Source organism: Callospermophilus lateralis, chromosome 13 (genome assembly GCF_048772815.1).
Source record: "Callospermophilus lateralis isolate mCalLat2 chromosome 13, mCalLat2.hap1, whole genome shotgun sequence".
Lineage (NCBI taxonomy): Eukaryota > Metazoa > Chordata > Mammalia > Rodentia > Sciuridae > Callospermophilus > Callospermophilus lateralis.
This window is the reverse complement of record NC_135317.1, coordinates 32,835,374-32,907,462: the sequence shown is the minus strand read 5'-3', so window position 1 is coordinate 32,907,462 and position 72,089 is coordinate 32,835,374.

Below are 72,089 nucleotides of genomic sequence, written 5' to 3'. Positions count from 1 at the left end.
AAAACATCAAGACCCTCACAAAGAAAGTTTGCTGAGAGCTATTCAAAGAGTAATACACCAATTAAGGAGGTAGGAAATTGTGACAAAAACAGGGAGACTTAATTTCCTTAATTTCAACTCTAAGCGCCACACCCTTCTCTTTTCCAGTGGGTCCTGTAGTTCCTGGGTTGTCAGTAGTCAAGAGGTGGACCTGGGTGGGACTCTAGAAACCTTCCTGGGGTTCTCAATAAAACTGGAGGACAGGCACTGGGATGTAGCTCAGTGGCAAAGCATTTGCTTCTCAATCACAAAGCCCTGGGTTCCATCCTCAGTTTAAAAAAAAAAAAAATTGGAAGGCAGGAGGTACATACACATTGTCCTTGTCGTCTCTGAAAGGACCCACCCTCTTCCTTGAGCGTATCCCCCTTTCCTGTCCTTGTTACTCCAAGCAACACGTCTGGAATCTTTCTGGTGTGATTGCAAAGACTGGTGAGAAAGGATTGCTGTGATTCCCTCAGCATCCCAGCAGGCCCTTTGCCCTGTAGTACTGCATACCTGCCATTGCCTTGTTTATGCATTTTTGTATTTAGTTTTCTGGTCTACTAAGCTGTGAGAATTATGAGGTAATTTCAATATCAGGTGCTCAATGAATGCTCCAAATCACAGTTTGCAAAGACATGTCCAATACAAATATGACAGCTTTCTTTTGAATTTCTTGTCCTTAGTTTTTCCTTAATGTGTGTGTTTTATGTCTATATGGGTAAACAGGCTTATTTTTCACATTCTGGCCTCCCCTTTTCATGAGAGTAAACTTTTTTCTCACACTGATCAAAATGGCTGAATAGGTTCAGTAGGCACCCTGCATTAAAATGCTGACAAGTAGGACTTAGACTATAACAATCTGAAAAAGATAAGGTTGAATTTAATTCCGTGGGGTTTGTGCGATTTATATTTTAAAGCAGTTGCTGTAGAAAAAAGACATTGCATGTGCACGTGTACACACACACAGACACGGCATTTTATTCTTTGAACTAGAATGATTTTTGAACTGTAAGTAAGGATGCTAAATAGATTGGCACTATATGATGTTTACTTGAGGTAATGATTAAGCAAAATGTTTCACGATAAAGTGGTTGTATTTCTTAGCTTATCAAGGTACAGAAAGGAAGTGTGCAAAATAGGCAATTGTGAAGGGAATTTATACCAATGTGTCATGTAACACCTGTGCAGCCAATTTGTAAAATAAACTCCAATAAGGCTTTCAGTCCTGGTGAAAAACAGGAAACATTCACACTCTTTGTCTTGCAGGGAAATATGAGCTCTACTGGTGATGTAATAAGAATGAGAGAAGAAGGAAATGCCATGGTTGAGTGGAAGAATACAGTCAGAGAATTCTGACTTAACTGTCACTCCACTGTCTTGACCATCTCCCTGCAAAGCACTAGAGCTCTAGGGGGAGTAGTTGTTTAATTACACTTTAACTCTATATTTAAACAATGCTCATGTCTCAATAGTAACAGTAGATGCCTGAAACAGAGACTTCAGTAATTGCTCACACAGAATCCCAGGCCACAGAAGAGAACGATTTAAGATGAATGTTGACTGGGTCAATACCAAGTTGTTCTCTGACAGATTTCTTTTTTTATTACCTGTTTCTTTTATTGATAGTGGCTGTTGGTGGAAACCAGTACTACTCAGAATTGCAGCAATTCATCAAGAGAGGGCTCTGTTGATTTAGAAGGCAACTTGACCCTACAAGAATAGTCGTATTAGTTAGGCCAAGCTATTGTAAGAAAAAGGAGTTTGTTTCTTTCTTACTTAAATGTTCCAAAGTCTGGGTTGGCTCCCTAGAGGCTGTCACCATCTGATCTAAGCTGTGCCACCACCTTGTCTAGATTCTAGCAGCTGGGAGGGAGAAGAGCTCACACCCCAGGGGACTTTCTTCAAGTCTGCTTTTCCCCATTGTCCAGAAAGCATCATGCAGCCACATGAAATTGGGAAATATTATTCAGACCGTTTCCCAAGAATAAGGGTAAATGGATTTTTGGCAGAAAAACTGCATTCTTTTTAAATCTTTTCCAGAAATGGTTTTGAGTTAACATTATCTATGTGAAAGAAAAAATATAATATTGAGGTATCTTGGACTAGAGTGAATAAATATACATTAACTTATTTCACAGGACAAAGATAATAGAAGTGGAATTAGCTGTTGCCATAATTTAGGGTTTCTTATCAGCTCCTCAACAATGGGTTTGTCACAGATGAGATGTATACATGTGCCAAGCCTTCCATGTTTTGAGAAGGCTGCTATTTTTCTATTTCCTTTCCATTCTTTATTGTTCTTTAGTATATCGGCAATATCTTGAAAATCTGGTGTTCAACACAAGTCCTGTTTTTCTTTAGGAAGAACAATATAAAAACCTTTTTTTTCCTTTTTAGGCTTTTTAGAGACTTTGCTTCTTTAGAATATTGCTGGTTTGACTTCTCCCACTATTTAGTGATTTCCTTTTGCCTTCCCCTGCTTGGTCTCCTTTTGAAACATTTGTATGTGTTCTGCTCTGCTGAAAATTAGGTGGTCTTCTTTATTATTTATGAGTTCAATAACTTTGCTAATTTTCTAACTTATTACGTTTTTTTAAAATAAAATCACTAAACCTCTCCCCCCCACAAAAGAAAAGGAAAGCAAAAAGGTATCAGCCCACCTCATCTCCCCGCAAAAGGAAAGGAAAACAAAGAGGCACAAATGGGTCCTTAGAAGACAAGAAACTCCAAATAAAGGATATATTTAAGATTTAGCAATGCAACTAATCCCCTGAAATTAGTTAATAGGAATCATCATAAATGGGCAGAGCAGACACAGGTAAAGACCATGCACCTTAAGAACTGGTCACTAAAGTTCTGGTGAAGAAAGGGACCTCCTAGTGTCACCAGCTGTACAGCAAGCCCATTCTTAGCAAGAACCAATCAAAAGTACTTGACAAAAGGGCTGGGGGTGTAGCACAGTGGGAGGGAACTTGCACAGCATGTGTGGCCCCCTGGGTTCTATTTCTGTCACCACCAGGACCACCACAACAAGCACCATAATTAATACAAAGAAAGTTGTAACTGGCCTAAATATAATGTACTACAGCAATGTGTTGTCATGAGAAGTGTGGTGGTCAGTATAAAGCCTAGAGAAGAGGCGGTCAAACAACAGTGCATTGGGCAGTGTGTCCCATTTTATCTAGTGTTATGGCTTGGCTCTTCAGTGTCCCCTAAAGGTCCCTGTGTGGAAGGCTTGGTCCTCAACTTGGAGCTACTGGAAGGTGGGAGAACCTTTGGGAGGTGGGATTTAGGTGGAAGGAAGCGAGGTCATCGAGCATACTAGTGAAGTCCCCTTTCTCTCTATTTGCTTCCCAGCTGCCATGAGGTGAGCAGCTTTAGTCCACCACACAATCCATGCCATAATATTCTGCCTTTCCAAGGGGCCCCAAAACAACATGGCCAATCCATCGTGGAATGAAACTTCAGAGACTATGAACCAAAATCAGACTCTTCCAGTTGATTTTCTCCAGTGTTTTGTCACAGTGACTAGAAGCTGACTAACATACTGGTTAGCTAGCCACACTAATATGATGAACAATTTCAGAAAGTAATTTTTGGAAATAGGAAGAAAATATTTATTCAGCAAATATTGCCTGGAGGATAGCAGGTACTGTGCTAAATATTATGGAAACTCAAAGGTGTTTACTAAGGAGGAGCTGTAATAATCACATCTTGCTCACATTATTTTGTTCATGAGAGAATTCTTTGGAGTCAAAGTTGGCTGGGGTTCAAATTGTGACTTAACTAATTAGGTCAAGCATGACCTCAGGACAGTTAGTTAACCTCTTTAACCCTGATTCATCATTTGTGTAAAGGAAATAGTTATATTCATTTCAGAGGGTGTCATAAGGATTAAATTCTAAATAACATAATTTATCGTAAGGATAGAGCATAAAATTAGCCCTCAATAAATGTTATAACTACTTCTATAATTATCATGTTGAGAATCACGAGACTAACTAGCTTATGTGAATTTATAGGGGAGTAAAAATGGAGCTTCCCTCCACCCTTCTAGAATCCTTGGCTGGGCTATGAATTAAATTGACATAAGTCAGATTAACAGTAAAAAACCACATGTAATTATGTATATATGGGGCTGGGGATGTGGCTCAAGCGGTAGCACGCTCGCCTGGCATGTGCGGGGCTCTGGGTTTGATCCTCAGCACCACATAAAATAAAGATGTTGTGTCCACCGAAAACTAAAATTTTTTTTTTAAATTATGTATGTATGAATGGATGTCTCACAAAACATGCCTGGAAGAAGGGTCAACTGAACTTACATAGCTTTTGAGTTATGAGAAGGAATAGGGATTTGGGGCTGCTGGGAGGGGATGGAAATACAGCTATGGGAAAGTGAGGGAAAGAAAAGCAGGTGAATAGCTTTAAATTCCATGCTTACTTTAAGATTATTCTTTAATATTGATTGAGAGACTAATACTGCATATCATTACTTAGTAATAGATTTTGCCTTTACTTATGCAAATATTATCTCAATACTTTTGCATTTATTTTAAAGCTTGAAAATTACAAGTCCTTTTTGGAAAAGGTGACATTGACTATTTCCATTTTGATGTTTATGTATTTACTCAGTAGCAATCGATAGCTTCAGTCTGCCTAAAAATATCAAAATTATGTTTAGAATGAGCTGCTTTTTTTTTTTTAATGGGGCTGGGGCTGTAGCTTAGTGGTAAAGTATGTGTTTAGCATGCGTGAGGCTGTGAGTTCAATCCTCAGCACTTCAGAACAACAAAAACAAAGAAACAAAAACCCAAAACAAAACAAAGAATGGACACTTAAATTTTTTTTTTTTTTTTGAATTGGGGAATTTTAAGTGGAATTTTGATTATCTTTGGTAAGAAATATGGGATTCTTTGATACATATTCTGCTTTAGTTGCTTCATTTTTAGTGTAATGTTTCATGTGTCAAGTTTGATCTTACATTTGGGAGGAAGAAAAAAAATACAGGAGCTGTCTCTGTTTTAACCAGGATGAAATTGAAACAGGACAAGTTTTTATACCTAGTTTTAGTGTAGGGACCAGTAAGTTTTACATTCAGGAGATGTGTTTTCTCCAGTGGATTGGTGATGGCTTCCAGGAGCCCCATGTTGAGAAGGTGTCAGGTGCAGGATCTTTCGGAGGGTCCATAATTCATGGGAACAGAAGAAGGACATAGCGATCAATGAAAACCATAAGTGTTTTTCCTCAAAATATATAAAGGATTGTTCAATTGAACTCTTATCAAAATGTAAGGGAATTCTCTGTCTTTCCTCTGTTTGCCTAAATTCAGGACAGAAATTCATGAAGACAAAGGTCTTTCTACTCTCATCTACCCCTTTTCTGCCTAAGGACAAGAATATAAATTTTCACTTGATTATGACAAAAAAAAAAAAAAAAAGCTTTGTCTTTAAGAAAATATTTCATTTGAGCCAAATATGAGTGATGATGGCCTGGGAACAGAGATTCAAGTTACCCTGAAGAACATGTTCCAATTTGAAAGAGGTTACATGAACTTTTATAGTCATAGAACCAAAGAAAGTCAAAAATCAATACATTTACCAATTACATTGATGGGGACATCAGGTAGGCAGGCTACAGCAAGGGTCGGGGAGATCATTTCTGTAGGTCTCAGATGTCACAGCATTATTTGCTTTAGGGTTGGTAGAGCTTAGGGATACTCTGAGAAGTTTACGTAACAGGAAAATGTTAGGTCTGATACACAAGTTAAGGTAAATGGCTATTAAAAGGCCTAAGATAGCCCAAGATAATTTTGGCTCTGAACCTAAAAACATTCCCTCTTTCCACAATCATGATGTTCTACTCAGTCATGGTCAAGCAGTCTGCTGGATCTTTAATAAGAGAGCTTCAGTTCACAGATACCAGCTCAGAGACTTAGGCACCTGCCAAACTGTGAGCAGACTTTCTCCCCAGAAATTTATCTTCCCACAGTTTTCCTGCCTCTGAAGCCTAAGACTGTTTTCCTCCTTGACATCACTGCTCTAAAATGTATTGTTCTTGGTTGAATTCCTGTGTAAGGTGGCATGCTAAGTTGCTTTCTCTTGCATGCTGAGCACTGCATGCATAATTAACTTTTTTTTTCTCTTATTAATGTCTTTTGTTGCAGAGACCTGTCCCAATGATGAAATAATGAGATTGAAGCTAAATTATATTTTTTTCAGCCCTTCATAATTCACATGTCAAATAGTTACCTTTTAATAAGTCTGTGGGTGCTTTGCTGAATTAAGGTGGACTCCATTTATAATTATTTTCCATGAAAACTCAGCTTTAATTTTATTACTGAAGTAGAGGGAAAAATTCTTTTCCTTTTACCCTTCTAGCTTTTTTTTTTTTTCTTTTTCTTTTTGGTGGCTGAATCTCTTTAACAAGAGACAGATTAGCAAGAGAGAAAAACATTACTGAAGTTTATCAACATGTGGCTCACACATGTTAACACATGGGAGTACCCAGAGATGGGTAACTCAAGGGGGGTTTGGAATTCAGGCTTATGTAACAACAATGAAGAAAGGGTTTGGGGCTACTGGGCAGGGAGACAAGTTATGGGAACGCGACCAGGAAAGAGTATAGTAAGGAAAGGTAAGATCTGTACGAGATTTGTCTGTGTCTTCTTCATTGGTAAAAATTTCTTATTACTGAGTCATATTCTTTTTCTGGTACAGAAAGGGAAACACCCTTACAAATGGAGATTCCCCTTTTAAAGTTAATTTTATCTTATAAAAGGGAAACCAATGTTCTGTCCTCAGAGCTTCTTCTGTGTCTAATATCTCCCAAATCAACAACTCAAAATAATTCTTATGTGAAAGATGATTTGAAGTGACTTGTTCTGGCTTCCTACATTACTCTTAGGAAAAATATGTTTCAGATTTCACTGTTCGCAGCACATGATGAAAATTTTGTTGTTAAGAAAACATATGTCTCCGGACAATAAAAAGCCACATAGATTCGGGTCGTCAGTTTCACTTTGTGTGTGTGTGTGTGTGTGTGTGTGTGTGTCTGTGTGTGTGCCCATGTGTTTAAGGCACATGCCTTAAGGGATCTGGAGTAGGGCATGGACATTGTTATAGTTTGTATATGAGGTGTCCCTCAAAAGCTCATGTGTGAGATAATGCAATAATGTTCAGAGGTGAAATTATTAGATAAGAACTATAATCAATGGATTGATCCAATTGAATGATTATAGGCAGGTAGGGGGTCACTGGGGGTGTGCCTTAGGGTTTATAGTTTGCCTATAAGCATTCTCTGTGCTTCCAAACTGTCATGAACTGAGCATCTCTCCTCTACCATGCCCTGGTGTTCTGCCTCACCTTGGGCCTGAAGCTATGAAATTTGGCTGACCATGGATTGAACCTATTAAACCTTGAGCCACCAAAAACTTTTCCTCCTCTAAGTTATTCTCATCTGAACTCTTGGTTACAGTGACGCAAAGCTCACTAAAACAGACATCATATTTTCTCCCCAGGTAAGTTTGATAATCAGCTAGGTTTAGGAACCCTTGAGCTATAGGAAGTGCTTGTGTGAATCTCAGTGAGTTACCAAATGGCCTGTGAAATTTAGACTAAGAGAGAGAAGGTGAAGAATGAGAAAGAATATGATGAAAATCCATAAAAGCACCATCTCTTCACTTGTGCTTTCAAATATTCAATGGGTAATTAAAACAGGGTGAAAACTTGGCATGCTGCTTTCATTTTGCATCTGTTTCCTCTGCTCTGAATCATTCTCTCTTGTAGTTACCCTGGAATCCAGGGACAATAGGTCTGGTTGATAAACATGTTGTGATGAGTGAAAATTCACCTCCCAGGTAACAGCAACCTTTTTAAAATTTAGGTCTCTAACAAGGCCCTTCCTGACTAGTCCTGAGATATGACCAACTAGACCACAATTTGACCAAGACTCCGCATAATTCTGGTCCCCCTTCCTTATATGACCTGGGAGCTCATGTCAGTACTCCCAAAGACAGGGCTGAGGAATTTGGTCCCCTTATCTTCCTGGTTTACTGTTCAAAGTTCCTTTCCTGCCTTCACACTGTGGTCTCTTTGATTGGCATTTGGGAATGGGTGGCACGACCTAGTCTATTGGAATTCCTGGAGCTGGACCCTTGGCCCTAAATGAACTCTGGTAACAAAATCACTAGAAAAAGGATGAACATGGATATACTCACCAAATCAGAAATATCAAGAAGAAGCAAATTTTAATTTGACTCTTGTATGTATAAACATGTCCATATTGTGCATATTTTGTAAGAAAAAAAGACACTGAATTCTGGGAAACTTTCAGGAGAAGAGCCATCTTCTAGTTTGTTCTCTGTTGTGGTAACAGAATACCTGAGACTGGTAATTTATGAAGAAGTTTATTTTAGATTATGGTTCTGGAAGCTGACAAGTTCAGGATTAGTGACTGCATAAGGTGATTACCTTATGCTGCTCCATAACAAGTTGAAAGGGCAAATGAGCATGTGCCTAAGAGGCATAAAAGAGAAGCGGCCTTACTTTATAACAACTTGCTCTGCCAGTAACTAATCTCATGAGAATTAATCCGGTCCTTTGAGAAAGGCATTAATCCCTCTTATGACCTAATCACCTCTTAAAGGGCCCACCTCCCACTGCTGCCATTTGGCAATGAAAACTCAATGTGAGTTTTGGAGGGGTCAAAAAGTCCCCCCATCAGCATAATTTTTCTTTCTCTCTCTCTCTCTCTCTCTCTCTCTCTTTTTTTTTTTTTTTTGTGTGTGTGTGTGTGTGTGTTCCAGGAATTGAACTCAGGGGCACTGGACCACTGAGCCACATCCCCATCCCTATTTTGTATTTTATTTAGAGACAGAGTCTCACTGAGTTGCTTAGCATCTTGCTTTTGCTGAGGCTGGCTTTGAACTTGTGCTTCTCCTGCCCCAGCCTCCCATTAGTTGGGATTACAGGCATGTGCCACCGTGCCCTGCAACTTTTCTTATCATCAGCAAGGAGACCTTGGGTCCACTTAGTAGCCAGGCCCTACTAGCTGTCCTTTGTCACCACTCCAGCAGTACTATAGATGGTCAAAAGGGGAAGAATATCAGTTTCATTCTGCTTCCCAAGGAGGAAGAGGGCAATTATTCAGGATTCTTTGGATTGCATAAATGCCAGAAACTTGATTCAACTCTGGCTTCAGAAAAACAAATAAAAATGAGGAAAGGGGATCTTTTGAGCGATGGTGCAAACTGGGATCCTGGTGCAGCTCACAGAGGCAAAGAGAAAACTCTAGGAACCACGTCCTTGGGCTGTGGAATCAGGTCTTCTATGGACCAAATCCGTCTCTTCTCTGGTTCTGCTTTTATTTAAATGTTGGCCTCATTCTTCCTCCCACAGGACTGAGGGTGGGTCCCTACTGAGCAATCTTGAATAGGAAAGAGTTCTTTTTCTGTCTCTGTATCATTTTTCATAAACATTTGTGGACATCACAATCACCTGAATTGCTTGTTAAAGAACTCATTTCTAGGGTCCACCTGTAGAATTTCTGTCATAGAAGGTCTTGGGAGAGGCTCTAGAATTTGTAGTTTCTAATAAATTTCCAGGTGGTGTAGATGCTTCTGGTCGTAGGACCACACTTTGAAAACTATTGCTATACCTTAATCCCAGAAAGGAACTTTTTCCTTTCTTTGCTTTGCGCTTGATGGTTTGCTATGTATGTGTGTTGGGGTGGGGAGATGCTTCCTTCTACTCTGGGTTTTTAACTGATCTATGTATTAACTTGATATGACAGATTAGTAGGAGAAAAACAATTTTAACTATGTATGTCCCATAAAAACCAGAAGACTCATGGAAGCAGCCAGGTGATTTCTCCCAGGGGATTGGAGAGGTTTCAATAGCTTCCCTCCTCTTAGATACCTTTATATAGATTTCTTTTGGGAAAGGGGAAATTTATACTTTATCGTAGGCAGTTGCAGGTAGGTAAAGAGCTTTTCCTAAATTGTCTAATTCTGTTTCTTTTTGTTCAAAACAATCAATATGCAAAAGTTTTGGATTTTTGAGTGATGTGTTCTGAATCCCACATTTCATTTCCTACTGTCTTCACAATTGTAAGCAAAAATAACCAAACCGGGGACAGACCTCTATGGATCAACGATGCTTTTACTAAGCAATGGAGTGGGGCACATTTCAAGGGGAGAAAATGAAGACAGGCTACAACAAGGATCTAAGTTTCATAGGGTTCAGCAGGTCATGGGTTGAATTGGTTTGGTGGGCTCATTGAGGGCAGGACAAGTTCCTGGGGCCTATTTTACTGGGCTTCTAAATGACAAAAGCATTTACCACAGATATATCCCTTTACCCATTCACAGGGCAGGAAGGAAGGTGGGGGAACAGCTGCAGATAGGGGAATTGCCCTGGGGCTTATTCTCCGTGTCCTCCACCAATAATAAGCTCATTGGTCCCTGCTTTTGTCTTTCTTAATCCTCAGGATCCTCATGCTACAAGATAGCCACAATTTTGTTAGTGTAAGTAAGGAGGAAAAGAGGGTAAGTGACTGGCGTAGTTAACCTTCCAAAAGTCTTTGAAAGTGTAGAAGGAACATTCAGGTGTTTTTTTTTTTTTTTTTTTTTTTTTTTTTTTTAATGGTATTTCCAACATGTTTTCCACCTCTCCTTCCCAAAATATTTCCCCAAAAATGATAGAAAAATTTATAATCTTGTGAGGACCAAGAGAATAGGGAAAGGGATTTGATAATAAAGTGTGGAAATTGGAAAGGGGGTGGCAAAAGAGTCAGCAGAGTGGGGAGTGGCAACCTTCACCAGACTCAGGGTGTGTCCAGAGCAGCCTCATTCTGCAGAATCCCCCCAAGAGCAAAGATTTGGAGGCACTTGGTGACCTCTGACGGTGACAGCACAGGTGGAGTTAAAGACAGGATTTGGATCCCTTTCCTGGATGATGATGAGTTTCAGATTGTGGCAGAATTTGAGGAACCCTGGCTGCAAGGACCTTGGGTGCAGAACCAAGCATGGACCACGGAGACAGTGGCAAAGGACAGGTAGTCAGCCAAAGGACAGTAGTCAGAGAAGTTAGTGGATGATCAGATCAGAAAGAAATTCCAAGGAAATGGAATGCCCATCCCTCCCTAGCACTTCACAGGCTGAAGGTTACCATACCTCCCAACACTCGAAGTTGCTAAGGAGTACCCCCTGGCTGGCTCTTTTCCTGCTTTTTATATATAGGAAGATGGGGGTGGGGGAAGAAAACCTGAGCTCTATGAAGGAGCAAGACACCTCCCATCCAGGGATACCAGCATTTTTTTCTGTTTCCCCATTTTATTTTGCCAAAGCCTCCCTGATGTTTTTTTTCCCTAAACTTCTCCTCTCTGATCTTTTTTTCCCTAAACTTTTCCTTCCTGATCCCTCCGCAATCTCATTTTCTCTGAATCATCTCTATAAAAGCCCCCTGTTTCTGTAGATGGGCAGAATCACAGCTTTTGGGACAGGAGTCCCCTGTGTTTCTCCTTTGCTAGCAAAGCAATAGACCTTTTTCCTTTTTCTCAAAACCATGTCCTCATTATTGTACTGGCACCGGGGATAAGGACTGAGCTTTCTGCAATATGGAGCTTAAACACTGGAGAAATGCCGAAGAGAAAGGTCCAGGCAAGTATACAAAGCAAGTTTTATTTAAATAATAATAACACAACCTTCTCCAGGGAGGAAGAAAGGGGCCTTAGCTGGTTCCTGGTATCCAAGGAAGTGCTGGGTTCTTCCCCTTTTATACATTTTAGAATTTCTTTGTTCTCAGGGCCTCTCCCTCCCATCCTACCTACTGTGACCCACAACCAAAGTGACTACTGACCAAAAGGTGGGCCTAGGGTGGGAACGTAGCCTCCCCAGGAGTCCAGGCAGGAAGGGAGTGGCCCTGGAGACATTCATTAACAGCCCCTTGTTGGGAGGAACAATTTCCTGGAAGCAGGTCACCTTGACAAAAGTTTACAGCAGGGGAAAGGGCTCTGGAGTATTAGCATTTTAATACCCCCCTCCCCCCAGGCAGGTGACTTTGAACTTGAGTGAGGGGTTGCTGTCCTGAAGATATTAACATTTCAATCCCTTTGAATCAGCTTCCCTTTTCTCAACTGACCCATCATCTGTCTACACTAACTGCCTGACCTTTGTTCTTCTTTCATCAAGGGTGAGATGTCTTTGGAGGTGAAGCAAAGAATACAGGTTCAAGGGAGAGTGCCAGACCTCTGTGGAGGGAGAGACTCCTAGCCTTGGACTGGGATGTAATATTCGCAGAGGGAACAGTAAGTAGCTAGGGCCTGAACAACATGCAGAGTCAAGGCGGAGGTACACATTATCATACCAGTGTTCCTTGCTTGTGTATTGCCCCATCCCAGAGGTGAGGGCTTGGGCTGGGCTGCCCAGAGTTGCTGGTTTTGCATTTCAAGTTTCCTGGGCTTTGCCTGCATTCCGATGGTTTGTGGGTGCTTCTCTTTTTGCCACTCCAGGATATCTTTTTCTGTATCTCCAAATTCCTATCTCAAAAGCCACAAAGTGAGAAGCATCACCTCTGCCCACAGATTCCAGTTAGCCTCTCAGTGCCTCCCTCTTACAGACCCATAGCATGGATCATGAGGCATTGACATCATCTCTGAATTGAAAGAGAGACCAAAACAACTAAAAAAAGAAATATCAAGTCCAAGGAAAGAAAAAGGAAACAGAAAAGAATGTAGCGAATGGAAGAAAACCTAAAAAAAGAAAAAAAGTAAATAAACCTATAAACTGACATCTGCAGAGAGAGATAAGAGAATATCTTGGATCCTGGAGAACAGAATGCTATTTTTAAAACAATTCTGTAAGATAAAAATAGTGTAGCCAAAGTAAAATATTCAGTAGAAATGTGGAAGATAAAGTAGAGAAAATCTGAGAGTAGACCAAGGAGGCATGGAATGGAAAAAAGAAGACAAAATAAGAAAATGAGACAATTAATCATGGAAATCCAATGTTTGACTATTGTGTTCTTGAGATATAACAAAGACACTGGTTGAGAGAAAAGATTATGAAGATTTCCCAGTACTTTCCAGATTTCAAGGTCCCACAGTGTCCACAAGGCCATCTTGGCCAGCCATATTGGCTGCACGAGTGAATTAAGATGGGAATGGTTGGTATCCCCTAGAGTGATGCAGTGCACAACCTTTTCACTGGGATATGGCAGCCCAGTGAGGGCAAAAAGACCCATGCCATGGCCTTCTGATTAGAAATTTTAAAGTACTAAATGGAATGTTCTCGAAGCCTTAATATAAGTCATAGCCAGACTTTAGGGAAAAGAATGGCATCAGACTTGCTGTAGTAAGGCCCATTTGTCAAGGCTTAGTCTCCAATTGACACTTTTGGGGGCTGGTGGAAACTTTAAAAGGTAGGACCTAATGGGAGGTTTTCTGGTTATTGGGGACTTACCCTTGAATGGGATTGTGGGACCCTGGTCTCTTTGTCTTTTGTTCTTGGCCATGAGGTACTGCCTTGCCACAGGTCTGAAAGTACTGGGGCCAACTGACCATGGACTGAAACCTCCAAAATTCTGAGCCAGAACAAATCTTTCCTTTTTCAACATTGCTTATCTCTGATATTTTGCAATCAGAAACTGACTAATAGGAGACTTCTCAACGTCATAACCAGAAGACCATGAAACAATGCTTTGCAAACACTGAGACGTATTTCAAAACTTATGATTCTGTATTTGGCTATCTTGTTTAGCATTCTTAAATGTAAACAGAAGAACCTGTTTGAAATGTTAGTTATGAAAGATTAAGCAGGCAAGAAATGCATTGATCACAGACTGTTAGAGCATTTGTGATCTTTTCTTGGTGAGCCAGAGAATCTGGGTTTGCATGCCACAACCTGAGGATCTATACCCAAAGACCACTGTGGGGCGGCACTGGTGCAAACAAACTGCCATACCTGGCAGCAGTGATGAGGTTCCATTCCTGCAACTACCCCTCCTTTCCAGAGTACAAGTTGCTATATCCATCACTGACCCAAAAGGTGGGTCCTGGAACAGTTGCTTCTTCGTGTGGCTGACTTCTAAAGTTGCCTACGGGTATGTGTCATTGAAAGATTTTAGATTACCTAGCTTCTCTCCCCCCACCCAGGATGCAGGAGAGCACATTCTCAATTCTATCTTGGAACACTTAAGGTGTGGAAAATGTATCAAAGGAAAGATGACCAAAAGATTTGGGATGGCCTCAAAATTGTAAAAATATTTACTGCCCATCAAATAACAAAGTGAGGGTAGAATAAACACATTTCCACACATTTGAATATTTACCTTTCTAAGAAATCCACTGTAAGAAGTTCTCTTACCTACACAAGGGAAAATTAAGACATAGGATGGAGGAGATGGAATCATCTCATGCAACAGACAAAGTGAATCCCCTTATGCTGATGCAAGGAAGCTCAACAGAAGGTTGAGAAAGAGTTTTTGAGAACATCCATCTCAGCCTGACAAGGAGAGGCAAATTCTGGCTGCAGGGAGGCAGGTTGCCCAGAGAGGGTAAGGAAGTGACAATTAGACACTTGTGACAGATCAGGAATAGTAACAGAGGAAACTGAAGTAACGGGAGGTAATTTTAGGGAGAACAAAAAAGTTGCACAATAAAAAGGAAATAGAACCAAAATATATTAATGTGTACAATCATTTGTGAAAGATAATCGCATAATCATAAAATATATATACTATTTTTTTAAAAAGAGAGAGAGAGAGTGAAAGGATAAAAGAAAATGAAGTTACAATGTAAAGGACCAGGCATTGTAAAGCTGCTTCTAAGCTACAAAGCCTGAGTTAAAATGTAAAGGACCAGGTATTGTAAAGTTTCTAAGCTACACTCAAAGCCTGAAATTCCTGTGGCAGTTAAGACAATTCCCGGAACTGCTCATTAGATGTGTGTGGAATTCCCCCCACTTGACTACCTAGTTGCTTAACAACCAGGACCCCGAGCAGCTCAGCACGTACGCACTCTGGGGCCTAAACCAATCAGTTTGAATGTGTACCCCGCTTTAGGACTGACCTATCACCCCCCCCCATCTGTTCCCACTACTGAATGTACTAATCATGTTTGAGAGTTGTTGTTTGATTTTCCCACGCCTCATGATGATTTGTTCTGATGTATGCAAAGCTCCCGCCCTCCCCCAAAAAAGTGTACTTAAGCACTGCTTAACCCCTGCTCGGAGCTCTTGGTCGCTCTCCCTTCTTGAGTGAGCACGGAGCCCCAGCATGCTGGATCTTCAATAAACCCCCTTTTGCGGTAGCATGAGTTGGTCTCTTGGTGGTCTCTTCCTCCGTCGTTCGCCAGTCCCTTACAAGAGGAGAGAGAGAATTTTTTAATATTTATTTTTCAGTTTTCAGTGGACACAACATCTTTAATTTATTTTTATGTGGTGCTGAGGGTCGAACCCAGCACCCCGCGCATGCCAGGTAAGTGCGTAACCGCTTGAGCCACATCCCCAGTCCACTTAAGCCACATCCCCAGCCCTACACTATTGATTTACACAAAAAAATGAAATGTATAATTAAGATGACAAGGGAGCAGAAGTACATAGAATCATGCACCACAGGGAAAGACCACAGGTATAACAGTGGTCCCATAAGAATAGAAGAGACCTGGAAGGTCCCTGTCACCTAGTGATGTTGTCGAATGTAGAGTTCTTGTAGCCTTCATTACTCCCGAATCTCCGATGGTGCTGGTGTATATCTACACCTTGGGTTGTATGAAAGTACAGCACAAAGAGCTATAAAAGTACATAACACTTGACTGTACTGGTTTATGTACTTACTGTATTTCTTTCCATTATTTTAGAGTGTATTCTTACTTATTAAAAAAGTTTATGCTGGGTGTTGAGGTGCATGCCTGTAATTCCAGCTACTTGGGAAGCCAATGCGGGGAGATCCTAAGTTGAGGCCAGCCTATGCAACTTACTGAGACATGAAAATAAAATAAGATAAAATAGGGCTGGGGATGTAACCCAGTGGTAGAGGGCTTGCCTAGAGTGAATGAGGCACTGGGTTTGATCCCCAAAACTAAAAAAAAAAAAAAAAAAAAAAAAAAAATGGAAAAGAAAAGAAAAGGAAAGAAAAAAAACTATAAAATAATATGTCATGGCATAGTGGTAGTAGTCTCATATACCTAGAGTTTAATATGTCTCTTAATTGTGTCAGGAGGTCAAAGGTAGTGACTGACCTACACAATCTACATTTGTGTAAATACACCGTATGGTTTTCATACAAAACAATGAGACTGCCTAACACATTTCTTAGAGCATATTCTTGTCCTTGCATGATGCATGACTGTATACATTGTTATGCTCGAATTCAGAACCCCCAAAAGACCACCAGAGGCCAAGATCAACGTAAGCAGCAAAGAGGTGTTTATTGCGAGCTATCTCGGTCCTCCGTGTAGCGCATACACAGCAACTGGTGACGCTGAGAGGCCCCGAGCCCAGAGTTTGCAGCAGTTTTATACACTCTTTGGGGAAGGCAGGGACTTCACATACATCATAGCATCTCTTAGCAAATCATCACACACCGCGGGAAAATCATAAAACAACTCTAAAACATGATTAGCACAGTCACTGGCAGAAACAAATTGGGTAAGGGTGATTGGCTAGTAAAAGAGGGGGATTTGTTTGAACTGATTGGTTTAGGCCACGAGGGATGTACGGACTGAACTACATGGTTTCCCAACATGTTATCAACCACCATAAACTACTGGGAGGGTCATCTGGCATCCCAGGTATTTTCCCTGTCTCATGCTGATTGGTGGCTGCTAGGGGGTTGCTATAGGTCCCCACCTAGCCTGACTGAGTCAGGGACACCTGGCGCAGCAGATCTCTCCTATTATTTGTAGATAAACAACTCAGCAGGGTGGGTATGTGCCTAGGTGTGCTCTGTGGGTCTCTTCAAGGACAAGGGTCACTCCCCCTTCCTTGGACAGGCTTTGCTCTGAAGTAGAGGCTGGTTATTCAACATGTGTGCAGGACATAAGACTTAAAATTTTATCTTCCACAACTGAAAATCAACAATAATGTCTAAAAGCCCAAAATCAGGAAGTACTTTAATGTCTTTATAAAATGTTATATATTTTACTAATGTAAATTGCACGGCTATTCATTAATAACTTATATAACTAATAATTCATGTAACTATAATAATAAAGTAAGCACATTATTTTAAGATGTGGAGGAAAATGCCAGGATAAGGCTTAAAAGAATGGATCTAGTCTGGGGCATGGGAGGATTGTAGCAGGGGACTATTGTTTTTCTTTTATTTTTTAGTTGTAGTTGGACACAATACCTTTGTTTTATTTATTTATTTTTATGTGGTGCTGAGGATTGAACCCAGGGCCTTGCACCTGCTAGGTGAATGCTCTACCACTGAGCCACAACCCCAGCCCCCATGTTGTTTTTCTTTTTAAGCCATGTGACTTAATGCTGAGAGCCGTAGCCAAGTAGGAATGATGCATGGCAATTTCCTTGTCAGCCTACCCAATGTTGCTTAGAGGGAGGACTCTCCATTGTAGAAATGGGCTTGCCTTGGACCCAGGTCATTTGCAGTGACATTGCATGAATGTTTGAGAGTTTTGGTTGAAAGGTGACCCTGCTCAGGGATTAGGGTGGATCGGTTGTAGGGTGGATCCTGCTGGGAATAGGGTGCTCCTGGAGTTCCCGTGGAGTTCTCGAGGGGTTCTGAGAGAATTGGTACGCAGAGCCTGGTGGAGGGAGTGTAGTTTCCCAGAACGTGCGTGTAGAGTGCTGGTGAGAGTTTGGGAATAAAGAATTGCTGTTTGAATCTACAAGGCTTGTGTGGTGGCTTGGTTATTTTGTGCCCAGCCAGACTGCGGCAACTTAAAACAATACTAATATGTTCAACTTAATGTAACAGATTCTTGCAACTCCTATGTTCCAGACTTTAGTTCTTCACTGTTCTTGTTTTTAATTTTTTCACTGTTCTTAATGCTAGGATACAATGATAAAGACCTTCATTCTTGTAATGGTGTGTAATACTTTAAATGGCACAAAGGAGATATTTGTGTGTGGTTGGGGAAAAAATGGTGAATAAACTTATGTTTAGTCTATAATGTAAGTGTATTTAGATTCAAATATTTGCTACATAGATCAAAAAGTAGCCTCTAGATGAAGAGGTAACTGAAATTTAAAGGAGAAATAGAAGAAAAAGAGACCAGAGTGTGCAGCAGGTGGCTAGTTCCATGCTGGGGTAATTACTGCACGGAGTAATCCTTGTGGAGTAGAGGAGGAGGATGTTACAGGGGTAAGGTGTTGAGAGCCACAGCCGAGTCGGAATGGCCCCTGGCATTTTGCCAGAAGTAATGGTTGAGAGGGGAGCCATTAAGATGATGCTGGATTGATTCAATTGTATATTGACCCCTGCTGTCAGCCTGGGGAGCCCGCTACTTTGGAGTTCTCGCTACTTTGGAGTTCTCGCTGGGATTTCCTGGGGAGTTTGCGTTGGTTGGGGAAGTTCCTGTGGAGGGAGTTCCAGTTGGTGTGGTGTGCCGGAGAGGAGCCGCGTGGGTGGCATTCGGGAGAGTTCCCAGGGAGTGTGCGTGGAGTGCTGTTGGAGTTCAGGCAATAAAGTTTCCTGTTTGAACATACAAGTGCTTTGTGGTGGCTCGGTGATTTGTGCCCAGCCAGACTGCGGCAGTAAGGTGAGGCTATGTTGTAGAAGGTATTAGAAGTCAGGACCAAGATGCTGGATTCGATGAGTTAAAAGAAAGCTAACTAAAGAACAAGGGATCAATATTTCTTTATGTATCATGGTTTAATGTCTCGTTCCATGTCTAAACATCAAAGGTCACTCCAGGTGAACTGGGCTGTGCGGAATAACCACACAGAGATAGAGAAATAACTTTTCCTTTGGGTCCTGTGATGGCTCCTCTGACCTTAGGGGTCTGTGGAAAGGGAAAGAGAAAGGAAAAGAGAGAGAGAGAGAGAGAGAGAGAGAGAGAGAGAGAGAGAGAGAGAGAGAAGGTGCTGAACCCTTTTATTGGGAAGAAGCCATTCAAATGGGGTCAGGTTTCAGGGGTTTGAGTCTATCTTGTGATGTCTGCTGTCAGCAGACTGATTGACATCTAGGAAGGCCACGCCCAAAGGCAGAGCAAGAGAAGGAGACACACAAATGGAGTTTCCCTGGAATATTCAATCCCAAACAGGGAAAAGGGGTAGGATTACAGAGGAATAGGTGAGTGTAGCTCAACCCCATAGGTATGCCTATTCCTAGGCCCATGCCTTGTTAGCCTTGTTATCCCAGCGAAGGAAAGGACAAGTCCTGCGTCATGGCACTACTGCGCCAGACTACAGTGATCTTTCAGATTCCCGTGGTGCTTCAGGACTTAAAGATGCGTTTGGAGTGGCTCCCCACAGTTTAAAATACAACTTTGAGTTTGTTTTGTTCTTGTTGTAGAACTAAATATATGAATGATAGACGATACATCTATCTCCGTATTTTTTATTAAGGTCTCATAAGATGGTTCTGTTTGAAGAGCCGGCAACATGGATGGAGACCACGACCTTGCTAAGACTCTATGTGACTTGCTGCTAAGAGTGTGTGCAACTTATGTGTTCTTTGTTCTCCCTGAACTTTGGTTTCTTTATCATTCAAGTTGGGCACATGGGGTAGACACTCTTTGGGTTTCTCAATTCTCTCACCCCTCTCTCTGGAAACTTATTGCTTTCTTCCATGGGGATTAATCAGTGGGATGCCATTAACCCCCATTTCTGGTGGCTGAGTGCACGTGGGGCACACATCTACCTGATATTAGACTAATTACATTTTGGAAAGTTGACACACTTGTGGCCCAGGAATGGTAACTTCTGAATTTAGGAGACCATAGGTGTAATCAATTCCACAGAGTCCCAGAGACGCAGAAGAAGTGGGTGTTTCTTAGACAGAAAGACGAAGTAAATGTTGGGAGAGTACAAGGTGAAAGATGGGGAGAAAACCCCGAGAGATTTTCATTTCCTCACATTGGCCTCCTTCTGTCACAGTTTCTTATTTAGTTTCCTAAACTTGTCCAACTGCCTTCCTGTCTTAAGTTTCCATTACTTACAAGTTAAAAGTCTTAATTTAGGCCAGATAGTCTTAGCGATCTGCACACTTCACTCACTTCATCATATTGTTTGGCCCTACTCTGCCTGGCCCCAAACTTCTACTTTGGTCCTTGCTTGATGGAAATCTCAGCTCTCACTCCATCTCCTGGTTTCCTCTGCAGAGTGGCATCAGCGTGACCCCATCACACCCATGGTGGAAACTGCAGTAGCTCCAGTGACAATGGTTTGGAGCCCCAGAAGCTACGACTCCACCCATCACTTTTGGACTCCAGTTAAGTCAATTCTAATTAATGCAAGATAGACCTTGATATTCAAGGGTGACCTGGATCCCCAATATGTACGGAATGGTAATAAATAAGCACTGGGATGCATAGAAGCTTTCTGGCCAGCTCTCTGGGCACCTCTGAGTTATCCAGAATCTAGAAATGAGGGAAAGTCCATTGCTGTATAAATTCTGATTTTTGTCAAATGAAATTCACTTAAATGTGTCTTTTTTTTTCCCTACCAAGGAAAAAATGAACAGGTTTGGTCTTAGTGAAAATATAATAATTTGCAAAACTGCATTCATCCTTTTTTAACCTGGGTAGGTTGTTTTCTTTTAAATTAAAATATAATATAGCTTTCCATATTGGCAGGTTCCACATCAGCAGATTTAAATGTGGATGAAAAATATTTGGAAAGAAAATTTCATCTTTCCTGAACACGTAAAGACAATTTTTCTTGCCATAATTCCCTAAAAAATATATTACAACTATTTACATAGCATTAACATTGTATTTGGTATAAGTAACCTAGAGATGATTTAAAGTGTAGGGGAAAATGTGTGTAAGTTACATGTAAATACTATACCATTTTACATAAGAAATTTTAGCATCTGTTGATTTTGGTGTACATTGGGATACTGGAATCAATCTCCTGTGGAAACTAAAGGTGAACTGTAATTCTTATTAAAAAGCTGTTTTATAGTTTGTTGGGCACAGTAGTGCATGCTTATAGTCCCAACTACTTGGGAGGCTGAGGTGGAGGATCTTGAGTTTGAAACCAACTTGGGAAATTCGGCAATACCTTAAACTAAAAAAATGAAAAGGGCTGGGGATAGAGCTCAGTGGGAGAGCCATCCTGGATCCAATCCTCAGTAACCTCTGCCCCCAAGTTCTTCTTTTTTTTTTTTTTTTTCAAGATTTTTTTTTTAATATTTATTTTTCAGTTTTCGGTGGATACCTTTATTTTATTTTATGTGGTGCTGAGGATCGAACCCAGTGCCCTGCACATGCCAGGTGAGCACTTTAGCGCTTGAGCCACATCCCCAGCCCCACAAGTTCTTTATAGCTACTTGTATTAAAGGCATTTTAAACTATGAGCCTTTTTTGAAAAATGCATCAATGCTAATTAAACATAAAGACTTAAGTTAAAGGTATTGCCTGAGTAAAAAAAGAGTTTTTGAGTCCCACATAATTCTATTAAAGACCCATTGTTTATTCCTGTTTGCTTTTTCAAATTCATTAAATTGAATTTAGGGAGAAAGAAAATGCTGTTTTAATTCACTTTGTATACCTGGTCAAGTTTTCTTTAAATTTTACCATGCTCACATTTAAATAATGTTAAACATAACATAGAATGGGCTTTGGAAAAAGAGACATCTGTAGCACCATAAAACTTACCTGACAGTTTTCTCCTGTGACCCAAACCATGTTGTACCCTTTGAAGTAAAGAAAATACATTAGAGCATTTTCTGACTGTGTGAAGAGAGAATTATATTTGAGTAGTCTATGCCTCAGTTTTTAAGAAGTGCTTAGGGGCTAGGGATGTGGTTCAGTGGGACATGCTTATCATGATGAAGGTAACCTTGGGTTTCATCTACAGTATCACAAAACAAACAAGCAAACAAATAAACAACAACAACAAAAGGATAAACAGCCAGGCAGGGTGACATAAGCTCAGGGGCCTGGGGCAGGAGGATTGAGAGTTCAAAGCCAGCCTCAGTAAAAGTATGGTGAGACCCTGTTTCTAAATAAAATACTAAATAGAGCTGGGGGTGTGGCTCAGTGGCTGAGTGGCTCCTGAATTCAATCCCTGGTAGGCTCCCCCACCCCGCAAAAAAAATACAACTTTGGCCTGTGGAATATATTCCTTCCATTTATTTCTCTTTGCCTTTTCTCTCCCCGCCCCTCACCCCTGCTTTTTTTTTTTTTTTTCAGAATTAGGATTAGACTTTAGATTGTTTTTTTAACAAGCTCCTTTTAAATTTTTATTATTTTTTTCTTTTTCCACATTTTTTATTGGTGCATTATAGTTGTACATAATGATGCCAAGCCCTTTTCTTACATTGGTAATTATTTTTAAAAAATTCTCCTTAAATAATGATAAAGATTTATTTTCAAGTCAGATTTTCAACTTGAAAATAGCCATTTCTAGAGACATCAATGTGCAATATCTGAACTTTCCTTTTAATTTATTTTTGTCATTGTCATCTCTTATGCATTTCCTGGGCTGATTAAAGCACATGAGAAGCCCTTGTGACTGTCAGTTGATATAATAAGATGCGCTAATGTAAATTCATTCTATTATTTTGCATGTGTTTGCTGAGAGTCATTCAAGTCTAGATTTAAAAGATTACATTTTGAAGATAAGGAATTAAATGATTCTTTCTAGCTATATTAATATATTTAAGTTTTTAAAAGATTTGGGTTTCTTGGGCTGGGGATGTGGCTCAAGTGGTAGCGCGCTCGCCTGGCATGGGTGCGACCCGGGTTTGATCCTCAGCACCACATCCAAACAAAGATGTTGTGTCTGCCGAAAACTAAAATGTAAATAAAATATTAATTAAAAAAAAAAGATTTGGGTTTCCTTTCAACCCTAATTAACTATGTAAAACGACTACATTTGTTTCCTATTTGCCTTTGAGAGAGAATGGAATTGACTGATAATATGCATGAAAATGGGGTTTGTGGATGAATGGGGGCTACTCTCATAAACAAATGGGAATGGAGATTGTGGATCAGACCTTTTACTGGATCAAAAAAATATATCACTGTTCTGAGTAAGTAAGAATTCAGTTTGAGCCTTTAAGCATGATTTGAAGAGTCTGCTTCTTAGAATCCAGAAAACTCAGTGCCTAATCCATTTAAGTAAATTGATAGTTAAGAAAAATCATTGTGTGGAAAAAAATCTTTTTCAAATTGATTATATATATTTTACTTAAAGTCTTTTACCTTTCTAAATGTAAGTTTAACTAACAAATCTGTGTTCTTTTGTTCTTGGATTTGCTCAAGAAGAATTGAAGTCTTTATCAGTAGTCTATTTTTGTATCATGATAATTTATCCATTGGAAGCAAGTTTGACAATGTGAGGATGAAGCAGTAGCTTCTAATGAGAATTCCCAGAATAGAATCAGCATATTAATAAACCCCCATCATCCACCTGAAATCCATTAACTGTTTAATGTCTGTCAATTATTCATAGAGTACGACTGTATTGACACCTCCTTTCTTAGTCTTTTGATTTGATTAACTGCTAGTTATCAACTCATTAGGTGGCCAAATCCAAGTGATAATGAGTTTAGTCAAATAATAAGCAATGTTTATTTACTGCAGATTCTTTCAAAAATTCATTTTGTATGGGTTTTAAAGAATCCCTAATTGAGAATATCAGTCAACAATAAAATCAGTAGCAGCCACTACTACTTCATTAATTTTAACTAATAGATATCCACCAACTTATGATTCCTATACAAATATGATACTCCCATGTACAATTTGGCTGGTAAAGATACTGCAGAATTTTGCCTTATTAGTTGTCAGTTAACCAAAAAGGAAAAAGTAAGTCCTTTTCACAAAATGCCAATAGAGTTGGATGGAGAGGAGTTGAGTTTTGTTTTCTTGAACACATCAGAGATAAAGATGGATAATAGACGTGTTTACCAACTACTAACCAGTTGCCATCCAGATGAATACCTGTCAATACCTGTTATGTTCTAGTGTAGCTAAATAATACATGCTATATTTTTGTGTAGCTGATATAAATTTGAAAAATTATGTAATTCATTTACTCTGTAAGTGTCCGGCGAACATCGGAGGAAGAGACCACCAAGTGACCAACTCATGCAATAGCAAAAGGGGTTTATTGAGGATCCAATCCAGCGCGCTGGGGCTCCGTGCTCACTCAAGAAGGGAGAGCAGCCCAGAGCCCCGGGCAGGGCTTGAGCAGTGTTTAAGTACACTTTTTGGGGAGGGCAGGGGCTTTGCATACATCACAGTCTCCTTTAACAAATCATCATACACCGCGGGAAAATCAAACAACAATTCTTAGACATGATTAGTACATTCATTAGCGGAAACAGGTTGGGCGGGGGTGATTGGTCACTCCTAAGTGGGGTACACATTCAAACTGATTGGTTCGGGCCCTGAATGCCTACGTGCCAGGCTACACAGGGTCCTAGGTTATTAAACAACCAGAGGGTCAGGGGGAATATTTACTGGGCAGTTCCGGGTATTGTCCTAACAGCTACAGGAATTTCAGGTTTGGAGGGTAGCAGAGGAACTTAACAATACCTGTTCCTTTACTTTTTAACTCAGGCCTTGCAGCTTAGAAACTTTACAATGCCCGGTCTTTTACACTTTAACTTTTACACTTTAACTTCAATTTTTTTTACTCTTACAACTCAACATCCAAATATTATTATTATTTTTTTTAAAGAGAGAGAGAATTTTATTTATTTATTTATTTATTTTTTAATATTTATTTTTTAGTTTTCGGCGGACACAACATCTTTGTTGTATGTGGTGCTGAGGATTGAACCCGGGCCACACACATGCCAGGCGAGCGCGCTACCGCTTGAGCCACATCCCCAGCCCCAAGAGAGAGAGAATTTTATTTTTATTTTTATTTATTTATTTATTTTTATTGGTTGTTCAAAATATTACAAAGCTCTTGACATCTCATATTACATATATTAGATTCAAGTGGATTATGAACTCCCATTTTTACCCCCAATACAGATTGCAGAATCACATCGGTTACACATCCACATTTTTACATAATGCCCTATCAGTAACTGTTGTATTCTGCTACCTTTCCTATCCTCCACTATCCTCCCTCCCCTCCCCTCCCCTCCCATCTTCTCTCTCTACCCCATCTACTGTAATTCATTTCCCTCCTTGTTTATTTTCCCCTTCCCCTCACAACCTCTTATATGTAACTTTGTATAACATTGAGGGTCTCCCTCCATTTCTATGCAATTTCCTTTTCTCTCCCTTTCCCTCCCACCTCATGTCTCTGATTAATGTTAATCTTTTCTTCCTGCTCTTCCTCCCTGCTCTGTTCTTAGTTGCTCTCATTACATCAAAGAAGACATTTGGTATTTGTTTTTTAGGGATTGGCTAGCTTCACTAAGCATAATCTGCTCTAATGCCATCCATTTCCCTGCAAATTCCATGATTTTGTCATTTTTTAGTGCTGCGTAATACTCCATGGTGTATAAATGCCACATTTTTTTTATCCATTCATCTATTGAAGGGCATCTGGGTTGGTTCTACAGTCTAGCAATTGTGAATTGTGCTGCTATGAACATCGATGTGGCAGTATCTCTGTAGTATGCTCTTTTAAGGTCTTCAGGGAATAGACCGAGAAGGGCAATGGCTGGGTCAAATGGTGGTTCCATTCCCAGCTTTCCCAGGAATCTCCATACTGCTTTCCAAATTGGCAGCACCAGTTTGTAGTCCCACCAGCAATGTACCAGAGTACCCTTTTCCCCACATCCTCGCCAGCACTTGTTGTTGTTTGACTTCCTAATGGCTGCCAATCTTACTGGAGTGAGATGGTATCTTAGGGTGGTTTTGATTTGCATTTCTCTGACTGCTAAAGAAGGTGAGCATTTTTTCATGTACTTGTTGATTGATTGTATGTCCTCCTCTGAGAAGTGTCTGTTCAGGTCCTTGGCCCATTTATTGATTGGGTTATTTGTTATATTATTATCTAATTTTTTGAGTTCTTTGTATACTCTAGATATTAGAGCTCTATCTGAAGTGTGAGGAGTAAAAATTTGTTCCCATGATGTAGGCTCCCTATTTACCTCTCTTATTGTTTCTCTTGCTGAGAAAAAACTTTTCAGTTTAAATAAGTCCCATTTGTTGATTCTTGTTATTAACTCTTGTGCTATGGGTGTCCTATTAAGGAATTTGGAGCCCGACCCCACAATATGTAGATCAGAGCCAACTTTTTCTTCTATCAGACGCAAAGTCTCTGATTTGATATCTAATTCCTTGATCCACTTTGAGTTAACTTTTGTGCATGGCGAGAGGAGGGGATTCAGTTTCATTTTGTTGCATATGGATTTCCAGTTTTCCCAACACCATTTGTTGAAGATGCTATCCTTCCTCCATTGCATGCTTTTAGCTCCTTTATCAAATATAAGATAGTTGTAGCTTTGTGGATTAGTCTCTGTGTCCTCTATTCTGTACCATTGGTCCACCCGCCTGTTTTGGTACCAGTACCATGTTGTTTTTGTTACAATTGCTCTGTAATATAGTTTGAAATCTGGTATCGCTATGCCGCCTAATTCACACTTCCTGCTTAGAATTGCTTTTGCTATTCTGGGTCTTTTATTTTTCCATATGAATTTCCTGACTGCTTTCTCTATTTCTACAAGAAATGCCATTGGGATTTTGATTGGCATTGCATTAAATCTATAGAGAACTTTTGGTAATATCGCCATTTTGATGATGTTATTTCTGCCTATCCATGAACAGGGTATATTTTTCCATCTTCTAAGATCTTCTTCTATTTCTCTCTTTAGGGTTCTGTAGTTTTCATTGTATAAGTCTTTAACCTCTTTTGTTAGGTTGATTCCCAAGTATTTTATTTTTTTTGAGGATATTGTGAATGGAGTGTTTTTCCTCATTTCCGATTCAGAAGTTTTGTCGCTGATATATATAGAGAGAATTTTAATATTCATTTTTTTTAGTTTTTGGTGGACACAACATCTTTGTTTATATGTGGTGCTGAGGATCAAACCCGGGCCGCACACATGCCAGGCGAGCACATTACCACTTGAGCCACATCCCCAGCCCCCACATATTATTATTCAAATGTTTATTCATTCAAACATTTATGCAATATGGCATTAGATGAGGTTGGTGATGTGGGCAGTGAACAAGTCCTGTAGGGTTTTGTAGATCATATGGGGTCTGGCCTTTATTATAAGCAAAATTGGGAAATAGTGGAAGTGTTTTAAATAGGAAAGTAAATAAATAAAGCATTTGATTTGCTGTCTCAAAATATCACCATGGGCTGGGGATATAGCTCAGTGGTGAGCACTTGCCTGGCTCATGCAAAGTCCTGGATTCAACCTCTTGTCACTGAAAAAAAAAATCACTGTGTTTGTAGAGAAATAATTGCAGTAAGGCAGGAGTTAAGAAAGTGAATCAGGTCAGGACAGTGTCAATGGAGAAGAATAGGCAGAATCAGGTTGTATAGGTCTATAAAACACTAGTTGAATGAAGAGAATTTGAATTTCATCTAATACTTTTTTTTTTCTTAGATGAAAGGTGATCTTTCAAAGATTGTTAAATGAGAAGACGTACACCTATATATTCTCTTTTTTATTTTTCACCTGAAGTTTTGGAAAAGATCTACAACTTGATGCCATGTCATCCATTCTCTAATGACTGAACAGAACTTACATTAGTTATGTAAGACAGACATCAGAACTAGAGACTCATTAAATATTAAGCAATGGTGTCCTGGCATAACTTTTGAAAGTTCCAAGTGAGTAATTTTCAAATGGCTAGAACAAGAAAAAGTTTTCCCTGGTATAATCACTTTCCCAAGATATTCGCTGGTAAGAATGCAATTTCTATATTCCTAAATGGAGATGATCCTCTATTTGGAGGATGAGGGAGGCGGTTATACGTGGTGGGAAATCTGGAAGAAATGAGTTCAAAATTGCCAAATAAGCAGTCTGTACTTGAGAGACAACACCAAGTGATTGGTGATTCTAGTACAAGAATTCTGAAGTCAGTTTGCTTAAAGAGAGTTTTGGGGGGCTCAGGAGGTGATTGAGTGAGGTTGGTTTGGCTAGGGAGGGATGCCACAGCTTATTTTATGTCATTCCCACAAAACATTTAGCATATTGCCAGTTCAAAGAAGGGTTTGCCTGTCTTCTGTAAACATGTCTTCAATTTACTTGTGGAAATAATGATGAAAAATTAAACAGGTTGGACCTTGAGTATTACAAGATGGTGGAAAGAACATAGACTTGGAAGTCAGACACAGCTTCAAATCCTGCTTCTTTTTCCTATCAAATGAGTGATTCTAGAGAAACTGCTGAGCTCAAGTCTCTTTGTTCTAGTTTTGAGGGGGGCGGGTGCGGGAGGGAGGGAGACAGGGAGAGAAAGGGGAAAAAAGAAAGTATTGGTACTCACCCCCAGCTTGTTAGGATTAAGGAGAATAATCTGTAGGTACTGCATGGGTGTTTTAAGTTTCAAGAGAGTAATTTTGAATTACAGAGCAAAGAAAACCTTCTCCATGTTGAAAGAGTTAGAATAACTGTTGATAAGAACATAGTGAGCAACTCATTTGTTCTGGTTGTCCCCAGAGTAGAGATGGATGGCACGAAGCTTGGAAGTTAGCTTTTGTGTTACTGAATAATCAGAGATGAGAAAAGTATAAAATGGGCAAATTGTAAAGTCTAGGCAAGTGTAAAAGGAATTAGAAAAGGAAAGATGAGCATGGGCTTTTAGTAAACTGGAAACTATTAGTCTCAGAAGGCTGATAAGAATGTGGATAAGCCTGTGCAAGCAGGGGTGTGACAGGAAACTGGAAATATCCATTACCTTTCTCTCAGGAGATGGAATTCTCTTCCCGAGCCAGGATCTGGATAGAAGAGCTAACCCAAACAGATGATCTTTCTGTTTTCCTTTTCCTGGTTTGATTTCTGTGGGACTCTGATTCTCAACCAAGGTAACTCAAAAGGTCTCTCTGCTTTTAGTAGCAGGTTCTACTGCCAATTTTTGTCTCATATCTTCAAAATCTGGGTAGAATTTTACACTGCCAAATGCACTGGACAAAGAACAGAACGACTTTGATTTCTTAGAAGCAACAGTATGTATAGAGCTTCTATTGGATGCACTGAAGCTTGTGGTGTGCTTTGTAAGAGGCAAAGAACTGGGAGTCAGTGCTTAATCTCAAGGTAAAAGAGATTTTAGAATCTAATTTAGGAGACCATGGATATGGGAAATGAGACTGCGCTGAGATTCAAATGGTAAAAATCTGCCTTTAATGGATTAGTAAAGAAAAGGGTCCTTCCCTGTGAACTAAGTATGTGACAGTGCTTCATGGGATAGTTGTTAGAAGTAAATGAACGAATACACATAAAAGCACTTACAATGATCCCCAGGACAGTGTGTGTTAATGAACATGAGCTGTTATTGACTTGAAGCAGTGTTTCCTAATTTGCCTAGTGATAAAAATCACCTGGGAGGGCTTATTAAATTTAAAGATTCCTAGGCCCCTCCCTGAAGTTTATATTTTGATTGGCTAAGGAGGCTGGGGAAAACAGACTGTGCATGTTTAACAAGTGTTCTAGAATTCTTTAGATTTTTCTAGTTTTAAAAACATCAGCTGAAAGTAATGGTTCTCAAGTTTTAGGAACTTCAGAGTCCCCTGGGTGCCTTAGGAATCTAGGGTAGTAGGGAAAAATCTGCATATTGACAAGGCTTCCAGGGAATGTTGATGCTGATGCAAACGGACTTGATCACACTTTTTAAAAAATACAGGCTTCTTGGGCTGGGGATATAGCTCAGTTGGTAGAGTGCTTGCCTTGCATGCACAAGGCCCTGGGTCCAATCCCCAGCACCAAAACAAACAAACAAAAAAACCCAGGCCTCTTAAAGAGATTTACTAAGGTCTTGTAAACTATTCCCAAATTGGTTCTTGGTCCATAAAATATTAACATTATGGGAGGAAAGGAAGGCAGGCAAGTGTCTTTAAGTTCAGATTCCCAGATTTGTCCTGCTGAGACTTTTAATCAGTAGATTTGGGATTGGCCCTGAGCGTTGGCATGTTTTAAGTTTCCCAGACAATTCTATCCTATACCCTGGACTGCGAACCATTAGACTCCACCCCAGTGCAAGGAAGCTTGGTTGGTATTAACATACCTTGGGAAGGACTCTGTCAGTTCAGAACGGGATTGGTCCCTGGAGAAAAAGAGAGGCCCAAAGCAAGCCCAGAGCCCCAGAGTTCCTGGTGGTCACTCCGATTTCCTGGTTTCCAGACCTGGCCCCTCCTGGGCCAGCACCAGCCAGCCCAGTCCCAGGGGCTCCTGTCTGACACTGTAGCTCAGTAAACCTTCATCCCTGTCCCTTCCCTTCCTGCATCCTTACTGCTTCCCCGTCCCCAGCTTGTGCCCTGTGTGCCTCTGACCTTTCCTGTGCCCTCCACAGCTCCTGTTCTGTGATCAACATATTCCTCCAGGCCCCAAACTACCCTGTACTGTCTCTCTTTCCTTGGTTCAATTGAGGCTTTCTCCAAAGAGGCTATTTATTCCATCTTTCCCCAGATACCTCAAAGTCAGGACAAGGAGGACAGTGTCTTTTGTGGCTGTGCACAAAGCCTTTTCAAGGCCATGTGTCCACAGAGAGAAAGGGGGAAAAAAATCCATCTTTCTCCTGATGCTTACTTACTGTTATGGTTTGAATCCTAAGTGTCCCTGAAGACCACGTGTTGAAGTCTTGGTCCCTGGTTGATGGCACTGTTGAGAAGCAATGGAACATTTAAGAGATGGGGGCTATTTGGAAGAGAATTGGGTCATCAGGGGCCTTTCCCTGAAGGGGATGCTGGGACCCTGGGACCCTGGGACCCTGTCCCCTCCCTCTCCCTCAACTTCCTGTGCTATCAGCAGCTTTGAACCACCATGGTACATCCTCCTCTGTCCAAGATGTTCAGCCTCATATAGGTCTAGAGTGACAGGGCCAAGTGACCATGGATTAACACCTGTGAAACCATGAGCCAAAATAAATATTTCTTCTATTCAAGTTGATTTTCCCTGGTATTTTGTCACCATGATGGAAAGGTGACTAACATACTTATCACCTCAACTCCTGATTGTTTTTGGAGATTACAGGGATCACATGACATCCACCTGCGGAGCCTCTTGGCTCCTTGGTAGGGTGAACAATATTGCATGTGTAGGAGCACATTTAGTGAACCCAATATATCCAAAAGGAATGACCAGAGACCAGAGATGATTGTTACTTGGGGTTGGATGAACTTTATGAAATGACCAGAGACCAAAGATGACCAGAAACAGAGGTGATTGTTACTTGGGGTTGGGATGAGCTTTATGAAAGGGAATTGTTGTTAGGGGCTACTTACTTATAGTAAGAAGCAAGCAAGTATTAGTACCTTGAATTGAGCTTCTGAATTGCCATGAAGTCTACATATTATGTTGTGAAAGACGTTACATTTTTACATATAGAGTATGAGCAGAGTGGTCAGTAGGAACGGTCAGCCTAGGTTACAGGCAATAATGAAATGCATTGATAGAATGATAATAATAATTTAAAAACAGTCAAAAATCTGTGTGCTGCTTTTAAAATTCATAATGTGCTGGCTCTTCTAAACAATATTAGTGATGAAATATATTTCCCCTAAGAAACCCAATTGTTAACAATAGCTGTGGTTGCTGTTCAAATGGGTATATTTAATTACTCATCTTTTTGTTGTTGTTGTTTTCTTTGTGGTACTGTGGATTGAACCACAGGATGCTCTGCCAATTAGCTACATCCCCAGATATTTTTTATTTTTTATTCTCAGATAGGGTCTCTCTAAATTGCTCAGGTTGGCCTTGAACTTGAACTTGTGACCTTTCTGTCTCAGCCACCTGAGTCACTGGGATTGCAGGTGGGCACCACTGCAGCTGACAAATGACTTATCTTTTAATCAACATCATATCCTGACTGAAGAACTTCCAGTTACGCAGTGGACAGACCTATGTGTGCTCATTAACAGGTTAGATCTGTGGAGGTTCAGCATTTTTGGAGCTTTGGAGGCTCTTTAGAGGGTATCACATATTTATGCATTGAACAGTAGACTTGAAACAAATAATGATAGTGTGGGGATTGTGAAGACAAGATGATCAGATCTGTCATTCTCTGTGACCACTGGGAGTTTGTGTTTAAAATCTAACAGCGTGATGAAAAGAAGGTGAGTTGTAAGGCATCATGTTCTTTTTTTGGCACGTGCACATTTTTTAGTTCATAGGCGAAGCGTTTTATCACATTTGAATAATAGTTTTGAAATTAAGATTGATTTTTTATTGTAATAATTATTTTTAAACAAAAAGAACAAATAAAATGACTATCACTAATTATTGCATGATTCTTCTCATTTTTATTTTTTGGCATATGGAGAGGGGATGGGGTGTTAAAAATGATTCAATATGATTGTGGCTAGATACTAGGTAGCAAGTTCGCCATTGGTTCCCCAGAATCTCACTGTTGGTCTCAACTAAGATCATGAAGATCAGCATAGAGAGAGAATAGACTTTGTGACTGCTATAGGGTGGATCTGGGATGTTCCCTAAAGACTCCTGTGTCAAAAGCTTGGCCCTCAGGTTGGTGTTAGGGGAGGTGCTGGAATCTCTAAGATATGAGACCTCCTGGGAGTTTTGGGACCTTTAAGGGACTGTGGGATCTATTCCCTTCCATCTTTCCTTTTGCTTCCTGGCTGCCATGAGGTGAACAGGCGACCTCTGCCATGTGCTCCTGCCATGATGTATTGTGCTTCCACAGGCCCAAAGCAACACATTCAAGTGACCATGGACTGAAAGCTCTAAAACTGTGGGTCAAAATGAACCTTTTGTCCTTATAAATTGATTACCTGAGGTATTTGTTACAGTAATGGAGAGCTGACTAGCACAGTATCCATCTTTTCATTTCTCTTTTATACCGTATATTTCAGGAGAAAACAAGAAATTGATTAAGATCTGTGAGTATGCTTTGATTTACCCACCTATGAGTGTGTTCCATAGGACAGAGGAGTTTGTATTTTGACTATTTGGAATTTCCAAATTTGTTTATGTCTGTTTGGTAATTTTGGGAGGACTTGTCTTTTAAATATGAAGAAAAAAACATTGATGGACATTTAAAAATTTTTGATTATCGTCTTGTGATTATCATTGTGAGGCAAAAATAATTTTAAAGTAAGGAAAAAAAGATAACAATTTAAGAAGTAGCATAAGATACAGTCACCAAGTTTGATTTAAATTATGATGTGTTTGGGGGACTTAGTTCTAATAGCAGCTGTGGGAAGCCATTCTCGCACGTGATTGGGCACCTCCCTGATTGGGTGTGAGGCGTTCTGGCTAAACTGTGTCGGAACTAATCCCCACCCTTTCTAAGGTTCCAGAGCCCATCCGTGTAGGGGTGTGACTGACCATTGACCCTGAGACCAATCACTGACCCTGACCTTGGAATGCTGTCCCCCTCGACCTTCATTGGATGCAATTTTCCCCTGAATTTCTTGTTCCCCAATAATAGGCCACTCTCTGGCGTGCCCTGCCTCTCTCTCTCCTGCTAGTCTGTGTAAACCTCGCTGCCCCACTGGGTGGCTCGGGGCCGGAGCCAGAGGGAGAGCCATCTCAGACCTGGTCAAAGAAAAAGGTAAATTGAGTTTTGTGTGTTTATTTTGATCTCACTAGTTAACTTCTATGCTTCGAACCTCTAGTATGAAGCTAGCGTGCTGGTCGTGTGGTTGAAGCAGCATTAGTAAAAGGTGGCAGGTAGTGAAAGTTACTCTTGGAGATTTCTTCAATAAGTTAACTGTGAATTTCGGGACTTTTAAGTGACCAGAAGTATTGATTCAGATCTGTCAAATTCTCACTCTTTAGATGTTTCTTGACCTTTTGGGAACATAATGATGAGATTTCCCTCACTATTTAAGTAGTTTCTGTTTCTTTTCTCTCTCTGCTCCTCTTCTCTTCCTCATCTTTTCTTTTTGCCCACTTCTGCTTTTACTTCATGTCAAAGGCTCATGTTTACATTTCCTCAAGTTACATTCTCAAAATGAATTTGTGTATGATGCAACTCCATGGTATTTAGCAAGTCATGGTATTTTGGCTTCTGTCTTCATTTCACTTGCATTAAAATAGATGAAAATAATCCAAGAAACACAGAATGTAGGATTAAGATAAATGCATGTTACAGGGTTGGCGGTTGGTCATGAGCATGTTTTTGCCAAGTAATTGGACCTTATAAGGTAATTGCTTTAGGACCTTGACAAATCTGGGATGAACTGCTCTTAAAAAGCATACTTTTGATTCTCTAGGGTTAGCAAAGAATGAAGCTTTCAGGACACTGAAACTCAATTATTAGTTCAAGGATTTCTTTTATTGTCTCCTTTGTTTTCTACTTGAAACCATGTTAAGCAATATCTAGATATTACTCTAATTTGTCTCTGGGCATCTAAATATGAGAGAGTTCTTTATAAAATCGCTTAAAAAAAAACCAGCCTCCTATTTACCTGGGCAGATGTATATATGAAATAATTGTCTACAACATACAGCTGTGCTCTGGGGTCTTGGGTGGGTGTCAACTTCAAAGGGTGGTGATGTTCTGGCCCTCAGCACCCTGCCAAGAATAGAAGAAATCAGTGAGAAGACATTTAGGGTTTCATTTTTTCTCCATTGAAGGCATGTTTTCACTGGGTATATTTTCTTTAACTGTTCCATCTGGCAAGGGTACACACATTTGGAGTTAAAAGAAAATTCTTAAAGGCCTTTTGCAAACATAACATGCTATTCCTTTGTTCTTCTGGGAAAGAAATTGCAAAGCTTTGTGGGAAGTTGCTCAGTAGTTATCATGGCTGTTAATTCAATTCCTCCCCCCCATAAGAAAGAAGGGGGGAAAAGAACTACCTAGTGAATATCAGGGTCCTTATGTTTACTCAGGGGAATTGGACCAAAGGTAGAACAGGAGTGTTTCATTTTAATATAATAATTATAATTATAATATTATATATTATTATATGTTATTATAAATTGGCTTTGCATAGTAGTGATTTTTTTTAAAACTAAAAAAATTCTGTTTCTGACTTACTGCATTAACTGCACATATTAATGAAGTTCTATGTGATATTTCAACATCTGTATCCAGCACGCAGGAATTAAGTTCCTTTTATCCACTCCCCTCCTCCTCTAGTAATCACTATTATACATTCAGGTTGGACATTTTTTAGAGAATGTGTGGTACTTATCTTTCTATGCCTGACTTATTTCACTTAACATAATGACCTTTATTTCCATCTATTTTATTGCAAATGATAGGATGTCATTCTTTTTTATGTTTGAATTATATATTCTGCTGTGTGTGTGTATGTATTTATGCATACATGTAAATATGTGTATGTCACATTTTCTTTATTGGTTTATGTTGGTAGGCACCTAGGTTGAATCCATAGCTTAGCTATTGTGAGTACTGTTCCAATAAACATAGGCATGCATGTATCTCTTTGGCATACTGATTTTGTTTCTTTTGTATATATGCCAGAAATGAGATAGGTGGATCCTATGGAAGATCTAGTTTTAGTTTTGAGGAAATTAAAAAAAAAACTATTACCCATAATCGCTGTACTAATTTATATTCCCACCAATGGTGTCTAAGAGCTCTGTTTTCTCTACATCCTTGCCCATATTTTTTATTTATTTATTTATTTATAGTAGCCATTCTAACTGCAGTGAGATGATAGCTCACTGTTGTTAATTTGATTAATGATATTGAGTGTTTCTTCATATATTTGTTGGCCATTTGTATTTCTTCTTTTGAGAAGTGTCCATTTCTAAATTAGATTGTTTGTTTTATATTGTTACTTTTTCTGTGTTCTTTATATATTCTTGATACTAATCCTTTGTCAGAAGAGTAGTGACTTAAGCTGGAGTCCCTAATCTGTCTTAGGGGAGAATTTAGCTAGACTGCAGGATGCTGGCTATTTTTCTTAAAAAAAAAAAAAAAAAAGACATGATTTTTTTTTTTTTTTAGTTAGTTTTCCAGTTTGTTAGTTTCCCAGAGATGTCTCTGAGTTGCTAAAATAATCTTCTTTTGTATCATCCTAGAAACTAAAGCTTTTTCTCAAATGATGTTAAATTAATTCTTATATAAAACTGATATGCTATTATCCAGTACTATTTTTCTGAATATTTGGTAAAACTAATAAATACCATGAAAACAAGAGTAATACTAGACAATAACTGAAGTTTGCTTTGTTTTTTCTTGTTTTTAATTTGAGTAGAACTTTATTGATCTCAAGAAATTTGTACTTAAACATATTGGAATGCCCCTAATTGAAAAAGAAAGATATCTGCTTTAAGTAAAAGAGATCTGGCTTAAGCAAAAGCTGGCAAAGGCTTTTGTTTTGTCAAATTAAATAGAAATTACTTATATTCATGATATGAAAGAGATACTTTTAAAAGGTTGGATTTTTTTATGATTCTCCATAATGCCAAATGATCTTTTATTGCCTCCTTCCCTTTTCATTATAACTAACAGCTCCATTTGGAACAAAGCCTACTGGAAAACATTCAGAATAAATTTATATATATAAAGATTGGACTTTTACATGTAAGAAATTTTATTTCTGGGAAGGGTGATTGGGGTTATATTTTACTGTCTTTAACTGAGATTTTTCACAGTGCTTAGCTAAATAAAGATCAGATTAGGGCTGGGGCTGTAGTTCAGTGGTAGAGCACTTGCCTAGCATGCATGAAGCAATGGGTTTGATCCTCAGTACCATGTCAAAATAAACAAATAAAATATAAAAAATACAATAAATATTTTAAAAATCGCATTATTGTTCATGTAAGAGAAACCCTGGTTTGACAGGGTTAATCCTGTTGAGAAATTGTAACATCATTATGTAAAAATTTGACCAAAAAATGGTCCTTAGAAAAATTCTGAAATCCAGCTGGATATGGTGGCACATACCTGTAATCCCAGGGGTTCAGGAGGCTGAGGCAGGAAGATCCTGTGTTCAAAGCCAGCCTCAGCAAAAGTGAGGAGCTAAGCAACTCAGTGAGATCCTGTCTGTAAATAAAAGTACAAAATAGGGCTGGAGATGTAGCTCAGTGATTGAGTGCCCCTGAGTTCAGTCCCCTGCTACCTACCTCCCCTCCCCTCCCCCCCCCCCAAAAAAAAGAAAGATTCTGAAATCCTGGAAATGGTGGACATTTACTTGAATTATAATTTTATAAAACTAAGAGAATTTGTGCTAACTATGTCTGTTTAATGAAGGTTGATAGCTATTCTGTTTTTGTAAGTTTATATCACTTGAATGTTTTTATTCAGATTTTAACTTGGTGTCATCTCATTTTAGTCAAAAGCATTTAGTTACTCAAAGACCGCAATGTAAATAATTCCTATGATTAAATACATTTGTTTATTTTATGTGGTTCTCTAATAATGCAAAAAATTGAGCATTTACTAGCTCTAGTATTAACACATTTACTTTTGTCCTTAAACTTGCTATATTTTATGTGCATACAAAGAACAATCAAGCAGATTTTGGCCTCAAGAACCTTTCAATTGAATGTTAGGGATAAAGTATAAACATAAATATTCCTATCACAAATAATGTGATACCTATCAAGGTCATATATAAAAAATTAGATAATACAAATATTCACACTAATGAATGATTTCTTTTTTTAAACATTTTTTAGTTATAGGTGGACACAATATCTTTATTTTATTTTTATATGGTGCTGAGGATCAAACTCAGTGCCTCACGCATGCTAGTCGAGTGCTCTACCTTTGAACCACAACCCCAGCCCATCACATTTATGAATGATTTCTTAGGCAATATTTTGAGTGCATAAGTGTACTTATTTTAATGATTTGATAAACATCTTGAAAGGAAAATATTATTTTCCTCACCTCTAGATGATGAAGTGGTTGGCCTTGATGTTTGGGTGGGATTTGCATATCTGATGAGAGTAGGCATCCCTGGTGAAAAGAACAGCAATAGACATGCACTGTCACTTCCAAGGAAGCATAGAAACATGTCATGCTGCAGCGTCAGTGAAGAGTGTGTGGAAAAGTCAAAAGCCTGTTCAAGGTCTCTAATTTGTAGTAATAAGGGAAGACACAAGTGGTTGCATTGTCGTGTGTATGCTGAACTAGGAAAACATTTTGAAGGCAAATACAAGGGCTTAGGCAAGCTGTCTGAAGTACTGTGACATTCCAGTGGATGCTCTTAGTGATGTGAGTGTTTTATAGAGGTCACTACCTTACAATGGACACAACTCACAAATTTCTTCTTTTCGTTTTCACTTGTGTTTTTTTTTTTTTTTCATTTGATATAGTCTGTGGTCAGGTCTTTACTATAAGCAATTTGCTTGCAACAGAGCTGTAGTTCAGGCTTTGTAAACAAACTATATAATTACATCACCTGCAAAGAATGTGATAGTGAGTTAAGCCAACAAAGACAGTTTTTTTTGGTGGGGGGTGGGTACTAGGGATTGAGCTCAGGGGCACTTGATCACTAAGCCACATCCCCAGCCCTATTTTGTATTTTATGTAGAGATAGGGTCTCACTGAGTTACTCTGGGCCTTGCTAAATTGCTGAGGCTGGCTTTGAATTTTCAATTCTCCTGCCTCAGCCTCCTGAGCCACTGGGATTACAGATGTGTGCCACCACACCTGGTCAAAGACAGTCTTTAATTCATATTGTTTAATCATCTTGTTTCCATTTGGTAGTGGCCTGAGCAAATTCTTTTTTTTTTTTTTGGTGGTGATTATTCAAGTTTATTTTTTTAATTAAATTTAACAAGTTAGGACAGTGTATCTATTCCACGTGATACACACTGCGATGGATACATGTGTATTTGTCAGAACACATGAAATGAGCAACATGTAGAGTGAACCCTAATATCAGTTATGGACTTTGGATGCTAAGAACTGTCAATGTAGTTTCATCGATTGCAGAAAATGTGCCATGTTGTTATGGTTTAGATATTTGGTGTTCCCCAAAAGTTCATGTGTGAGACAGTGCAATGATCAGATTGTGGGAGGTGAAATGATTGGGTTTTGACAGCCAAACCCAATTCACCCAATCAGTGAATTAACTCCTGATAGGGATTAACCAAGTGGTAACTGAAGACAGGTAGGGTGTGGCTAGAGGAGGTGGGTCCCTGGGGTGTGCCTTTGGGGTTTTTATTTTGTGCTTATTGAGCAGAGCTCTCTCTGCTTCCTGGTGTGGTGTCTAGCTGCTTTCCTCCACCACACTCTCTGCCATGACAGTCAGCCTCACCTCGAGTCCCAAGAAATGGAGCCAGCTGTCTATGGACTGAGACCTCTGAAACTGTGAGCCCCCAAATAAACGTTTCTTCCTTTAAAATTGTTCTTTTTCAGGTCTTTTAGTCACAATGGTGAAAAAACTGATTGAAATCCATGTTGATGATGGACGTAGATTGTGGGGGACAAGGTGTGTGGGGTGTGGGGCAGAGGGCATATGGGAACAGTGTACTTTCTGCTCATTCTGATGTGAACCTAAAACTGCTCTAAAAAAATCAATTAGGGGCTGGGGATGTGGCTCAAGTGGTAGAGTGCTCGCCTAGCAAATATGAGACACTGAATTCGATCTTCAGCACCACATAAAAATAAAATAAAGATATTGTATCCACCTAAAAAAAAACCCTAAAAAGTAAATATTTTAAAAAATCAAGACCAATTTTTAAAAAATTAATAGAAGTAGAGAACTGCAAAAGCCTGAGGGCTCTGTCTAGGTAACTTCACGAATTCATAAGTAGGTGGTGAATGTGGGATATCTCTTCACTGTGCAGTCTGGGGCAATGGGGAATCCTGGTTCTTCTAGCTGCATGAGGAGAAGAGAGAGGTTCCTTGGACATAACAGACTCTGTTGGGGTGTGAGAAGACTCAGACAATGAAAGCACAATAATGGAAGGATCTTAGAGTTAGAAAAAAGCATTACAGAGTTCTAGAAATGCAGGGCTCATTGTCTTGTACATCAGCCCTGTGTATCCGCTGACTCCACATTCACAGATTCAAGCAACCATGGATTGAAAATATTTTTTTAAAACTGCATCTGCACTGAACATGTGCAGACTATTTTCTTGTCATCATTTCCTAAACAATACAGTATAACAACTATTTAATAGTGTTTACATTGTTTTAGTTATTACAAAGTAATCTAGAGATGATTTAAAGTATATAGGCTATGTTCTTGGCTGGGCAGTAATTAATATTGTCAAAATGGCCATCCTACCAAAAGCAACATACAGATTCAATGAAATCTCCATCGAAATACCAATGGCATTCTTCACAGAGGTAGAAAAAACAGTCCTTAAATTAATTTAAGAGGATAAGAGACCAAGAACAGCCAAAGCAATTCTGAGAGCAATGATGGCAGCATCATAGTATATGATCTTAAAATCATCCTAGAGAGCTATAGTAACGAAAAGCTGATGGTATTGGCATCAAAAGAGACATGAAGACTAATGGAATAGAAAAGAAGACACAGATGTAAACCTACATACTTACAGCCATCTTATATTTGATAAAGATGCCAAAAATATATTTTTAGAGAAAAGACAGACTTTTAAATAAATAATGCTGGGGAAACTAGATATCCATATGTAGAAGAATGAACTTAAATTCTGATCTCTCACCCAGCACAAAAGTTATATCAAAATGGATCAGAGGCTTAGGAATTAGACCAGAAAACTGTTGGAAAGAAACATAGGTCAACACTCCATCATAAGCTGCTTACTTCCTCAACAAAAGCCCTACAGTGTGAGAAATAAAATCAAGAATCATAAGTGGAATGCCATCAAATTAGAAAGGTTCTGCACAGCAAAGGAAATGATTAAGAGCATGAAGAGAGAGAGCCTACAGAATGAGAAAAAAAAATCTTGGCCAGCTATTCCCTTGACAGGCGATTAATACCCTGAATATATAATACCCTGAATATATAAAGAACTCAAAAAACTCAATGTCACAAAACCAAATAACCCAATCAATAAATGGGCACAAGAACTCAACAAATGTTTCTCAAAAGAATAAACACAAATGGCCAACAAATATGTGAAAAATGTTTATCTTCTCTACCATCAGGGAAATGCAAATTGAAACTACACTAAGATTTCATCTCAGCAACTTAGCAAAACCCTGTCTCAAAAAAAAAAAAAAAAAAAAAAAAAGAATTGGGAATGTCTTTCAGTGACATCTTAATGTAGATGCCATTCTCCAGTCAGAATGGCATTATCAAAAACACAAATAATAGTAAATGAGGATGTGGGAGAAAAGGCACACTGATACATCGCTGGTGGCACCGCAAGTTAGTACAAGCACTTTGGAAAGCAGTGTGGAGATTCCTCAAAATACTAGGAATGGGTCCACTACATGACCTAGCTATCCCACTTCTCAGTATTTACCCAAAAGAACTAAAAATCAGCATACTATAGCACTACAGCCACTCCAGTGTTCATAGCAGAACAATTCACAATAGCCAAATTGTGGAATCAACTCAGATGCCATCAATAGATGGGTGGATCAAGAAAATGTGGTATATGTACACAATGGAGTTTTTACTCAGTCATAAAAAAGAATGAAATAATAGCATTTGCCCATAAGTGGATAGAAATGGAGAAAATCATAGTAAGTGAAATAAACCAAGCTCAGAAAATCAAGAGTCCAATGTTTTTTCTCATATGTGGAAATTAGAGCAAAATAAGGAAAGAAGGCAGCGAAGGAGGCTATCAGATATCATAAAGAGATAGGGAAGATCAGTGGAGTAGAAGTAGGAGAATGAGAGGGAGATAGGAAGGAAGGGATAGGGAAAGAAATATGGAATGAATTTAACAAAATAATGTCACATGCATATATCAATGTATCATATGGAATTTCTTTATGTATACATAGAAAGTTCCAATAAAAGGTGAAGAAGTGAACTAACAAAAGGAAAATCAGTAAAGGAAGGAGAATGGGGGAGGAAGAGAAGAGGGAAAGGGTAGGCAAATTGGAATAAAATTCTTTGCTTGTATGATTTGGTCAAATTGTACCCAACTATTATATATAACTCAAATGTGCTAATAAAAAAACAGTATATGGGAGAATGTGCATAGGCTATGTACAAACACCATGCCAATGAATGTAAGGGTCTTAAGCATCTGTGGATTTTGGTGTCACCAGTGGGTCCTGGAACTCATCCACCATGGATACTGGACTGATGAGGGTTGAACCCCTCTTCTATGCCTTGCTTTCCAAAAATCCCATTAATGGATATCTTCCCTTAAGAATGCATCTTGAGGCCATGGTGGTACATGCCTGTAACCCCAACAACTCAGGAGGTTGAGGCAGGAGGATCACAAGTTCAAGGCCAGCTTTCAGCAATTACTCTCAGCAACTTAGCAAGACCCTGCTCAAAATAAAAAACTAAAAATAAAAAGGACTGGGGATGTCGCTCAGTGATGAAGCACTGCTAGGTTCAATTTCTAGTACCCCCCTCAAAAAAAAGAATGCATCTTGATTTTGTAATGGAAGTTGATTCTTAAGACATTTTCTTTTCTTATTTTGAGGTTTAAGACACAAAGAAAAAATATGCATATTAATCTGTTAAATGCAAGGGGGTAGTAACTGTACATTGCTGTTCAGTCTCTATTTTTATTTTTTATTTTTATTGATAAATTTAGCATGAAGCATGTACTCTGGAATACACGTGCCCTTTTGCTCTTGTAGGCCTCATAGACTTATATATGCTCTGCTGTTCCTTATGCTTTCATCTCTAAACTCATTTGGCGGTTCCTTTTTAGTTTTTACTTATCTCGCTAAGTACTTGCCTTTGAGTATTAATATTAAAAGCTATGTCATGAGCCTGGGCGCCTGTAATCCCAGAGGCTTGGGAGGCTGAGACAGGAGGAATGAGAGTTCAAAGCCAGCAAAAGTGAGACACTAAGCAACTCAGTGAGATCCTGCCTCTAAATAAGATCAAAATAGGGCTGGGGATGTGGCTCAGTGGTTGAGTGCCCCTGAGTTCAATCCCCAGTACCAAAACAAACAAACAAACAAACAAAACCCCCAAATCTATATCATGAAAAAAGTCCTGAAAAACAACAATGAAAACAACATTACATTGAGACTTGGGATCAAGTTTCTTTGATATTTCTATATGATTGATTTCTTCAGGCCTTACTGCCCCTGATCTTGTATATTTTGTTGGTCTCAGACATATTTACATTAGTTTAGGAGTCTGATTCTTGGGCCAATAATGTAATTTCTTTGGAGAACTAGATGACTTGTCTAGATGGCATGTGATTAGAAGGAACTAAATGAGCCAGGGAATGAGAATCCTTGATCAGTCCTTTGGTTGCTTTCCTATAGTTTATAGTGAAATCAATTAAGTCCTCTTTGCATAATTCTTCTTATAAATCTGGAATCACCTATACTAATCATATTGCTGAGTATAAAATAAAATTGATATGCATTTGTTTGCAATAGAACAAAATAAATATTGTGGATTCAACTGTCATACTTTTAGAAGAAAAAACAATATTCACTTTTTTTGAATGTATTATTCAAAAAACCCTTGGAATTTCTTTTTTATATATCCTCTTCATTTTGAAATTTATCTCGTAACAGATGATATAGCTTCAAAAATTTTTCTTGCATCCTAAACTATCAGTCACAGAGAAATTCAATGAATGCTTAAGAAACTAGTTATGCCCTCCTATATCCTTGGATTCTTTTTACTTTATAGTTCTTTCTACTTTTCATAATATTTTATTATTTTCTCCATGCTCCATAGAATGTCTATGATGTTGATGTCTGATATCTTGCCCTTTCTGTGTTGTGGCATTGTGTGATCTATTGCTTATGCTGTCTTGCTAATCTATCTGAAAATATTTGTCTCTATACTACTCAGACTGAACTTCTGGAATTACTTGATACATCAAAATACTACATACACCTTTTTTTTAAAGTGATAAATATTGATTTCAAATGGTGGTTCATTATTTAATTTTTCCATTTGTTTTGGTTTTTAAATAAGAAACTAACACTTCTTCTTCAAAAGAATTATGGGACCATGGACTGTGGGTAGAGCTCAATGGTACAGTGCTTGTCTAGCTTGCGTGACTCCCTGGGTTCAATTCCTAGCAGCACCACATCATCATTATCATCATCAAACACTGCACCAAATTTTAGAAAATCAAAGATGTTTCCTGTGTGAGTAGTTACACTATATATATTATCAGTTAATTTTTAGCTGGCTCACGCAGGAGCAATACACTATTTTATACGATTCTATATTTAACAATTTACAGGGCACAAGCAACAAAGTAGTGCCGCAGTCTAGCTGGGCACAAAATCACGAGCCACTCACAGCCTTGTAGATTCAAACAGCAATTCTTTATTCCCGAACTCACACTGCCACTCTACAAGCACGTTCTGGGGAAAATCCAAACTTCCACCAGGCTCTGCATCCCAAAATACTCTCTGAATCCCGGGAGAACTCAACGGGAACTCAAGGAGGGGCGCCTGGAGGCAGCAGGATACACCTTAAACCTGGAATTGCCCTAAACCAGGATAGCCCTAAACCCCATCCGCCCTAAACCCTGATCTGCCCTAAACCCGGATCCGCCCTGGTCCTTGAGCAGGGTCATCTTACTCAAACATTCATGCAATGTCACTGCAAATGACCTGGGTCCAAGGCAAGCCCATTTCCACAATGGAGAGTCCTCCCTCTAAGCAACATGGGGTAGGCTGACAAGGAAATTGCCATGTGTCATTCCTACTTGGCTATGGCTCTCAGAAAAGTAGAACTGGGCATCAGTCTTAGTGTTAGAGAAAACTGCTTCATCATGAGGAGGGGTCCCGAGAGAGGGGCTTTGGTAGCCAAATAATTGGAGAGGCACCAAAGTAGAGGGGGGTAGATGGTGGAAGTGAGATGTTCTGAGAGCTGTGCTATGTGTGTGTCACACACACATATATGCAGGTGCTAGGGATGGAACTCAAGGACTTACCCCTGCTAGGCAAGCACTGTACATTCCCAGGCCCTTTTTTATTTTATTGTGAGATAAGATCTTGCTTAGTCGCCCAGACTGGCCTTGAATTTGTGATTCTCCAGTCTCCATCTCCAGAGTCGCTAGGACTACAGGTGTGCCACCAAGGCTGACTTATTTTAATATCTTCACAACAGCATGAATACACAAAAAAATGACCCAGCTGGCTACCAGAATAGATTTGTTCTGATGTTTTAAGCCAAGATTCCAGGTTTCATTTTGATGCAGGTCAGTTGACAGATACAGCACTGACAATGAGGCATGACACTGAGGCTTGACCACAAGGAAAGAGCACAGAGTTTGGACTGAGAAGGATCCCGTTTGGATTCCTTCTTTATTGCCTAACAGCCGTGAAATCCTGGAAATATTTCTTATGCCCTGTGAATATCTGTTTCATTTTCTGTTGAGGGGGACAGCAATGCCCTCCTTGCAGGGTTGCTGGATAATTACAGGTAACGTGGGGAAAGCACCTGGCACGGTATTTTGTCTTTATAGGAGGGGCACAGTCACTGTGGTCCCATTCTCTTGGGCTGCTCTTTCCTTCTTGGAAAACCTTTTCTTAGGCTCTTCTGCTCATGCCCCAAACACTGGTGCTCCCTGGGATTCTTTCCCAATGTCTGGTTCTCTCTTCTCTCCTGCCGTCTCATCTACAGCCACAACTTGTGTCATACCTTTTGCAATGACTTTCTATTCTGAATCATGTTCCAGTATTTCTCCTGAGCAACAAATCCAACGTGTGTGTGTGTGTGTGTGTGTGTGTGTGTGTGAGAGAGAGAGAGAGAGAGAGAGAGAGAGAGAGAGAGAGAGAGACAGGGAGAGAGAGATGGAGGACTGAACATAGGGCATCATATGTGCTAAACATGTGTCCTACCACTGAGCTGCATCCCAGGCTTCAATTGCAAATTCCATTTTTTTTTTTTTTTTTGGTGCGGGAGAGGTACTGGGGATCGAACTCAGGGGCACTCAACCACTGAGCCACATCCCCAGCCCTATTTTGTATGTTATTTAGAGACAGAGTCTCACTGAGTTGCTCAGTGCCTCAATTTTGCTGAGGCTGGCTTTGAACTTGTGATCCTCCTGCCTCAGCCTCCCGAGCTGCTAGTTAATTCCAAATTCTTACTAGAGTTCACTGCTTGGTTATCCTACAGGCATCTCAGACTCTATACATCCACAATTGAAATCGCCATCTTCCCCATCACCAGACTCTTTTCCTGCCTCTCCTACTTTGGCTAAAGTTGGCACCACTCACTTATGTTCTTAAACCGGGAGCCTGGGAATAGCCTTTGAACATTCACTATCACTTTTATACCAAGCATGTCACCCATTTCTGTCAATTTTACCTCTTGGGGTATGTGTGTGTGTGTGTGTGTGTGTGTGTTACTAGAGGTTGAGCTACATGCCTGGCCCTGTTATTTTTTTTATATTTAAACAGAGTCTTGCTAAGTTGCTTTGGCTGGCCTTAGAACTTGTGATCCTCTTGCCTCAGTCTCCCAAATTTCGAGGATTACAGGTGTAATATAATCAGTCTCCCAAATTGCTGGGATTACAAGTTTGCACCACTACACCTGGCCTCAGTTTTACCGCTGAAGTGTCTTTTACCTATTCTCTCTTACTTCAGGTCCCCATTCGCTCTCTGCTGTTAACTAGCTTTCCTTGTTTTCAACATCAGCCTCCTCCAGATTATCCTTTAGAAAGACAAGAGAATACTTTTTTAATATCATCATCTTTTAAAATTTTCATTATCCCCAAATGAGTATTCATCGTAAAAAGGTCAGAAAAGACAGATAAATTAATATAAGGAATAAAAAACTCCCAGTAATCCACGAACCAGATAAAGCAGCTGCTCAAGATTCTGTGTGTGTTCTTTCACTCTATTTTAAGTACATAAATAACATAGTGGTATGTAAAATTGAAACCTTGTAGTTTTTGAATCCTCTATGATGTGAAATTGAACATAAACTGAACTAGGGTTTGCTGCACTGGAAAATCAATGATGCATACGCTGTGCCCCTAAATTAAAGCCAGGCCATTGGGTGGTTACTGATTATTGGTTGAATTTATTTTAGGGACCATCTGGCCACATGTTTTTATTGGTGTTATGCTTTTTCATAAAAAAAGAGAGAGAGAAATGTACCTGCTGTCAGTCATCCTAGTATATGAAACTTGGAAAGTAGGCTTGGGTGAGGTAAAAGGCTTTAATTTTTGTTTTGTTTTTTTGGTACCAGGGATGAAACCCAGGGGGGCTTAACCACTGAGTCACATCCCAATCCTTTTTTTATATTACCTAGAGATAGTCTCTCGCTAAATTGCTTAGGCCCTTGCTAAGTTGCTGAGGCTGGCTTTGAACTTGCAATCCTCCTGCTTCAGCCTCTCGAGCTGCTGGGATCACAGGTGTGCATCACTGTGTCTGGCAGGCTTTTCTTTTTCTAACATAAGATGTACCTTTGGTCCAAGCAGTGAGATGCCAAGAGTATTTCCAGTGAATTAACAGATGTGGCTACATGAAGGAGGGAGCAATCAGCCTTTTTACCTTTTACTACTGTTCCTGGCCATGAACAGTAGGATTCCCCAAACGACAGTGAATACTGGATGAAAGTTACAGTGTGGGGAATTAAGGAAGGAGTCTGCTAGATACTTGAGACAAAATCAAAGACTGAGAAATGCAACTAGAAAGGCTAGCTAGAACCAAGATAACCAATAAATAATGTATTCAAAATGGACTTGGTGTCTGGTCACTTAAATTCAGTGGTAGTAGAGATTGAATAAGAAGCAGACAATGGACTCCTCTTCAGTACCAATCGAACTTAATTTACTTGCATTTTATAACCCTCTGTGTGGCAATAAATGATCCAAATGATCTTTAAGAGGTAAAATCTTTTTGAAGTTTTTTTTTTTTTTTATGTAGGTAATAGAAAACAAGCCTTCGCACATAATAGGTAGCCATGTACGTCTATTTTATTTCTTTGCTTGGTCATTCATTCACAAGTTTTGTAGAGGTGATTTTTTTTTTGTAGTTACCAGACTCCCCACACAATATTTCCATGTTGCCTGCAGGGATGATGGTGCGTTAGGTCTTTCCTTATGACCTATTATCTTGTGGAGGAATTTTCAGGTCCCCAATTGAAATCTGTCTTGATGATACGTTCCTGTTTTACTAGTGGAAAGTAAATCTGAGATTTCCTGTCTCAAAAGGCATCTTATGTACCTATTATTTTAGCTTAATATTCTTGAAGACGGCAGTTAACATAGTATATTTAAATAGTTAAGTTTTTGCTTTGCATGTGTTGGTCTCTGAAAAGACATTGATCATTTATATCATGTAGATCAGGGAAAAGATGTTTTACATTTTTGTAAAAATAATTACAGACATCCTATTCTTAAAGTTAGGTGTTTTTTTTTTCACTTTTGTATAAAAGATTCCTACTTGAATTGTTTCTTAAAAATATTCTTTTCATAGATAAGACAGGTTCTTTTTTGGTCTTTTTATAAATACTTTGTATTTACAAATATGAAGTGGGGACATTTTTAGTTTCTATAGTACCAAGATTATGTCTGAACTTTGTATGATGGAATACTATACACCAAGATAATTTCTGTTTTATAAATTGTTTTGTATTGAATAACTTGGATTAGATATATTTATGTATACTAGAATTTAAGTGTTTTTCTTCTAAAGCCCACGATAGCGGATTATTTATACCATTGGGTCTCCGATTTAACATCCATTTTAAATTGCCTGGAAGGTGCCAGATCCACCCTGAGTTTCTGATTCACTAGGGTCTTGGAGAAGCCAAAAATTTATCTTTCTAGCAAGTTCTTAGCTCGTATGGATGCTCTGGCCTGGAGACCCCACTGGGTTTCAACAGTCAGAGGCATGATCTTCAGAAGATCTGCCTAGATACTGGAAAGTTTCTGTGGCTAACAGGTTGACAGGGATCCCTCATGAATGTCCAGTTCTAAATCCTTAGGTGTTGTATCCCCATTTAATTTCATGATCTTCGGGATTCTATTCCGGATGATGGGGAGAGGGCATATGAATTAGCCCCAGGTCAGCTATTAAAGAGGAAAAGCAGGTGCTAAAGGGTTTGTTAGTTTAGTTTTTTCCAAGTTGAATTAGACGACCAGGTGGAGATGTGTTGAAGGCAAGCAGATATCATGGACTACACCTAGGAGTCTGAACAAGGGCTCAGAGAGAAGGGAAAAGAACAACTTATTGACCACTGAGGGATAGGTGCCTTCATTGACTCATTCCATCAATCCACACCAGTTTCTTGAGAGGAGACAGTAAAGTCCTCATTTTTATAGATGAAGAAGGAAACTGGGATTCAGAAGGCTACGTGACTGGTTACAAGTAGCATGGCAGCAACTTGTAGTTGTCTGGGGTCCCAAATGGAACCCTAACATCTGTTTCTAAACTCTGTATTGCATCTATGGATGAGAGTTTGGGAAAGGAAGGTCACATACTGCAAAAGGGCCAGGTAGGCTAAAGACTCAGAAAAGGCCAATTATAATTGCTGTTTCAAAACAAAACCTTTAGGGGCTGGAGTTGTGGCTCACTGGTAGTGTGCTTGCCTTGCATGTGTGTGGCACTGGGTTTGATCCCCAGCATCACATAAATAAATAAAATAATAAATTAAAGGTATTGTGTCCATCTACAACTAAAAAATTTTTTTAAAAAAAGAAAAGAAAACTTTTAGTATTTTGGTTGAGAACCTAAGTTCCCCATCTGCAGAAGGAAAGGAAGGACAGGCAACAGTGAAGACTCTTTTTATTTAATTTGTGGTATTGAGGATCAAGCCCAGGGCCTTGCACATGCTAAGGAATCACTGTACCACTGAGCTATATTCCAAGCCCTAAGACTCACTTTTTTTTATTTAATATTTTTTAGCTATACACAGGCACAATATCTTTATTTTGTTTATTTATTTTTATGTGGTGCTGAGGATGGAACCCAGTGCTTCATATGTGCAAGGCAAGTGCTCTGCCACTGAGCCACAACCCCAGCCCTAAGACTCATTTTTGAAGAGATTTTCCTTTTTAAAAAGAAAAAGGTCAGAGATTGACATCTTGAGGATTAAGCTCTTTCCTCAATGTAGGTAGTCATGCAAATTGGTAGGTTGTTTATTCAGACATGGTCCATTAAAAGATTGTTGCAAGGTTTTCCAGTACATGGGGCTGGTGTTATTTTTCCCATCTCTGCTTCTGTTGGAACACTTACAAACAAGCAGGGTATTCCAGTCTTGTCAGGCTTCTCCTGCCAAACATGCTTAATTATGTAACTGGGTGAGGTGTGCATTGCCTCTTACATAAGAACCGGTTTTGCTGTCATTTATCAAGCTGATGGGGCTACTTGTCTTCTGCTTGTGTGTGCGTGCTACAGTGGGTGGTGGGAATACTGCTAAAAGCATTACTTAAATGGCTTTCAGTTTTAGTTTGGGATTTAGAGTGATGAGCTAAAGTTCATTCTTAACACATTTAACTCCAAGGAAATCAACTCCATTATATTTAAGGCTTGGAAGTGTTTAGAGAGTTACCCAAAACATGAACTATCAAGCCATTGATTCACGTACGTCGATACATTCATATAAAAGTGAATATGAAGTATCACTTCATTTGTGCTCAGAACTCATTATTTATTGCTTAATTTTGGAGTTATAGAGGAGATGACTTATAAATGACTATTGTTTTTTTTTCCTGCATTATGACAGTTAAAAGATTCTCAGTTGATTCCTTATTCAACTCCTAAATATTTAACAGATATAGCCAAGATAATGAATAGCATATTAAAGATGAACCTCCTGTGGCTCCAAATCTTTCTAGAACCAGGTAGGTTATAAAGTCATTAATGCCAGCATCTCTCAGTAACTGCAGGGGATTGGTTCCAGAAACCCCTGTGGAAACCAAAATTTGATGATGCTGTTATGTAAAATGATATAGTGTTTGTATATAACTTACACACATCTTCCTGTATTCTTTAAATTATCTCTAGGCTATTTATAATACCTAATACAATGTAAATGTTATGTAAGTAGTTGTTCTACTGTATTGTTTAGGGAATAATGACAAGAAAAAAATCTCCACATTCAGAATTTCCCCCCCATATTTTTCATCCCTTGGTGGTTGAATCTACGAATATGGGACCCATAGATACAGAGGACTTACTGTATATTATAGAGGTACCAATCTGTATCTAAAGGAAAATGATATTGTTGACATCATATGCTTTTTATAAATTTGAAATAGATCTTGGAAAATATTTATGGATTTTTTTCTTTTGTATGAAGCATATTCTAGCTAAGTTTTCAAAACTACTAAGAATTCTTCCTGAGGATTAGTTTGGAGTGTGCGTGTGAACATCTGTTCTTTATATTCCTCACCACCCCTGAGGACTCAAGAGTACACAGACACTCAAACTTACCCGAAGGTCTGTCCTGTGTGTAGGGGAAATTTAGCAGCTCTCCATGCAAGATTTTTGGGGGGTCTGGGGATTGGCAATACTACTTACTACCATTGAGCCATATCTCTAATCCTTTTAGTATTTTTACTTTGAGACAGGATTTCTCTAAGTTGCCCAAGCTGGTCTCAAATTTTCAGTCCTTATGTCTCAGCCTCCTGAGTTGCTGGGATTACAGGTGTGTGCCGTGAAGTCCAGCTCTACATAAGATTTTTTTATTACTGTTGTTTATGGACTAATGGCAGTAGTGGCCCTATCCCATGCCACCTGAAAGGAATACCAAATATTAGAACACTGCTTTGGGTTATGCATACCAAACAGATAAAATACCCCTGGAACCTGCTTGAATCTACTACATATATATGATACCATAATATCTCTTTGTTTTAGTTTCCTCATCTATAAAATGAGCATAATGATAGTACCCACACCTTATGCAGTTGTTATGAGGAGTTAAGTATTAATGAATATAAATGCCTGCTGTAGAGTAGGCCCACAATTAAATGGAATAAGCCATTTTCCATGAAGCTGTCAGCAAAGAGTGACAGAAAAATGGGATTCAAGTTGGGATAAGTTTTGCAGCACAGTCAGAGAAGATGGCATTGGGCCAGAGGAAGCTGCCTGGAGGGGCACAGCATGACTAAGAGTGACCCCATTGGCTCAGGTGGGCACCTCTCATGGAGAGGTGTGTGGCCAGGGTAAAGCAGGGGGTACCATGCATTCCCTTAAACTATGCTTTTGCCTTTGGACTCTCGTGATCTCTGAGCACGAGCCCCAGCTTTGACAGCCTATGAAGGATGTCACCTAGAGATATGAGGGACTCTAGTTGTTTTCCACGCTCTCAATTCTTCTCTTTTGTCTTGTATGGGAACCAAATCACTTTATTTACCTATTTAAGCACATGTAGACAGATACTTTTTTAAACCATTCTAATCAAAGAATCACAATGCCTCCTCCAGATGTATATTTAGAAATGTTGCCATGGTCACTGTTTCCAGTTTGAGTGTCTGTCATTTGGCCATTGCAGCATGGCAGTATATAATGAGAATATTCCAATAGTCATATCACATCATGTTTGGCCAATATGGTGGGAAGGGGAGGAGGAGCCCGGAAGGGTCTTTTACTGATGGTAGCAACTTTGCTGAGTGCGTTATGATTTTAATTTAATTGAGAAAGTCACCGGGCCTCTTGGGAATTAATTTTTTTTTTTTTTTTTTTTTTTTTTGGTAAAAGGAGCATGCAGAGTGAGTTTCTAGAGCCACTTTAGGCTCCGGTGTTCTATTTGGTTGATATGACCCCAGTCATGATGATATTCCCTGACTTTAGGGCTGCTAATGCATTTCTTCTATATCCATCACACACACACACACACACACACACACACACACACAGAGTTCTACTAAAAAACAATTTCCTATAGATTTGATCTAGTGACCCTGAAGCTGCCATTACAGTTGCGCATGCTCTGGGCTCTATACTCTCGCCCTCCCACTTGAGGGCAGGCTTTGCAGTTATTTACTTCCTGAGTGCTCCCAAAATTCAAGCCAGTTTATCAGAAAAATTCTTAGGCCTATAAAACTTCATGGATGTGAAGGACTTTAAGTCTAGCCTAAGCAGGAAGTGTCTGACCAGAGAGAGACTGCATTACATAAATACTATCTAGCACTCTTCTGTCATGTACCACTGACAATTGCTGATACAATAAGAGCTCAGTAATAATTTGGACAGGGTCATTTTCCAGACCTGATCATGAAAACATTTTCTAGGCATCTGGCAACATTGCTTCATGAAGTTTATTAGCACATTGCCTAGCAACTGTGGAAAGACATGCAAAGGAAATTACTCATATGGGATTGTGGGGTTGCTATGAAATTGCAAAATTGGTTGTTTGAGTGTATTTTAGGAATCACAAAGTGATCAGCAAGGAAGGATAATGCTGATTCTTGCTGCGGTCTGGCTGGGCACAAATCACGAGCCACTGAAGCAGGAACAAACTTTATTTCTAAACTCCACCAGCACACTCTACACACGCTCTCCGGGAACTCTCCGAACGCCACGCGGCTCCTCCAGGAACCACCAACCGGAAATCCCTCCTCTGGCACTTCCCCAACCAATGGGAACTCTCCGGGAATCCCCGTGAGAACTCCACAGTAGCAGGCCGAGGCGGACAGCAGGGGTCTAATATACACAGCTTAACATAACCATTATCATCTCAATGGCTTGCTGGGTCACCTCTCAATGAATGACACCACTCCTTTCTGGCAAAAATGCCATGCATCATTTGGACTCGGCTATGGCTCTCAGCATATTCTGTTAGTGACTAGAGAAATTCTAGGGCAAATATAAAGGAACTCATGGATAGTATATCAGACACTGATAGGATTTGCTATCTGTATATTTCTAGCAGTTCACTGTGTAAATTTCTTGATATTCTACATCTGGAGAATGCCGCAGTCCAGCTGCAGCAAACTAACTGGGGGGGTGACGTGGAACTTGTGTACATTGATACAGCAGGAGTGGGAGCCGTTTATTATAGGACAGGAGGGGTATATATACATTACACTTATCTTAATTAACATAAACTAGGTACAGCAGTCAACCAATAAGGAATCTCCACACTTAATGGCTCGCTGGTGTTACTTCACAAACCACTCCCTCTGGCAGAATGCCAGGCGCCATCTTGACTTGCTTACAGACCCTAACATTTCCCCCTTTTGTTTAATTTAAATAACAACCATAGTGGTTTTTACACAGACGTCATAAATAATCTGCTACAAGCAGAAGGGGAGGATACAAAATGCCACAATACCAAGCCAATTGATGGCTCCATGCAAGAAGCCCTTGGAAAAATTATACCAGCAATGACACTGTTAGCAAAGATACTGAGTTACAATTTGTTGTAGATTACAGTTTGTTGTCTCAGTCCAGATAAAGCAGTGTCTCAATAGATTAACTCACAGTCCAGGTAAGTTCACAGTCCAGGTAAGTTCTGCAGGCAGCTAGCTTAAATCACAGTCCAGGTAAATTCTACAGGCAGCTAGCCTAAGCTGTAGCAGCAGAAGTCTAGCAACAGCTCTGAAGTCTCGTCTGTTTCTCAGCCGAAGTTTTGTCCGGTTTTCAGCAACACTGGAAATTTTTTCACCCTCGTCCTCACCGGCACTGGGATGAAGGCAGGAACTCCCGCAATAATGCTAAAGAAAATCCTGTAGTATTCCACTAAGAAAACAACCTTCTGAACAATTTAGTATAGTATCTCAAGGTTTTTTACATTTGAAATAAGCCTTAATGGTGCTCATTATTCATCAGCTTCCAGGTGTGGGAGAACCATTGTAGCTTAGTTATTGGCATTGAAAATGACCAAACTTCAGGGACGCCGGTAGCGTCTTCTGCCGGCTGTAGCGTTCTGGGCAGCCCCAGATGGCCCTGGGGAGTGTTCTGGACTCAAACTGCCACTGGGCACAGGGAGCAAGAGCCTGCGAGACTGTGCCTCCGGGTCAGGTCAGGTTTGGATTTGGGCTCTCGCAGTGGCGTCCCGCTTCCCGGTGGGGGGGGGGGGCGAGGAAGAGCCCGCTGCTGCCGCTTGGAAAGTCCTTACCGCGCCATGACCGGCTTGCGCACGTGGCAGCCGCCATGCATTACCCTCCGGTAATGAAAAGTATTCGGTAATAGCCTTTTGCTACACCTTTTTTCCTGATAATCCTTCTTCTTCTGAACTTTCTTTTTTTTCTGACTAGATTTCCTGGGCTTCCATCAACACATGCCCTAACTGCTCTTGGTTCCATTGAGGTGCTTCCTTCCCTTAGTAATTTACTTCTCACCCCTTCCATATTTTCATCACAAAGACAATACAATACACCAAGACAAAACAAGACACATACATACTGTATCAATCTTCTCCATTTTCTCAAAATGGCCATTTTTCCTCTCGCCCTATTTGTCTAGGGACGAGCAGATTTGGTCCCGTCCTATCTATGGACGGGCAGCTTTTTTTTTTCATCACTTACCCCTGAGCGTCGGGCTCCCCGATGGGCCACCATCTGCCGCAGTCTGCCGCAGTCCAGCTGCAGCAAACTAAGGGGGGGGGGGGTGTGACGAGGAACTTGTGTACATTGATACAGCAGGAGTGGGAGCCGTTTATTGTAGGACAGGAGGGGTATATATACATTACACCCAGCTTATCTTAATTAACATAAACTAGATACAGCAGTCAACCAATAAGGAATCTCCACACTTAGTGGCTCGCTGGCGTTACTTCACAAACCACTCCCTCTGGCAGAATGCCAGGCGCTATCTTGACTTGTTTACGGACCCTAACAGGAGAAAATGAGTTTATCATGGTTGCATTAAAGACTTTGTAAATTATTTTGTAGACTTGTAGATAGGGATTGTCCAATACTCTTTGTCTTTCTCCAAGTCTCCAACTTCATTATATTGAGTTGTTTCAAATGCTTTTTAAGATAAAGAGAGTAGACACCTATATACATTAATAACTCCCATACACTAATAAGTGTCATCAACAAATGTATTAACTGGAAATGTGTTCCCCTTGTCTGTGAGAAAAGCCTACATAGATCTTCTTGAGAAAATTAGTTTAAAATATTCCATTTTCATTTTGTCACTGTGGTTTGGAGACCTGGAAGACTTAAATTATCAAAATACATAAAACAAGAAATTTTCCTCATACAAGTAACATATTCTCCTTAGCTTATTAGGACTGAATGCTCTCAAAGAACTTTAATGGAAATACTAAAATCTAAACTATTTTATAAAATGTTTTTCAATATCAGATGATTAAAAGTTAGGAATAGTTCATTTACTAATAATCCATTCAACCTTTGGTTTTGGGATTGGCTTATTCTCTTAGTATAATAATGTCCAGGTTCATCCATTTACTGGCAAATGTTATAAGTAGTGTATAATGTCATAAGTAGTTCTCTCTTCCTGAGATCATCACAAGACCCAGGAATACATAGCAAATTAACCTGATGTATAAATTATTTTAGGGTTTCCACTTAAAGGTTATATTTAAATATATTTGCATGTTTTGAGTTATTTTTAAATTATAAATAAAATAGGGTAGACATAGAAAGAGTAGGGATGATAGTATAATAAGTACCTAACATACTGATGATCTGTTTAAGAAGATCACAAACACAATTTGGGCCCCTGCGAAACTAACCATTTTCATCTTCCCTCCATCTCTTGCTCTCCAGTGTTCATACTTATACATATGCACACATAGTTCATGCATATACAGCCTTAAAAAATTCATGGGATTTGAGCATGTTTTAATTTTTATATGTTGTTCCAAACTGTATATATATATTTTAAGCCATTTTTGATTCATTATAATTGTACATAAATGATGGAATTTGTTGTTAAATATTCTTACATGTATATGAATACAAAAATAAAATTTCACCAATATTATTTCCCACCATTTTCCTGCTCCCTCCTCCCTATCAACCTCTAAGTCTCTTTCCTCTACTATCTCCCACTGATTTTCATGAGGCTATAACTTCCCATTCTTGCAGTTGTACATGATGTGGAGTAACACTGGTAGTATATTCATATATGAACATAAGAAAATTATGTCTGATTTCATTCCACTGTCTTTCTTATTCCCCTCCCCACTCCTTTTCCTTCATTCCCCTTTGTCTAATCTTCTGAACTTCTATTCTCCCTCTGCCTTGTTGTGTGTTAGCATCTGCTAACATTCAACCTTTGGTTTTGGAGATTGGCTTATTTCTCTTAGTATGACAGTGTTCTGTTCATCCATTTATTGGCAAATGTCATAATTTTATTTTTTTAATGGATGAGTAATATTCCATTGTGTATATATACCACATTTTTTTTATCCATTAATCTGTTGAAAGACATCTAGGTTAGTTCCATAGCTTAGCTATTGTAGTTGAGCTGCTATAAACATTAATGTGGCTGCATCATTGTAGTATGCTTTTTTTTGTTTGTTTGTTTGTAGTATGTTATTTTAACTCCTTTGGATATATACCAAGGAGTGGTTTAACAGGTCAAATGGTGGTTCCATTCCTAGTTTTTTGAAGAATCTCCATTCTACTTTCCAGAGTGGTTGTAACAATTTGCAGTCCCATCAGCAATGTATGATTGTACCTTTCCCCCACATCCTCACCAACATTTATTGTTGTCTTGATTGTTGCCATTCTGACTAGAATGAGATAAAATCTTTGTGTAGTTTAAATTTCTAATCTCTAATTGCTAGGGATGCTAAACATTTTTTCATATATTTGTTGAACATTTGTATTTCTTCTTCTATGAAGTGCCTATTCAGTTCCTTTTGCCCATTTATTGATTGGGTTGTTTGTTTTTCAATGTTAAGTTTTTTGAGTTCTTTCTATATCCTGAGTTAATATTCTTAATGATTTGTAAGAATTCTTTATAATACTTTATCATTAATTCTTTTCTCCAAATCTATCATTTATTTTAATTTTTTTTAGTTGTAGATGGGCACAATATCTTTATTTATTTGTTTATTTATTTATTTTTATGTAGTGTTGAGTTTCAAACCCAGTGCCTCACACATGCAAGGCAAGTGATCTATCACTGAGCTACAACCCCATCCCATTTGTTTTGATTTTTAAACATTATTTTAAATTTACAAGCCATTTATTATTTGAAAAAAATTGTTTTTCATACTTTGCATTCAAGTTTTACATTAAAGTTTTTCCCCTTTATTTAACTTTTAATCTATGTGCAACTAAATTTTGTAAATTGTGTGAGGTAGAGGTAGAGATCTAAATGTACTTTATTTTCCTATGTGAATACTTTTCTAGTATAACTTATTGAATGAAACTTTCCTGTAATGGAAATGGGTAAGTTTATTAAGCTCATTCAGGTTTGTTTTTCTTCTTAAACCAATGAGTCAGGTTATTACCAGTTCTGAGAAAACTGAAGACAATGTTTTTGTGTGTTTTATTTCCTATTCTGATTTAATTTTCTTTTTCTGGAATTTTCATTAGAATTATATTTTTTACCTTCTCATTCTATCCTCCATATTTTTAAGTTCTTTTTCATATTTCTTATATTTTTGATTCTCTGTCTTGCCTTCTGTGCAATTTCCCCCAATTTAAGTTTTCTCTCACTAATTCTTTATTCAACTGTGTCTAATATGCTGTTTAATATTTTCACAAGTTGTTGGTTTCAGCAATAGCTTTCATTTATGTAGGTTCTGTTATTTCTTTTTCAAATCGATTTTGTCTTTTTTATAATGTTATTTTTTAGATGTTCAATTTTTCTTTAATCAATTACATATACTTATTTCTTGTGCTCACTTCAATAGCATGCATACTAAAATTGGAATGGTACAGAGAAGAATAGGTGACACACAAATTCATGAAGCATTTCACATTTATTCAATGGATCAATGGATTAAGAAGACAGACTGCATTTCCAGAGGATGAGAAAATGGACCCTACAATGGAATAATATTCATCTATAAAAATAATGATATGCTGTCAATTTCAACATAGATGAACCTGGAAGACATTGTGCTAAAAGAAATAAGCCAGACACAGAAAGACAAATGCATCATGAGCTTATGTGAAATAAAAAAATTCATCTCATAGAAGTTGAGAACAGAATATTGGTTATTAAAGCTGGGGAGGGTGTAGGAGTAGGATGGGAAGAGATTGGTCAATGGATACAATGTTACAATCAGGTAGGAGGAACAAGTTCTGATGTCTTATTGCATAATTGATTGGGAGATTATAGTTAATTATAATATATCATCTATTTCAAAATAGCTAGAGGAGAGGATTTTAATTTTTAATTTCTCTCATCACAAAGAAATGATTAAATGTTTAAAGTGATGGATATGCTAATTACCCTAATTTGATCATTACACAGTTGTATACATGTATCAAAATATCACATGGTATCCCATAAATATCTACAACAATTGTGTCAGTCAATTTTAAATAGTTGTTTCTTTCTTTTTTTTTTTTAAAGAGAGAGTGGGAGAGAGAGAGAGAGAGAGAATTTTTTTTTAAATATTTATTTTTTTAGTTCTCGGCAGACACAACATCTTTGTTTGTATGTGGTGCTGAGGATCGAACCCGGGCAGCATGCACACCAGGCGAGCGCGCTACCGCTTGAGCCACATCCCCAGGCCCAAAATAGTTGTTTCTTATTTCTGATAATTCTATTATCTTATTTCTTCCCATTATGGGTTCAATAGATATGATTTTCTTGTTTATTTATAAATTTTCTATTGTGAACTTGTCTTATATGGGATTTCTTGCTGGGAATCATGTACAACCTCCAGAACAGATTTTAAGGTCTTCTACCAAGGATATTACAAGATGGTCAACACTTTTTGTTGTTGCTGCTGTCATTAGTTTTTTGGCTTAGATATCTTCAGTCAATTAATAATGTATGCTAAATAAAATGTATGGAAAGATTAATTTTTAGTCCAACCAGAACTTAGACCAAGATAAAAAACCTTTCTTTTTTTCTCTCCTTTTAAGGATGACTTTGTCATTTCACTACACCCTTTGCAGAGGGGTAAAACCTTAGGGTGCCTTTTTAATTTAGGAGCTTCAGCTCCACCTCCCCTTGGCCAAAAAGACTCCAGTCCTTATCTGTTACTCCTTAGACCTTAGCCCTTTGCATATGCTTTCAGAACCTTGTGGAGCTATTCAGCATCATCAGCGTATTATTACCTTTTGTGTGTAAGTTTGTCAGTTTTGGCCACTGTAGATTTCTCTTTTGCATTTGCTTTATAGCAGGAATGTTTTCATGGTTTCCTGACTCCCTCACTACCTAAAAGGAAAGTCCATTTGCCTGCCTTTGCAAGCTCTGTTATCCAGAGAAGAGTCTTGGGTGTGAAAGAGTTATGAATAGAGTTAAAAAAAATCATCAAGTATAATATAAATACATTCACTTTGTAAAAATATAATTTATTTACATTAAAATTGCTATTGTGCTTTTGCCCGCACAGAACTGTATTTTCAGGAAAATAACTTGCTTTTGACTGAAAAGGCTTATTGTTTCAACAGGAAGTTACTCAATGTCTATCATCGACAGGACAGAGTATCATGCACTTTCCTTTTGGTGGATTGACTACGGACCTGTTTCTTTCAGTTAACAGATAAACAAACTCATGCTTTTATTAGAAAAAATGACAATTGGTGAAGAAAATGTGTCCTTAAAAGAGAGAGAGAGAGAGAGAGAGAGAGAGAGAGAGAGAGAGAGAGATAAAATGGTGCTGGAGTTTTGACAAAGTTGTCATGAACTTCTACTCATTGAACACAATTAGCCCCACTGTTCTCTCTTAACTCAGCATGCAGGTTAATGGAGCACTAAGGGCTTACAGCCCAAATCTGGTTTTATCTCTTTTTATGGGTAATTATGACTCCAGGGAAGACTGGATAGATAGACCTACCTGTATTTGTGTGTAAGTCCATTTTGCTCCCATAGAAACAGCATCCTGTCATTTGCACCAGTCTAGAAAATTAATTTTACCAGTTCTGCAAGTTGAGTTAACTTCTCAAGAGAATGCATAAGGATAGCAGTGCACAGCAATGGATTTTGCAGAGAGATAAAGCAAGAATACTGCGAGAATTGCCCTTCATCCAAGGACACTTCTCCCGAAAGGTTGCCACAAATGGTTTTTGAAGCCTCACATTCTCTTGGGGAAATAATCTGAATTGAAAAAAATCATTCAAAAGTATTGCTGTGTCAGAAAGACTCTATGTCTTTAAATGGCTAAGGGAGCTCTAAGTGTAAGGAACAAATAGCAATAAGCATTCCTCAGGCCGGCGGGCTCTCAGAGGTCACAAGAAGTCTGTTTTAAGGTCATGTAACCTAGCAAGCTGCGGCACAGCAACCTCTACATTGCTTTTCCCGGGACTCGACAGTTGTAAGGTGGCTCAGGAATCACAAGGATCCACTCAGGAGTATGAAGATTATTAGGGTAAGAATCCCCCCCTCCTAAACTCATGTTGAAACTTAATCCCCAATGCAGCAGTGTTAAAAAGTGAGGCCTAGTGGGAGGTTCTGTGGCACCAGTGTGGTTTGACCCCACCAAAACTCCTGTTACTTCCTGAAGGCAGCAGTGTTGGGAGGCTGGACCTAGTAAGAGGTATTTGGGTCATGGAAGCTGAGTCTTATAAATGGATTAATGCCTTTCTTGAATAAATGAGTTCTCACACTCAGGGAAATGGATTAGTTGCTATGACAATGGATTGTTATAAAGTCAGCTTTCCTGTTTTCTCTCTGCCACATGTGCCCACTTGCCCTTTCACTTTCCACCATGGGTTGAAGATCTATGAAGCCCTCACCAGAAGTGGAGCTGATGTGGGTCCTTCCTGGTCTCCAGAACTGTGAATGAAGATAAACCTCTTTCTTTATAAATTATCCAGTCCCAGGTATTCTGTTATAGCAACAACAAAAAAAATAAACAAAGACAGGAGGTATTTATGTCATGAGGGTGGATTAATATCGTCATCATAGGCATGACTTTATTGTCAGGAAAACAGGTTGTTTTAGAGTGAGCCCAGCCCCTGTGCTTTCTCTTTTGCCTGTACTCACTTGCCCTTCCACTCTTCCTAGTGATGCATCACAAAGGCCCTCACCATGCTCTTGAACTTCCCAGCCTCTAGAACTTTAAGAAATATTTTTTTCTCTATAAGTTATCCCAGCCTGTGGTATTATGTTCTAGCAACAGAAAGCAGACTAAGGCAAAATCAGAAAGGCAAACACCATTCCTGTCCATTGTGGTACCTCTGAATTGCCCTCATAATGCTTGAGATGTCCATGGAGCTCACAGCTGAGTACAAAGAGAAGTCTGTGGGACTATTTGCTTCTCCCATGGTGAGTTGACTAACAGGACTGAGATATTGCCATGTTTCTCAGGATTGAATTTGTAATTTCCTTGACTCCATAAACCATTAATGAATGAGTGATTCATTTAAAAACACTTAATGACACGAGTCGACAAGGTGCTTAGGTTGAAGTGATAAGACAATTAAGAAATGATTCCTGCCTAAAGGAATCCTCAAGCTGGTGCAGGAGGCAGAGGAATCAATAAATCAGTTCAATACAATAGGACGAAGGCAGCGTGGACAGAGGAGGGGCACGTGTCCACCCTTGGGAACATGGTGGAAAGGGTCAGGCAGGAATTCCTGGAAGAGGTGACTTCCAATTTCGGTAAGAAGAGATTTGTAGGTGTGTTTGCCAAGTGAAACCTCCTCTAATGTATGAGGAAAGCACAGCTTTGGTTAGGAACGTAGCAGTCCTGGCTATTTCTTGAAGTCAACTATTTCACTAGATTCTCTCTCTCTCTCTCTCTCTCTCTCTCTCTTTGAACCTTGGTAACTTAGCCTTTATTATTATATAAAGTGTTATTTTCAGAAGTAAAAGCATTTCTTACCTTCTAAATTGCTTAAATGATATATATAATAATTGATACCTGGAGAGTAGATGCTCCATCTCCCATTGCTGGATCCAGATCATCTTGCAGGGAGTAGAGGCTAGCAACAGACATTTCCTATGCAGTCCATCTCCTTCTAGATTATGCATCAACTGTGAGACACTCAGAGTGGCTGCATTCTGAATCCCAGCCCAGGATCCATGTGAAGCTGAATGTACCTAATAACTGTAGTGATCAGAGCAAAGCTTTGGCCATGTCTTTGAATCCTGTTGATGAGAAGAAGAACTCAAACAGTGGACTACAGGGTAGCTTTTGGTGGAAGCATGGAAAATAGTTGGCAGACTCCGGAAGTGTCCAGGCACAGAGGGTTCTTGCTCTCCATTCCAGTGAATTAACGATTTTCACATTTTGAAAATTCAGCTTTTTATTCTTGAAAGGAAACAATACAATTTAACATGAATTCACTGAGTTCTGACTCTTAGAAAGCTTCTTTAATGAGTTCTGGGTTTACAATGATGTATAGGCCTTATTTCTGGTCCCAGTTGCTCTCGGTGGAGACTATTAAATAGGTAACTGCAAGGCGGTGACAGTGAATCTGGCTAATAGGTGAAAAGACTATATCCTTGCCACCTTCTTAACACTGAGACCCCGACCAGCCCCGATGAAATGCAGGGGCTGCAGTCAGTCCCTGCTTCTCTTCTCCAGATCTACCAAGCTGTTGCCATTCTGAAATTTTGCTTCTTGCATTCCAGACCTTCAGATCTCAGTTGTCATTAAGAACGTCTGTCAATTTACTTCACTGATTTTGTGAAATTGTCCAGCCAAATGTGAGCTGAGCTTACAACTCAGAATTGGGCTCTGTGTCCAAACTACCTCTGTTCCTGGAGCCCCTGCCTCTGCTTGGTGTCTCCCTTGCTCTCAACATGAACCTCGCCCTGCTGTATCCTCAGTCTTTGATCTGTCATCTTTCCCCATTAGTGTAATTTACTCAAGCCCTGCAAGTCTCAAACTTCCATGCATCCCAGGGAGATGTAGCTCGTGGAGACCCTACTCAACAGGAGCTGCAACCTTGGTCCATGAAACTCTGCAAATTGCAAAAATAGAACAAGGATTCTGAAAGAACTGAAGGTGGCAGTAGAGGACAAGGTTGCTTCCTGTTCTTGGTGCTGAAGACAAGGATTTTTAGCGTCACTCAATTTCTCTCACATATGTACGATTTCTCTTCACATTTTCATTTCTCTTTTTATCCCTTTCTGACTCAGCCTTTTATCTCTCCTTTCTGATTTTCTTTCCCCATGTCTTCCCAATTGCTTTTGAAGGCTTTGTGCAAATAGAGATAACATTTCTAGTAGGTTTCTTCTCTCCTTTACCCATGAAGAAGTATTAAATCTGTCATCCTGTACCTTTTCATTCACTTAAGCCTTACTTAAATAAATGGGCTCTAAGAACTAATACAACAGAGTTCATTCTCTGTCATCTTTAATAGGAAACTGACAAAAATAATATTGGGTAGGTAAAATTAGCCAAGATGTCATCTTAGGCAATCGCCTATAAAAGTTTTAGCAAGTGGCTAAACTCCTTATCTTCAATACGCTTTGAAAATATGATTTCACAGGGTTTGGAAATAGGACTGCTGCTTGTTTTAGCAAATAGAATTTTATTGGAACATAGCCCATGTCATTCCTTTATATGTCATCTATGAAGGCTTCTGAATTTCAATGGCAGCAATAGGTAGTTGTGACAGAGACTGTATGGCCTGCCGAGCCTAAAATATTTACTCTCTGGCCTTTTATAGAATTGACTGACCCCCCACTCTAGGTGCTGTTGTAAGTGTGCTGAGGCTAAATTCTACTGCAGTAGCAAATAATGCAAAGCCTCAATGGCTTATGACCAAGGGTTATTTCTCACTTGTAAGACATGATCTTTGTGAGTCAGTTTTGACAATTCACTCCAGGATGCAGGCTCAAGGAGCAGCCTCTGGAATATTGTTGATTTAGTAAAGAGTTAAAAGAGACAATGGAATCACCACAGCTCTCAAAACTCCTCTTTTGTAGTGCATAGCACTTCCACTCCTGTTTTCATTGGCCAACCAAGTTGCAAGGCCAAACCTGAGGAAGGAGCATCTGGGAGGGAGGATCCTGGTTAAGAAGTTTCAGAAAATGAAACAAGAATGTAATCTATGACAGTACCGATTCAGCTTTTGTTTAAGGGTTCACTGTGAAAATGAAAACTTCTTTAGGTCTCGGGGCAGAAAGGCTAATCTCTGTCTTCTCTTTTCTTGGAGCATATTCCACAATCTGAGCTCTACATTGAGTACAGCCTTAAAATTCTATGTGTTCTGAGGGTGAAAAGGGAACCACGGAACTTTGGATTCCTGGCAAGATCCGTCCCCTCCCTTGTCATCCTTCTATATCCCGCCACTCAAAATTGCTCATTCTTTGCTTTGAGAGTCTCAGGATTGATCTCGTTCTTTGCCTTATCCCTGGTGTCATAGGTGAGATTCCCTGAGAAGGATGCTGTGAGCACTGGGCGATGCTCTCAGCTTCACCTGGGATGGGGTAGGGGAGGCGAGGCTGAGGGAAGCCTTTGCAGCCAGGGCCCCAACAGATCTTTTGTTTTACTTAATTAATATTTAAATTTATATATGACAGCAGAATTGCATTACAATTCTTATTATGCATATACAGCACAATTTTTCATATCTCTGGTTGTATATAAAGCATGTTGACACCAATTCGTATCTTCATACATGTACTTTGGATAATTGTCCATCACATTCCACCATCCTTGCTAACCTCCTGCCCACTCCCTTTCCCTCCAACCCGTCTACCCTATCTAGAGTTCCTCTATTCCTCCCATGCTCCCCCTCCCTACCCCACTATGAATCAGTCTCCTTATATCAGAGAAAACATTCGGCATTTGGTTTTTGGGGATTGGCTAACTTCACTTAGCATTATCTTCTCCAGTGCCATCCATTTACCTGCAAATGCCATGATTTTAGTCTCTTTTATTGCTGAGTAAAATTCCATTGTGTATATATGCCACATTTTTTTTTTATCCATTCATCCACTGAAGGGCATCTAGGTTGGCTCCACAGTTTAGCTATTGTGTATTGTGCTGCTATAAACATTGATGTGTCTGTGTCCCTGTAGTATGCTGATTTTAAGTCCTTTGGGTATAGACCGAGGAGAGGGATAGCTGGGTCAAATAGTGGCTCCATTCCCAGATTTCCAAGGAATCTCCTTACTGCTTTCCATATTGGCTGCACCAATTTGCAGTCCCACCAGCAATGTATGAGTGTACCTTTTCCCACACATCCTTGCCAACATCCATTGTTATTTGTCTTCATAATAGCTGCCACTCTGATTGGAGTGAGACCTCAAGGGATCTTGAAATACTAGGGGGAGCTCTAATGCTTTGTTGTTTCTTCTAGTAGCTGCCAGCAAGGTGGGCCAAGGGCCAAGGTGTTGGTCAGTTCATGGTGGGATTGGGGCTAAGAAGGGATGTGTCATTATAACAAGGCTCCCCACCCACCAAGCTGTGTAGCCAGCCCACTGCTCCCTGCCGAGAAGCAGCAGGGGAGCAGTGAAGCAGCAGAATGGCCACCTGGGTAGGCTAAAGCACAGGCTGCAAGTGCAGGCTGCCATGTAACTTGTCATAGTGTCACAGGCCTGAGGCCTGGCAGGCCAGCACCAAGCTGGAGCAAGCTAGCCTGTCACACCACAGTAGCCTCCCTGCACACACTGGGGACGTCTGCTGCAGAAGTACAATCCACGTGGTGCTGCAGCTCCACACACCCCACTGAGCATGCACAATCAATGACTTCAACCTCTGTTTCCTGAACTGAGGAGAAAATGGAAGTAAGATAAACCTGAATGGGATTCAGGGTTAACCAATAGCGTTATTACTTTTCCAAATTCTAATTAGCATTATTTTGAACCAATAGCATTAGTACTTTTCCAAACCCCAATTAACATAAATTTGGACCAATAGCAGTGACCCAAGTGCTACATAACTCCCTAGACGAGCACACTCAGAGGGAGAAATCTTGCTATTAGATCACGTCTGGCACAGCAGGAGTTCTGTTCCTGTTTCTATTCTTCACAAAGAGTTTCTACTCTGACACTTGCTCATCCTGGTCTGTGGATTTCATCCTTCACATTCATGAGACAGGAACTCAGAAAGGAGAAGACATTGGGGGTGCGATGCAGGGGTGGGCTCCAACACTGAAGGGCATGGCCCACCATGAAGAGCTGCTACACTTCTCAGCTACAGAGGCCTGCAACCTTAAGGAGACCCCACCTGTCAGCAGAAGTGGGGATTCAAGTTTCATGTCAAAATCCCAGTTTCAGTTAGGCAGTATGACCCTCTTCAGCCTTAGGCAGTCCCAGGAGAGGAACTCAGCTCAAAGCTTTTAGCACCAATACTTCCAGCAGCTGGGAGGCGAATGCTTCTGCAGGCCTGGAAAAAGGGTGGGAACTAAGCCAAACACCACATCATCGATCACACCGTACCAGAGGGTCCTCCCAGAACAGCAGAGCTCTGGGCACCCAGGTCACCCCCATCCTCTGGATTCCCATCTCCAATCAACTGTTTTCTCTTCCAATCTCCGACTCTTCTCTGTCCATCGTGTTCTGTTCTTTTTGTCTTTCTATTATTTCCTCTGGGATCCTAACTCTAACAATTCTTTGACCCCCATTAGGACCACAAATACCACCTTCTCTCTGTCTGTTTCTATGCAGCCAAGAGTCCATCACACATGTTGTCAATTGCATCATCCCCTCTCAGCCAGCCAAATGCACTTAGGTAAAAAGTTCAATTCCTCATCCACTGTAGCTGGACATGGCTGGAGAAAATCATGCTTTTTGAATTCCTGGACTCTAAGTGAGGTCTTAGGGCTACGGTCAGAACTGCTGTAGTTACCTATTCTATTTCCTTCCCAATGCTCACAGAACATTCTTGCATACTTTTCCCTTTCTCCTCGAACTTCTAACATTTTCTCATTCTCAGCTGGCGATTTTACTTTGCATGTTACTGAGGAAATGGAAGCAAACAGAAGACACTTTCCATGTGCTCCCACAACATGCATCTGTATACACAGTCTGCCTTTCTGACCTGTCCTTTTCCCCTCTTCACCTACTGAAGGACATTGTTCCCTGTGTCAGCTCCTCTTGTACATCATCAGATTATTCTTTTTCTACTGTATTAATATCATCACAAAAAAATGCTATTATTTCTCTCCAAGCATTCTGTCATTCCTTGCCACCACCAACTCACTTAGAAGTTTTCATTGCCAGGTTATTTTGGGGGGGGGCAGTACTGGAGGGATTGAACCCAGGGCCTTATCCTTGCCTGCACTCTGAGCTGCACCCCCGCTCTCACATTACCAGGATAACGGTCAATTGTCCTCTTTAGTCTCAGCTTTTCAGCAGCGTTTGACAGAGTTGATCACTTTCCATTTGAAAAACAACCTTCTCTGAGTTTCCAGAGCTCATAGGTTTCTGGTTTTCTTTCCAATATTTATTTTTTAGTTATGGGTGGACACAATGCCTTTATCTTATTTTATGTGGTGCTGAACATCGAACCCAGTGCCTCACACATGCTAGGTGGATGCTCTACCACTAAGCCAGGCCAGCTCTGGTTTTCTTTCTATCCTGTTGATTGGTCCTTCTTGGTCTCCTTTGCTTGGCCTTCCTCATCTTTGAGGTTGCTTGATGGGGCAGTGCCTCAGTCAGTCTCCATCAGATATTTTTTCTTCTCTAACTAGTCTCCCTCCTGGGGAAGCTTGTCCAGATGGCTTTAATTACCATACTCTCACAAATCCCAAATTTATTTTCATACCCTGGACCTCTGCCCTGATCTCCAGATGTATATATCTAGATTTCTACTACACAGTGCCACTTGGATAACTTCCGGGCAGCTAAAACTTCACATGTCCAACAATGGGCCTCTGATGATGGCTGTCCTGTGACTGCTATGAGAAGCAAGCAAAGCAATGTGTACATTGTGTCTTAAACACCGTCTCATGGCAAGTTCTCAAGAAAAAACTATTATCATAACTGTATTGAGGTCCTCAATAAATATTTGTTGAGGTACTAAATAAATATTTGTTGAATAAATGAATGTTATGGTAAATCACATGGGTAATATCATGTTGGCTGAAGTAGTCAGCAATAATAAGTATATATTGGTGGTAAAGAGAATGAGTAGTATACCCTATTCATTTATTCATTAAATATTAACTTAATGGCTACTATGTAACAGGCACCTCTTTAGGCACTGAGAATGTAACAGTGAAAAGACTGGCAGATTCTCTTTTCTCTTGAAGTTTACATTCTAGGGTGAGGCAGGAGAAAAATAAATAAAATATAGACTATGCAAAGGTGGTGGTAAATTCAATGTAGAAAAACAGGGACAAGAGATTAAAAGTGATATGGGGCATCTGGTTTATTTTATTTTTATTATTTGTTTTGGGGTACCAGGGATTCAACTTAGGGACACTCAACCACCGAGCCACATCCCCAGCCCTATTTTGTATTTTATTTAGAGACAGGGTCTCATGGAGTTGCTTAGCACCTCACTGTTGCTGAGGCTGGCTTTGAACTTGTGATCCTCCTGCCTCAGCCTCCTGAGCCACTGGGATTATAGGCATGTGCCGCCTTGTTCAGCCAGGGACATGTATTGGATAGCATGATTTAATAATAAATTATTGCTGCATAAAAATAAGGCTTTGTAAACTTGAAACAATAACAGATATTTATTATCTCTCATGTTTTTCATGATTTAAGAATTATAGGGCACCTTGGCTTAGTGGTTTGGGCTCAGGGCCTCCTGTAAGTTTTAGTCAAGATGGTGGCTGAGGCTCCCACCAGCTCAAAATTTAACTAGGTCTAGGTTTGGTTCACTCACATGGGTGGCAAGTTGGTGCTGGATTTTGGCAGGAGTAAGAATTTGTTGTCCAGAAATCAAGAGAAGAAATCTTTTAAGAAAGAAGGATGGTCATATCCTGATGATACATAAGCGAGGGTAAGAAAACAGATCACTGGATTTGGCAATGGGGAGGTCATAAGTGATTTGGATGAGAGCAGAGACATGATGGTATGGTAGCACTTACAGGGACCATGGGATCAATAGTGATGCTTTACCAGGGAAGCCTGTGTAAATGCTGGTAGAAATGGTTCATCAGAGAGAGAAAAGTTGATGGTGCTGGGAAGGAGAGGAACTATTTCTTGAGTAGGAAAGGGAGAGTGGGATTTAACGTACAAGGACCATGTTCATAGTCATAAAAGGGAAGATAAGGCACGACTACAGGTGCAAAATGTTAGTAAATTTATTGGAAGAGCCTTTATTTTCTTTTCATTGAAATAAAAAAGCCATGGGAGGGGCCTAGGTGGTGGCTCAGTAGTAGAGCACTTGCCTAGCATGTGTGAGGCACTGGATTCAATCCTCAGCACCACATAAAAATATGGGGATATAGCTCAGGTGGTAGAGTGCCTTCCTTGCAGTCACAAGGCCCTGGGTTCGATCCCCAACACACACACACACACACACACTCACACACACACACTAAATAAATAAATAAATTAATTAAATATTGTTCATCAACAACTAAAAAGCAATGGGCTCATCCTGAAAGAGGAAAGGGGTTTGGGAGAGCTGAGAAGGGAGAGGAGGAGATGAAATGGTTGTGCGGAAGAGAAGAGTTGATAAACATTCTCAAGGACTGACAGCTAGCCAGAAGGGTCAGCCTGTTGTCTATGGTCGTGATTTTTAAAGAGAACAGGGAGCATGACCTGTTGTTTTTCTCAGCTGTACTGTATTAAAGATACACTTGAGGAGAGTCAAAGAAAGTCAGATTTTGTTGAGGTTGGAGTTTTGTCAGGCAATTATGACTAAAGGAGATGTGAAATTGCAACCGGAGGCCTCTACAAAGATGTTTATATTGTTGCCGGGGGAACTTGAGCTGAGTTGGAGAGAAGTGAGGATGTGATCTGGGGAAGTGAACAAAGAGAAGATAGAGTCAAACACTGCTGGATTTGAGGTACAAGAGGGAGTGAGCTGGTGGTGGGAGAATACAGTACTTGAAACTGGGAACTTGGATGTGATGACTTTGTTGGTAATGACGGGAACAGGATGTGACCATGGAGGTGGGTGGCTGAGATGAGATGGAGGACAAGATTGTTACTGGTAAAGAATCAATGATTGACAGGCTCACAAGTTGAATGTATTGAAATCCCCAAGAATTATGACAGGAGTCGTATAAGAGAGAGTTGGATCTAAAATCTTCCTTGAATAGGAGATAGTACCAACTGTGAGTTCTGTTAGTGACTCCCATAATTAGGGGGTAGCTTGTGTCTTCTAAGATTGATGTTATGAGCTTGGCTTTTTCATTCAATCAAATATAGGTACCAGTTTCTTTGACCAAAAGTGTGGAAGTTGGTCTAAGCCATCTCCAGATTTCCCTTCAGTTTTAAAATTGTCCAACTTTTGAATAGAAGTCTATGTTACCGTCTTTAAAAACACCTCTATTAACTGGAGAAAAAACTGAATTCTATGTGTTTCAGGTTTCCTGACCATATGAGGAAATTCATTTATTTCAGACTGCAAATTACAATCTTGCAGTTTGTAAACTAAGGATCCAAGATAAACTAAGGATCTTGCTGGCTGAAAGGGGATAGAAGAGGTTGGGGGAGGGTCAAGATTCAGTTCTACAAATGTGTTGAGGACCAACCAGGGAAATTTGGAGTTAATGTTGTTGGAGCTTTATTCATTAAATTGAAAAACTTGTACAACTGTTACCTGATCAAATGAGCCACTGGAGCACCTTTGGAATTCTAACCGAATGATTCACCTCACACATTAGAACAGTTTCCCTCACCCCTGTCTCTCTCTTGACCCTACAATCATCCTTCTAATAGGACATTTTTCTCATTGCATCATAGAAATATGTTTTCTTCTTTATTACCCTGCCTGGAATTGGAACTCCATGAGGAAAGGCTTGCTTCTTTTCTCAGCTTAGTTCCCA